This window comes from Pinus tabuliformis, chromosome 4_1 (assembly GCF_031772625.1).
Source record: "Pinus tabuliformis cultivar Carrire ecotype Pingquan chromosome 4_1, CPIR1, whole genome shotgun sequence".
NCBI classification, from domain to species: Eukaryota; Viridiplantae; Streptophyta; class Pinopsida; order Pinales; family Pinaceae; genus Pinus; species Pinus tabuliformis.
In genome coordinates this window covers 527,814,951-527,887,039 of record NC_142303.1, presented here as the reverse complement: position 1 = coordinate 527,887,039, position 72,089 = coordinate 527,814,951, and the positions used below count along the sequence as shown (strand labels likewise).

At 37.3% G+C, this 72,089-nt stretch overlaps 1 protein-coding gene across 1 annotated transcript; it reads left to right on the top strand.

Annotated features, from left to right (window-relative positions):
* The first annotated feature begins 38,495 nt into the window (after positions 1–38,495).
* LOC149176907 (WAT1-related protein At3g56620-like) lies at positions 38,496–48,933 on the top strand. Its single transcript, XM_089420007.1, has 5 exons — positions 38,496–38,689; positions 40,288–40,395; positions 40,516–40,805; positions 40,970–41,133; positions 48,643–48,933. The coding sequence occupies exons 1-4, from the start codon at positions 38,580–38,582 to the stop codon at positions 41,104–41,106; spliced, it is 645 nt and encodes a 214-aa protein (XP_089276133.1). The 5' UTR covers positions 38,496–38,579; the 3' UTR covers positions 41,107–41,133; positions 48,643–48,933.
* Positions 48,934–72,089: the final 23,156 nt, after the last annotated feature.

Sequence of the window (72,089 nt, the reverse complement as noted above, 5' to 3'; positions counted from 1 at the left end):
GATGTCCATGACACAACATTACGTTCCAACATTTCCTGAAAAAGTTGCATCACATCGTCAACGAATCCATTCTGGATGTATCCAATCATTATCATAGTCCATGACACAACACTCCTCTTGGGGATCTTTTCAAAGAGCCCAAACGCCTTATCAACAAGCCCTATCTACACATACCCAACCATCATGGGATTCCAAGATACCACATTTTGTTCAGGCATTTTGTTAAATACTTTGAGCGCATCCTCAATACTCCCACCTTTAACATACATATCCACCAGGGCACTCCCAACAAACACATTTGACTGAATCCCACTTTTAATTACAACTTCATTGATTTCCTTGCCATGTTTCATCCTCGCTATGTTGGCACAGGCAAGAAGAAGGCTTGTGAAAGTGAACTTATTTGGCTGAATACTTGTTCTCTGCATTTCATAGAAATATTTCATGGCTTCCTTACAAAGCCCATGGTGCACATATGTTGTGATCATAACAATCCAGGAGACATAATTCTGCGTCTGCATCGAATCCAAAATTTTGTAACTAGACTTTGGTTTGCACAATAACTTTTTCTCATACTTTTGTGTTAAAGTTGCACAATAAAGAGTTCATCAATAAGTTGAGGAGATCATCTCTTGAACCCAGAACAAGCACAATAACCATCATGATAAACAATGTGTTTCTCACGCGATTGAAATTGACAACCAAATTTGGTTTCCCCTCCAAAAAAAAGAGATATTCTAGAAATTAACAACATTGAGGTACCGCATGTATTCAATGTTTAGAGAGTTAATGCATTGGCAATAGACATTGCCATGTAATTGATTTCCAATGTTTAATAGCTAAAGCATTATGTTCTATCTTTGTATCTTTGGCAAACCATGGTACCTGTGAACAGTTTAAATATTCAATTTATCTCTGTACGTTTATCCCGTGAATGTTTAATTATTCCATTGACTTTTTGACTTTTCGTAAACGACAGGACTGAAGCAGAAACCAAGCATCACTTGTCGGATTTCAAGTAGGATATATTGCTTCTAGTATTACTTTAAATTTAATTTTTTTTTGGATTAATCTATACCGATTTTTTTAAAAATATAATCAAAATTTCAAAAAAAAACTGTCTCTTTAGATTAAGGATTTTGAAAGTTAGAGATATTTGCGCTTGCTGGGAAGGAGTGTGGATGCGTGGTCAGAGTGTGAAGTTGGAAAAAGTACAGTGGAATGAAGTGGATTATTTTAAAATTTCAGGATTTATATTAAATTAAAGTTTGAGTGGATAATTGTTTTTTGGCTTTTTCAATCGTATTTGCAATCCAATGTCAACATTTCGGCTAATATTAAAGTATTTCATTAGTAACGATGTAGTCCACGTTTATCGTTACAACCACAAAATTTTTTAATATCGTGACACTTGTGTACTCTGGTTTTTGCTTCCTCAAATACACATTATCTTATTAATGTTTCAGTCTGTTTGTTTCTCTATTAGGTTCATGGCATTGGATTATTCAAATTTAATTGCTCTGATATGTTAAATTGCGAGTCCCTTACGAAATTTTCGTAGGCTCTAGTTTACAAAGGATTGCATAGTTGAGATGTTTTGAGGTTTTGTGAAATATTAAAAGAGGTAAATAACGAAAATATTATTCTTAATATTTAAGAATAGGTTAAGATTTAAAGGTGTTGATACTAAATTAGTTATAATTTATTTTGTAATGAAAGAAATGATGTTTTAAGGTTTATTAGATTAAAATAGTCTATGAGATCATTAGTTTTATGTTTTTTGCTTTTTGCAATTTAATCTTTTTCCGATTCAGATTGATGATGAACTGGCCCAACTTTCCAAGAATTCCTTGGTTAAAAAGACAATGCCAAAAAACTAATGCTAACATGTTCTCATAACTTTTTCGGATGTCTTTGAATGCATCACATTCTAAAATGAAATGTTTTTCCGATTCCACAGCAGACGTGCAAAATGTACACACCGGTTCTTCCTAAGCTTCTTTAGGCCTTTTCCACCATCCTGTTTCACACCAAAGTTGATGTGAGTTGGTCCTTAATTGAGTAATAAGAACCTTTGCCCTCCACAAAATGCTAGCTCCAATGAACTCTTTTTGTTGTGGATCACACGTAGGGTTGAATTCCTCAATGTAATATTTATTCTTTCTACCCAACTCCTTTCCCCATACATTTTTAGGAAACTTCTCTATAACAAAATCCTTTAGCTCCTTGCTATTTGTGGGACAGGCATTGAGGTAGATATTCCTTTTTTGCATCCATGTGTAGCTTTATTTCATCCATGTTTTCTTTCTTCCACTCATGCCTTCATTGAATATAACATTAGGCCATCTACCTACTCTCATTTGCTCAATTCTTTTTAGATATATTATGAGCTGCACCATAGTAATTTCTTCAGTGGGAGTTGCTCCTGTTCCACTCAACATTATCTCATAAGGTACTGAACTTTTTATTTTGAACTTGCTCATGATCAAGCATTTTTGGATTTTCTCAATTTGTTTCCATTTTGAGACGGGAGTGCTGCTAGCCCACAATTCACACCCTTATAGCATCACTAGACAAACTAGGAGTCCAAAAAGCACTTTAATTGTTTTCCAATCCCATAACTATGACTCTCTACATCTGTATTGAACAACATATAATGCTTTCCACCCTCTTGAAATTCTCTTCTTTCTGCAGTTTTCCCAATTGAGTTTGTTGTTGAAATCAATCCCAAGGTACTTGTACTCATTTACTTCTTCAAGAATGTTGTCTTCAAAGAAGAAAGTATGATGGCTCTACTTCCTTTTATTAGAGAAAATCATTATTTTGGTCTTGTTAGTATGGACTTGCATCCCCACTGCTCTACAAAAATGCTCAAGGACATATAAGTGCATTTGCAATCCATGGGCCGATTTAGAAATCAATACAATATCATTAGCATATAAAAGAAGCTTTATCACAAACTCCCCCAATCGAACACCATCTCCACCTTGTAGATTTAACCACTCTTCCAATTTATCAATATATAGACCAAAAAGAGTAGGGGATAGAGGGCAACCTTGTTTGACTCCAATGTCACTTCTAAAGCTTTCTGAAATACCTGTTGAGGTTCTAATTTTGACTTTCACTTCTTCATAAAGTCTATGGACAACGACTCTATAATGCACAAGAATTTCAAGTTCTTCCATTCTACACCACAAATTATCCCCAGGGACTGTGTCAAATGCTTTTTTGAAGTCAACAAAGCAACAAAATACTTCTTCTTTGTCCTCCCAAACCTTTTCAACAATGTGTCTCAACGTGATACCATGATCCACTGTAGAATGTTTCGGCCTAAAACCCGCTTGTCCTCTTGCCCTCTTTTTTTTTACTTCCGCCCACTTACTAATTATGTCTTATACCATGCTACCGAAAAGCTTTGCAAGTAAAGGATTGATCATAATTGTTCTATAGTTGGATGGATTATTAATGTTTCCACCTTTAAAAAGGGGTATTGCTATGCTAGTTGTCCAGTCTCTTGGGAATCGTTGATGAATGATATTGTTGAATATTTCCATGATTTGCGGTGCAAGAGCGTTCATTCCCCATTTTAGATACTCTGCTTGAAGTTCAACCAAGTCCTTTCCTTTCTTGTTTTCAGCTTCTTAATACCATTCTCCACCTCCTGTAATGTGAAGAGCTTTGAATTTGTGTTGATCCTGGGGGGGGGCTCTGCCTCAAATTATTTCTCATAGAATTGTCTTGCATATTCAAACCATTGATTAACTGTAATATTATTTTCAATTTGCTTCTTCCTTGGTTGTAGTTTTTGGTAAATTTGATTTATTTTCTATTTCTTGTTATTTTTGAGGTGGTGTTATTTTTTTTTAGTAAAGAAAGTCTATTGTTGTTTTTGGACATTAGTGTGAAATGAAAGTTAATGGATGTTTTTTATTATTAGTTTGTAAAAAGAAAGTAAGATGTTGCTTTTTAGTTATTAGAGAAAATGGTAATACTCTTAAAATTTTATAGATTTGTTATATATAGAGAGAAAGAGAGTTTATGTTAATATACTTAATAAATATAAATTAAAACGATCTATAATTTCTCTCTATATATTTGTATTATAGATTAGATGATTACAATTTCTTGTTATAATGTAGAAAAAACCTTTTTCTATATTTGTTTTAACCCTTTTTTATTTTATTTTCCAAGGGAAAAACCTTAAGTTCATTAAGATGTTTAACAAAATTACATTTAGCATATGCACTATACTAGTGCATTACTCAAATTGACCCAAGCTAAACATTTGGAAAAACAAGAAGGCCATCACCTTTGGTAGGCATACCCAACAAAATTTGTCCCATAATATGTTAGTATCAGATTGCAGAAACCATGCATAAACAGATTATAGTTCCAAAATGCATCAAGGGTCGAGTGGCATGAAAAGAGATTGTGTTAATAAAGACCCTATGGTAGAGAGTTAACTGCAAATACGCACTATCAAAGGGACTAGTGCCATTGAACAAGAAAACACAATCATCTAACATGATTATATATATATATATATATATATATATATATATATATATAAGTGGTGAAAGAAACAAAAAAGTAATACCTGCATCATGGGGCTAGGCCGAGCTCCCCAAAAAAATTGTGCCTTATCCTCATAAGGTCTGTGGTAAAACTCGAAGTGGCCCGAACCATGGAACTTAGTCACCTGCTAGAGGCCCCTATCCAAGAGAAGGCCTTCCTTAGAAAGCTTGTTTGCTTCCCTGTTTCTTTCCCTGTATATGTGTTTGCAAGAGAAGTATTCAAAATCAAGACATAGTCTTCTAATATCTATCACAATCTTGTCCAAATAAATGTTCTTACGTTGTTGAACACCATTAACCCAATTAACAACCAACATAGAGTCCCCCATGATTTGTACTTTTCACATCCCTTCTCCCTAGCAAAAGAAATCAAAGACTTGCAAGCCATAGATTCTTCCCAGTTATTGGTGGCACTTCCTAAACCAATTTTAACATAGAAGAGGTGTTGTTAAGAAAGATGGAGAATAAATCCCCATCCTGCTTGGTTCCCATCATTTTGTGTTGTGCCATCAAAGTAGCCTCGGGGCATAGAATTATCAAAAGATTCCTCCCCGATGTGTCTAATTGGTTGTGAGGATTTAACCTATAAATAGTGGCTTCAAATGGCAAGGCTCTCCCCTGTTGTCTCTTCCGGGTATGGAGGAAGGTCTTGGAAAATCATCATATTTCGGGCTATCCACACATCGCAGGTGATGATAAGGGGAAGTGCCTGAATAGGTCTGTTGGCCCGATCTTGCTCCTAGTATTTCCTGGAGATAGGAAATGTCTCCTCATTCCATCTACAAGGCATTCGAAAGATTTACCTACATTTCGACCAGACTTGTTGTGTGAACGGACATGTAACAAAACGGTGATCTAAGGTTTCACTGGAATTTTTGCATAATGCTCACTAACCAGGCCCAACCATATACCTACGTTACATAACTTCCCATGTGGGAACTTTTTTATCCATAATGCACCATGTGAGAATCTTCAATTTTTGGGGGCATTTGGCCTTCCACACTACACTCCACCACCATTCTAGAGCATCTAGCTAGTTTTGAGTCATTAAGTGAATGTGCCCCATTTTAGGAGTGTAGATTCCAAAAGGAGTTGAGGTCTAGATTAATTGATCCTCATGCTCATTTAATCTAATATGTGCCCTTGAAAGAGCCCCCACATATCGCCTCCATTCCTCCCAAAGCTCTGATGACAAATTTAATTCTTCTATTGTATGCCACCCTTGAATCCACAGATTGGTGGCCTGCGGATTAGCAACTTGGAACAAATATGTATATCCCTCATCACTCAAGAAGTGGATTAGTTCTTGAGACATGATATGATCCTCACCACTGTCAAGCCAAGGGTCACAACCCAAACGGAGCATTTTCACATTCCCTATCCTCCAAGTAAGTCTATATGCAATCAGTTCGAAAGAATTTAATACAGCTTGCCAAACACAATATATATTTCCTTTTGATTTATGAGGTAGTCTGACCCATATTTCCATAGATTGGTGGCCCGCGGATTAGCAAGTTGGAACAAATATGTATATCCCTCATCACTCAAGAAGTGGATTAGTTCTTGAGACAGGATATGATCCCCACCACTGTCAAGCCAAGGGTCACAACCCAAACGGAGCATTTTCACATTCCCTATCCTCCAAGTAAGCTATATGCAATCAGTTCGAAAGAATTTAATACATCTTTCCAAACACAATATATATTTCCTTTTGATTTATGAGGTAGTCTGACCCATAAGCCCCATCCTCCCAACAATTTGGGTTGGAAATCCTAGACCATTTTACCTAGGGTATCACATACTTGTCTGCAAACCCTTCCCAAAGATTTGAAACAAATCCTTCGTATTTTTCCAATACTCCTTTGGGAATCCATGCCAAATCCATCCAATAAACAGGAATAGCTTCTAATACTGATTTTTCCATGACTAACTGACCAACTCAAGAAATCCATATATCACTCCAACAAGGAAGTCTCTTCTCCAATTTTGCTATAAACCAATACCAATCTTCGATCCTGTAATAGTTTGGCTCTAGGTGGAGGCCTAGATAATTCAAACTTGACTCAAATGTCAAAATATCATATGGGAAGTAAGTTGTGGATGGTAATGGAGGATTTCATGGCATTAATAAGCATACTCGATGTTATGTTGAACAATCCCAACATATCATGAAGACACTTAAGATCTCTAAGAGTACCATTATAGAAAACAAGGACATATTCTATAAATAGAAGGTGGGATATGGAGAGAATTTTAACCACCCTGATGCCTTGGAAGTCTCCTCTTCACTTTGTTGACTCTAACATTCTACTCAGGCCCTCTGCGATGATCAAGAATAGAAGTAGATACAATGGAAAACCTTTTCTAAGCCCTCTCTAAGAAGGGGGAGGTTGCACGATTTATGAGCACCGCAAAGGACACAGACATCAAGCAACCCATATTCCAGTTTATAAAAGGAACCTCAAGCCCACTTGAGTAAGAATGAAGCGACTAAAGAGCCAGTTGACATAATCATAATCCTTGGGCAGGTCAAGCTTGAAGATAACTCCTTTCATATTCTTTGTTTTGATGTTGTGAAGACCTTCTTAGGTAACCTCTATTGCCTCATGTATTTGTCTTCCATCTAAAAATACAAATTGTTCACAACAAATAGATTTTGAAAGAATATGCTTGATCCTCATAGAAATCACTTTGGAAATATATATATATATATATATATATATATATATATATATATATATATATATATATATATATATATATATATATATATATATATCTATATATATATATATAGTTGCAAAGAGAGATAGGCCAAAATCTTCAAAGGAGGATGGGTCATCAACTTTTGGGATCAATGATATGAAGGTTGAATTAAAAGTATGGAGAATGTGCCCCTCTTGTCTGGGTTCATTGATCACCTGCAAGAGGTCTCCTCTTATAAGATCAAAAAGCTCTAAGAAGAACTCAATATTCCATCAATTTGGACCAGACTCTTATCTTTTTAGAAACTAGAGAGGACTAAATTGAGCTCTTCTTCTAAGAATTCCTCCATTAGATTTTGGCTTTCCTCTGCTTCCATAAAACAAGGGAAGTAGTTTACAACTATGAGAATCTCTGCTGTTGTGGTTCCTTTAGGGGTAGAATACAAATTTTTGAAGTGGTCCCTTCCCATGGCAGCCAAACCTTCAAATTTTGTGACCTCCCTTCCAAAATGGTCTTTCATTCTCCATATAGTATTCGTCGTCTTTCTACTGTTAGCACATGCCTAGAAAAATTTTGTGTTTTCATCTCCTTTCTCAATCAAGATGGATTTATTTTTTAACCTCCATTCTTCTCCCTTAGCTTCCATAATATCTTTTCTCCTTGAAATTAACCTTCTCCAAACCTCCCTAGAGTCTCGGTCTTTGAAGCCTTCGTCGCTTGTTTCGACCATATGGGAAACTATCTCTCTATATTCAACCATTCCTCCACCTTCACATTCCTCTTTTGAACAACCCAATCCTTAGTCAAAAATTTATTTGTTTGAGATTTGCAGCAAACTGTTAAGCTGCTGAAATATTTGCGTTCCCGTCATATTGTCTCCAATTATTTTTTACCAAGGATAAGAAGGATTCATCCTAAATCCATCCAACGTTCATCTTGAAGGGAAATAGCCAACTTTTGGGAGTTTCCTTTTAGCTAAAGAAAAATAGGGGAATGGTCAGATTCACCTCCCACCTCAACCCATTGTCGAAGAAGACTGTTGGTGCACCAAACCTTCCGCAAGCAGAAACTTGTCAATACACTTGGCTACTTTGTCTTAGCCTACCCTTTGATTCCTCCAAGCGGGCTTAATTTTTATGGGATTCAAATCAACTGTATTTGAAGAGGCTAAGTGATGAATAAAGAAATCAGACAGGGTACCTGGCCTAGCTCGCTTGCCCCAAGATTCTGTAACTTCAATTGAGAAGTTCAAGTCCCCTCCGAGAATCAAATTTTCTCTCTTGACTATTGTCTTTTCAAAAAGATCAATCCAGAACATCACCCTCTCCTCATTCGAACCGTAGATGTTTAGTAAAGTGAAGCTCTTTCCCAATTCCTAATGAGACTTATGTTTTTGTCCTAATGATATTTTTTTGCAATTTTTTTGAGTGTCATATAATCTGTCAATTTTCCATTAAATGAAATGCTTGTCCTTGCAAATTTTCGCACATGTTAAGAGGTATGTGTGTGTTCACATATCATAACTTAGTCTAATTAATATGTATATGTATATATATGTGTATATATATATATATATATATATATATATATATATATATATAGATAAGCATGATCTAGAAAGAGAGAACTAATTTTTTCATATTAAAAGATTATTTTTTATGCAAAATTATATTTTTTATTATTTTTCGAAGTTGGAGAAGTAATATTTCAATTGCATTTGGTAAACACGTGTTTGCGTAAGATTTTTTCGGCTGTTTAAATAAATTGAAAAACCAATAGTACCCTTTTGAAGAGGACTTGTAAATAAATATAGTGGTATCTTTTGAAATTTTTTCATTGTGTATATTTTACGTTATTGATTTTTTATTCAACGCCTTTGAAATTGTCCAAAAAAATTTCAACCATTATGTTTAAAAGAAATTAGATGAAAAATATCATATAAATTCAAAAGTGTCAAACTCATATGCCATTGGATATAGCATTCTTTCACGAATCCAACATGATTAACTCTGCCACTTAAGGACAAATTCTGCCCTAAATCTGCAAGGGTGCAAAATGATGTTGCAAAGAAATCTATAGAAGGGGAGCTAAAAATCTGTTTTTTAGGCCCTCAAAAGCTCGATTGAGCGCTTGAGATAAAATTTCAAATAACTTGATTGAGGGTTTAAGAAATCCTCGATCGAGCCCTTAATGTGGTTAAATAGAGGTTCTATCTAGCTTTAAGGCTCAATTTAGATTTAATGTTCGATCGATCGAGCTACTTTTTTTAATTCCACACCTAGGTTGTATTGGTGAGAAATTTCAAAAACATGTCTTGATTGAGCTCCTAGGTAACCTCGAGTTACACAGGAGCTCGATCAATGGTTTGTTTTAACACTTGATTGAGCTATCTTTAATCCCTCAAACAACTCGATTGAGGGCTCAAAAATTGCTCGATCGAGTGCTTAAAATGGCTCAATCAAGCTTTTATTTTTTACCCAAAATGCACCCTCTCTTGCCAAAAAGTGTAACCCAGCTTCATGCATAGACCCCCACACTAAACCATTACCAAGGATAGGGAAGGAATTTCTAATGGATTTCCATATGATATAATCTAAGGCAAATAAATTTGTAGTATATCTTATCTAGTCAGACATGGAGGTGGGATGAATATTTTTTTAGTAGTGTATTGCACCCACAATACTTGGCAATGTATAGAGTGGAGGTTAACCACTTTACAATTTTGACTGCCCAACCACCTAGGGATTTCAATAGAGTAATAAATTCCAAAACTATCTATGCATATAGGTGTTTTTCTTCCATTCCATACCAAAGGAACTGGAGCACAAGTTGATTGATTTTCTTAAGGAATCTAAGCTAGAGTGACTCAAAAAACTAGAATTGCTTCAATAACTGATTTTATGAGAGTGGGCCTTCCTGCTCAGGAGAGCTATTAGAAGCATCGAGCAGGATTCATCTAGCTTGAACCCTCCAACATCTAACTTAACATTATCCTACACCTTAAGATTGCTTCCTTTCTCATTTATATTATTCAGTTCCTCTTACAAAACTATTTTATTTTCTCATATCTTTGAAAAACCCTATTTTTTATGTAGAAACTTGAATTAGCAATCAAACTCCTTCCACCTCTCTCAACCCCTTGAGTTTATTGCACCTATCATTTCCAACACCTCTATAGGGATCTCTTATAGCTACCTTGGCTCTAACCTTGTAAGTTTGATTGATTAATTTTAGGAAATATTCATAGCATTAGTGTCAATGATATCATGGAAGTTTCAAACCTAGAATTGGAAGGTCCATCACAGTATGGCACTAGGGTCTCTCCACTCTAAATTTTTATTAATTTATCTTAATTGTAGTATAAATATTGTGTGTGTGTGTTTTATATGTATGTAAGAAATTTATAGCATCAATTTTCAATTGTGGCAACATCACTTTATGTTATAACAACTAATGGTAAAAGTTTCTAATGGGGTAAGGTTGAATAAAAAGATTTTAAAGAATTGAATTAAAAAATTAGTTAAGCCTTATTGATATTATTATCTAAATTGCAAAAGCCATTCAAGGTAAAAGTTGAGGTTCGTGGGTATGTTATGGGAGCAGTGTTAATGAAGGTGGGGAGATCAATCTTCTATTATTTAAATCTATTCCATGTAGCAATATTAAACTATGCCACATATGATGAGGAACTCCATACCTTGGTTCAATAAATGAAGAAGTGAAAGTGTTACCTATTGGGTAAGGAAACCATCATCCATATTGATCACTAGCCTCTACAGTGCTTGTGAGATTAGGGTAAGCTCCAAAATGTAAGACACAATAAATGGATGAGATTTCTACAGCAATTTCATCTAGTGATAGTAAATATAAAAAGGGCACAACCAACAAGTTGGCCACTTAGTTATTTTCAATACCAGTAGCATCAAAATCACATCTTTAGGAGTCATTACACACATGGATCATTTCATCCATGAAATGCACAAATAAGTGTATGCATGAGATGAAGATTTTGGGGGAGTGTGTTAGTAGTTACATGATCAACAAGAACAAGAAGATGTTTTTTACAATCTCTAATATGGATTACTCTACATGATGGGGATCCTTTGTGTACTAAAGGAAAAGTGAGTACAATTGATAAAGGAGGCTCATGCCTTCACAGTTGCTAGTCACTTTTGTATTGTAAAGATTATGAAAAATTTCTAGAGTTATTTATTGGCCTAGAATGAAAAAAGAAGTTTTTAGGTTTATTAAAGTTTATGTTTTGTGTTGTACCGAGAAACCTATTGAGAGGATGCAAGGACCATATAGTTCACTTCTTGTCCCTACAAGGTCATGGGAAAACATAGCCATGAAATTTGTATGTCATGACAACATGTATGTCATACTACATAGGTTAATTAATGTGCATTTTGATGTCTATTAAGAAAACCATCAAAGGACAAGAAGTTGCAATTTGTTCATTGAAAAGGTCAATGTGCACTTTCAGATTCCAAGGAGCATGATCTAGGATAGAGATACTAGATTTCTTAGTATATTTTGGGCTTCATTGCAAGAGAAGTTGGAAACTAAATTAAAGAAATGCATTGCCTTTGAACCACATATTTTACAGGAAGATAATGGTTACAATGAATAGGACTTTGATCAATATTTTAAGAGGTTATATGAAAATCATCTAAGGAATTATGATGAAAATTTTGTTTATATACATCAATTTTATAATAGAATTCTCCATACTTCAACTAGTAAGTTCCTTTTGAAAATTGTTTAGATATTTTCCACACTCATCATTAAATATTGTACATACACATCTGAAAATAAAAACATTAGCCTCAAATGATACATTAAATGTAAAAAATTTCACAAACATAATTAACAAAATATAATTATAAATAAAAAGAATTTGAAAAAATCTTTAAAAAATCAAACGTAATCAACATGAAAAAACCTTCCAAATAGAAAATGTAATTTTGTTAGGTGCCAAATTTAAATACAAAATTACCATGTGACATAATTCCATTAAAAAATGATCTTTAAAAGTTTTAAAGACCATAACCCTCTCAAAATTACACTGACAATCCTAAATCTACATATAACTTCATTACTTTTAAAATATATATATATTACATTTAAATCAGATTGTATCGGTTTAAATCGACACCATATTTTTAAGAAATTATATATATATGTTCGGAAAAAAAATGTCATAGTGACACTCGATGGAAAAGTAATTTAATATCTTGCCTTTGAATTTTTTATACTCTTAACAAATATATATATTCGGGGAAAAAAATATCATAGTGACACTCGATGGAAAAGTAATTTAATATCTTGCCTTTGAATTTTTCTAGATGGAAAAGTAATTTAATATCTTGCCTTTGAATTTTTTATACTCTTAACAAAAGTGAAATGAATTCCCAAACATATCGGAAAATACATTACAAACGAATTGAATTGCCCACACATTTGAAATACAATAGAAATCAATGAATAGAGTCGAGGAAACGAAGTAAATGAATTATATGTTTGGCCGTTGTTTTTACATTAAAAAAATTGATATTGTTTTATTATTATTATTTTTAATTAATTAATTATGAGATGAGATGTGATAATTAGGTCAAATTTTATTTTAATAATTTATCAAATAATTATAAATATTAATAACTATTAATTCATAAAAACATTTATTTTATAATATATTTTAAATTATTAAAATTTAAAAAAAAAATCATCCAATTAACTAAATTATAATTTTATTTAAATTATTATTATTATTAATTATAAATATATATATATATATATATATATATATATATATATATATATTGAAAAGGTATGAAATAAGATTCTTATTTATGGATAATTATCTTATTTTATCATGAAGATTTTTAATCTCTAAATAGGCTCTGTTATAATTTCGTAGGCCAATACTATGGCTTATGAATACCACATGCCAAAAAGAACCATAACTCATTTCATATGATATTTTTTTTAATTAATCAGTTTAATTAAAAAACAAAAAGGACACAACTACTTTGGAGATGAATCTCAACTTTTGATTTGTGTATCATACTAAAAATATTCTATAATATTCTATGGAGGTTAAATCCTTACTATCCACCTAACAATTATTGACAATTAAATTAAAATTTTACTGAAAGGGTTTAGGTTCCTAACTAGACATTTGTACATCTGGGATTTTTTTCTTGACGTTAAGCATACCCCATTAAAGGAATCAATTATGTCAATTCACTTGCTTAGCATGCCCGACATTAAACCTTTCAAGATAAATGTTTTTAATACAAACACAAGTTGAAACTTTTTTTTTTGAGATTCATTGTCTCGTATGAAATATTCTTGTTGTAGATACAGATTATTTGATTTGGTTTTAGGTTTACCACAAAGATATCAAGATTCCATTTGTACAATAACCCTTAGTCTACCTCTATTTATGTATAACTACACTACATACCAGCTCCATGGAATCTTTGAGGTTTCTCTAATATCCGATATTTCTTTGTTTTCTTTTTATGAAACTCTTTAGTGCTAGATTTTTTTCCTTAAACAATGATCATTCAAAATCGACATGGCTAATATAGTCTGAATGGATCTCCATAAGGCTACAAGTTTTGGAGGAACTAATATTGATCCAACAACTTGGGAGGATAAGAAGTGTCAAGGAGAATCAAGGTTTCCTGCTCAGGTAAGGATTTAGGTAAAATTATTAAGCTGATAGTGGGATATCATTGGGATTTACTTTGGATGCTAAATTCTATGGAAAGTTCCCATGCTCATATTGACTTCTGATATCTCTCATTTCGATACATTGGTTTGAATATAGTCATTCTTTTTTGTTTATTGTTTTGACACGAAGTAATTTTACACTTTTGCCTTTTCAAGCTCACATACGCATGAGGAAATTTTGCAAGGCATTGGAAGAAGATGCATTCAGGCCCATCCTCCATCATAATGATGGTCCAAAGTTTTGGTTGCAGTTGAATGTTCAATAGGTACCTTTTGAACATTAGGCTCTGACATCAAGCTCCATATGACTTGTGATTTGTTCCAGATTAGTATATCTAACTATCTGCCTTTGTTTTTTAGACACTGGCACTTCTAGATATATGTAGAGAGAATGGACCCCCATAAACAACGTAATGCTTTTATGGTGTCACAAAACGCTGTTATAATGAAGTGTACTACAGTATTACATATGAATTTTGAGCTCTGAATCGTCTGATAATGTTTTGTAAAAATGGGGTCTCTCATCCTTCAGAGGATCAATGATGACATTTTGACGGTTTTGTAAATTTATATCTCTAGGCATTAAAGTTGAGTTGTATACATAATTTAGCTCATGAATTAACATCATTTCAACAAATTTAGCTCATGAACTAGCATCATGTCATCTATATAGATATTCTAGGAGGGAGTATTTAACCTGCTATATAGATATTCTAGGAGGGAGTATTTAACCCACTTTTTGTGGACACTCTTCTTCAGTAGTAACAGGGTTGCAAAGTGTGGTTGTTTGTTAAAATTAATATGGAAGAACACTTTAATCCTTAGACATTGGGTAATTACTTCAATAATGCGGTTGAAACATGTATTGGTTTGAACATAATTAATTTGCATAAAAATAAATGTTTTTTACTTTTTATTCAAAGGCATTCCTATAATATATGCATAATGGTGGTTCCAAGATATTGCACAGTGACCTTTTTACATGACTAGTAGGGCCTTGGCTCCATGTTAGCATAGAAATACTATTTGCAGAGTGATGTACTTGGAATTGCAACAGACATAACTTAATAATTTGAAAGTTACTTGTTGAGCCAAACAAGAAAATGATCGTCCTTACATCCTCGTTAGTTACTGTGAATAGATCTTCGGTCTCTTCCAGTAGTGTATCTAGAAGGCATATTGGTCAAGTGCTCAAATTTAGGCTCAAACTCAAAGTGGCAGAATCTCGATAAACTTAGCTTCAGATTGAAGTGCTCGTCATCCTGATTCCAACGGTGCGATCGACACTCGAATCTGAGCTCATATGAAGAAGTTAGAGCAAGTCAAAGTTTAGGTCTGATGTGGATAGATGGCTGGAGAAGATAATGTGGCAGGACTCTTCAGCGAATGGGGAAATGCCAAGTGGCAAGCCGCCATTGGCCCCGCATTTCACACTTCACGTATCGGAGGTGGGTCAACGTTACAGAATCGGCTCCAGAGCAAGCCAGGGTGTGATGCAATAATCACAATCCCACATCGCAACAGGGAAGGCATTAAAGAATCAACCCCAGAGCAACTCAGGGTTGTGATGCAATGATCGTAATCTCACATCGTAGAAGGGAAGTGTTACAGAATCGGCCCCGACAAGATCAGGTTGCGATTGCGATATCGAAATCGCATATCGCACAGTGCAAAGTCTCATTATATGTATTATCCTGGCTCCACCGATTGCGATATATTTTGGATGCGATATAGTTATACTACAATTGATAGTTTCATTGGGTCTGTCGCTTATCGCAATCACATATTGTGCACGCCGTGTTCACAAACCATAAGGCCCGCCGGTTCCCTTCGATTGCGACTTGCGATGGAGCTATCAATGTCGATAGTTTATGGTTGCCGCATGACGAAATTTTCACCTAGTTAGCACTTTTTGGAGCAAAGTTGCAGGATCATGTCGGAAATGGTGCAATTTGTGGAGTGAATATTGGGAAAACTAGGATAGGTCATAACTGCTACAATTCTTGACCAAATTGGAGGCAAAAAAAAGGCTAGGTAGCCATTTTTGGACATTCTGGACTCATTGGAGCATGTTTCAGAAGCATTTGAGCATTGTAAACACATCTTTTTACACTTTTGAGCATAATAGAGAGGCCCAAGCCACTGGAAGCTGGACTAAGGACACGTAGACCAGGAGGGGTGAACTCCTTTATCATGTTCCTGTTGTAATGTGATTTTGATGATGTTTTGTACATGTTTATGCTGTTGTTTAGTCTGTTATTTATGTTAAATTGCTCATAAAATTAACATAAAAACTCATCATTTTCATTTGCAAAAATTCATGAATCCTTAAGCACAATGAAAGAATTTTGTTTCTAATCTGAGGAGGATCTTAGCACATCAATCTAATATTCTAAATCAGATCATTTTGGTATCATAGCACTAGGTTTGCTTTGTGAAAGAAGGATTTAACTATTTGCAAGTTTATGTCATACTTATAAAGTTAAAACTCAAAAGAGGAGAAGGGAAGCTGGTTGGAAGCCCTGAAGTTGGGTCAAGGGGAAGGAGAGAAAGGTTTCCACAATCTCCAACACCAGTTCAGCCTCGAGTTGCAGTTGAGACTCCAAAGATCATGTCTCATGAAGGAGAACCTACAAACATGACAAAAGATGAGAAGACCTTCAAAAAGGATTTCTTTGATATAACAGAGATGGTAAAGGTCGTATATGAAGAGAGGAATACGAGGTTGCAAGGGGAGAGTTCCAAACCTCCCAAAGGAGAAGGCCCTTCAAGAGGAGGTAATGGAAAAGGAGGTAATGGAAATGGAGATAAACCTCCACCCTCTCCACCATCTTCTTCATCTTCTTCTTCACAAGCATCTTCACCCTCTTCCACTAACACAACCCTTACTCATACTCATCATCATACTTCAAAAGGAACTGGTAAATCACCTTTTTCAAAACTTGATGTTAAATTTGAGTTGCCCATGTATAATGGTGAAGTGAATGTAGAGAAGCTTGATAATTAGATTCGCCAATTGGAGGTCTATTGAAGTTTCAAAACCTTCAAGAGGATGACATAAAGATTCAGTTAGCTTCCTTGAGAATGGAGGGTGCAACACTGGTATGGTGGGAATCAAAGACCCAAGAGGAGATTAAAAAACACTGTAAGATCTCAATTTCTTGGAATGATTTCATTGCTGCAATCAAAAGACAATTCTACCGTCTAGCTTATATGCATAAAGCCATCATGAATTGGCATAACTTTAGAGAGCTTAAAGGTCAAAATGTGCAAGATAACACCCAAGAATTCAGAAAAAGGTCTTTGATGTTAGGTGTAGATTTTCAATAATAGGACACATTGTTGAAGTACATAGGCGGTTTACACAATTACCTTAGACATAATATCTTAATGTTTAATCCCAACAATCTAGATGATGTGTGTGTTCAAGCCACTCATCTTGAGTGATCTGTTATTGAATGTTAGTTTTTATGTGCTAATTTCAATTACAGATTTATAAACACATTCTTGTTCATTACTTCCTGTGCATAGATTTCCTTAGGTTGTTTGGTGATTGAAACAGGTAAATTTCATCAAGTTTTATGTGACATTTATGATAAAAATAGCTTAAAAGAACAATGTTGAACAATGACAATAAAAAGTACAAAAAGCCATCAATTGAACACTTTAACACAATGTTTTGATGAAGGAGTTCACCCCTCCTGGGCTACATCTCCTTGGTCCAGCTTCCATGGCTTAGGCCTCTATATTAGATCAATATGGAAAAATGATGTTTACAAAGCTCTATTGCTCATTATACCTACACCAATGTGTTCAGAATGTCGAAATTAGCTAGGAACACCTTTTCTTGAGCTCAATTTGGTCGAAAATTGCTCCAGTTATGGCTCAAACAGTTTTTCCCTACAATTTCTCCTCTAAATATGGAAGAACTCCAATTAGGATGCTAAATTTGGGGGCAGGCCCGAAAATAGCGGAATCTGCCAAAATGCCGCCAACTACTAAACCGGGTTTAATTAAATTTAGGTGGAGTTAATTAGTAGTTAACTGCGGATTAGTGCGCAATTATCGTGCAGTTACCTAATTGTGACCCAATGGTTTTGGAGGAGTGGACACATGGCATAATAAATGTTAATAGTTTCATTGGCATTGGAGCCTTCGACATAACTGTTTGGTGTAACCGTGGTTGCATTCACATGGCTATGGTAACCGTCGCAGTGCTGGAGCCCCGGCGGTTTCGGTAACCTTAACCGCGTTATCCATTGCTTTCACATGGGCACTAACCATTGCGGTGTTGGTTTGTGGAGTCATTTTATTAACCCTTTGCGGTAATCATGGACGTGTTCACATGGGCACTAACCGTTGCGATGTTGGTTTTTGGAGCCATTGTATTAACCCTTTGTGGTAACCATGGGTGTGTTCACATGGGCACTAACCATTGCGGTGTTGGTTTGTGGAGCCGTTGTATTAACCCTTTGCAGTAATCGTGGGTGTGTTCACAGGGGGAGGGCTAGCATGCGGGCTTCCCCTCCTCTAACTACCAACCCAAACTGCAATAAAGTTCAAATATAAACGGTCCACCATATGGTTAAGTGACAACTGGTGGTGGAGGTGGTAGAAGGCTTTGGACTATGGAGAGGAGGTCGCGGGGTCGAACCCTTGCGCCTCCATAAATATTTTGTTGAATTGTGCCCTTTGCCTAGGCCGTTGGGAGGTTCCACGTGGCAGCCTTTGGGCTTGCCACGCAGTATTCTCTCATTGGTCCAAAACTAACCAATATAAATGTGCCATGTCACCAATATGAAACCCAATAAGAACATGAAACTTATCGCACTGTGGTAAGATGTTGACCATTCGTTGACCCTGCCTAGTCACTTGCCACGTCAGTAGTACGGACTGTTGACTGTGCAGTTACTGGGAATTTTTTTTGCAAATTTTTCCTGTTTAGCAAAGCGAACATAAATCAATAAATTCCTCATACGAACTTAGTTTTCAATGAAACGAGTTGCATCAGGATCATTTTGCCGAGACGGACGCGGTCATTCAGGTTTTGAGCCATTATGAGAACTTTGATTTTTGAGCTAAATATTGAGCGCCTGATCATTCCTCTCCACTAGAAGCCTTTTGGACCACAAAAGATACTATCAATTGTTCAGCAGGTTAGGGTACAACTCCCTCACCTTCTCGATCTACAACCATTTCGCTTTAAAAGGATTTTGTCCCTTGGGTCCCACTCTAAGGTATTCAACATCCCCTCTTTTCAAAGTCCTGGTTCTTCTATCAAGTATGAGATCCTGCTGAAGTTCATCAAGATATTCTGGTGAGAAATCATCTATTGATGGTAGTTGAACATGCTCTCCTTGATCATTAATCAAAGGAGGCTAAAATAATCTTAAATTCTCAACATTAACAACAGAGTATATTTGCATATAAGGAGGCAAATCAAGTTTAAATGCATTGTTACCAAATCAGTTATTGAAGCAATTCTAGTTTTTTGAGTCACTCTAGCTTAGATTCCTTAAGAAAATCAATCAACTTGTGCTCCAGTTCCTTTGGTATGGAATGGAAGAAAAACACCTATATGCATAGATAGTTTTGGAATTTATTACTCTACCGAAATCCCTAGGTGGTTGGGCAGTCAAAATTGTAAAGTGGTTAACCTCCACTCTATACATTGCCAAGTATTGTGGGTGCAATACACTACTAAAAAAATATTCATCCCACCTCCATGTCTGACTAGATAAGATATACTACAAATTTATTTGCCTTAGATTATATCATATGGAAATCCATTAGAAATTCCTTCCCTATCCTTGGTAATGGTTTAGTGTGGGGGTCTATGCATGAAGATGGGTTACACTTTTTGGCAAGAGAGGGTGCATTTTGGGTAAAAAATAAAAGCTTGATTGAGCCATTTTAAGCACTCGATCGAGCAATTTTTGAGCCCTCAATCGAGTTGTTTGAGGGATTAAAGATAACTCAATCAAGTGTTAAAACAAACCATTGATCGAGCTCCTGTTTAACTCGAGGTTACCTAGGAGCTCAATCAAGACATGTTTTTGAAATTTCTCACCAATACAACCTAGGTGTGGAATTAAAAAAAGTAGCTCGATCGATCGAACATTAAATCTAAATTGAGCCTTAAAGCTATATAGAACCTCTATTTAACCACGTTAAGGGCTCGATCGAGGATTTCTTAAACCCTCAATCAAGTTATTTGAAATTTTATCTCAAGCGCTCAATCGAGCTTTTGAGGGCCTAAAAAACAGAGTTTTAGCTCCCCTTCTATAGATTTCTTTGCAACAACATTTTGCACCCTTGCAGATTTAGGGCAGAATTTGTCCTTAAGTGGCAGAGTTAATCATGTTGGATTCGTGAAAGAATCCTATATCCAATGGCATATGAGTTTGACACTTTTGAATTTATATGATATTTTTCATCTAATTTCTTTTAAACATAATGCTTGAATTTTTTTTGGACAATTTCAAAGGGGCTGAATAAAAAATCAATAACGTAAAATATACACAATGAAAAAATTTCAAAAAATACCACTATATTTATTTACGAGTCCTCTTCAAAAGGGTACTATTGGTTTTTCAATTTATTTAAACAGCCAAAAAAATCTTACGCAAACACGTGTTTACCAAATGCAATTGAAATATTACTTCTCCAACTTCGAAAAATAATAAAAAATATAATTTTGCATAAAAAATAATTTTTTAATATGAAAAAATTAGTTCTCTCTTTCTAGATCATGCTTATATATATATATATATATATATATATATATATATATATATATATATATATATATAGATAGATAGATAGATAGATAGATAGATATATATATATATATACACATATTAATTAGACTAAGTTATGATATGTGAACACACACATACCTTTTCCAGAATTGTTAGACACAAAACCGTTGTTTATACTCCTCAACAAAATGGTGTTGCTGAACATATGAATTAGACTTTTATGGAAAGAGCCAGAAGCATGATCATTAATGCTAACTTGCAAAAGGAGTTGTGGGCAGAAGCAGTATCCAATGCTTGTTATTTAGTTAATAGGTCACCTTCAGTAGCAATTAATTGTAAAATTCCTGAAAATTTTTGGTCAGGTCAATGTTGTGATTATTCACATTTAAGGATATTTGGTTGTGATGCCTATGCTCTTATTCTTAAAAATCAACGTTCAAAATTAGATCCAAAATCAAAATGTTATGTCTTTGTTGGGTATGACTATGCGGTGAAAGGATACAAGTTGTGGGATCCTACATCGCGGAAGATAGTCATTAGTAGAGATGTAACATTTGATGAATCTTCCCTTTTAAAATCAAATGTTGAAAGAATTGAACAGGAACAAGTATCGCCGAATCAACAAATTCAGTTGGAGGCTAGACATTTTTTTGAAAGTCGAAAAGAAAGAGAGACTTCTGGAGGAAAAGGTGATGAAGATACAAAGGAAGTTGTTGAAGTTTCTGAACCAGTTCAACAACTAGTCACTCTAAGAAGGTCTACAAGGGAAAGAAAAACTCCCAAAAGGTATGAAGATTCTGCTTCATCTTTTGCTTTGATTATTGAAGATGGGGAACCTTCTTGTTATCAAGAAGCAATAGATGATACAGATAGCAAAAAATGGAAAACGACTATGGAAGAAGAAATGGATTCCTTAGCCAAGAACAATACATGGGATCTTTTAGAACTTCTTGAAGGGAGAAGTGTTGTTGGATGCAAATGGGTCTTCAAATTGAAATGAAAAGTTGATGGAAGTATCAAAAGGTATAAGGCGAGACTGGTAGAAAAAGGGTATTCTCAGGTTGAAGGTATTGACTTTCATGAGATTTTTTCACCAATTGCAAAACTTGTTTCTATTCGTATTGTGTTGGCACTAACTACATTACTTAACCTTGAGTTAGAATAGTTAGATGTTAAAACAACTTTTCTACATGGTGATTTGGATGAAGATATATATATATGGAACAACCAGAAGGTTTTGTACAAGGTCGAAAGAAAAGGTTAGTTTGCAAGCTTAGGAAATCATTGTATGGCCTAAGGCAGTCTCCTAGGCAATGGTACAAGAAGTTTGAGTCTTTCATGGTGAGCCAGAACTTTATTAGAAGTGAGTATGATCATTATGTATACTTCAAGAGTTTCAGTGGCATATTCATTATCTTAGTTTTGTATGTTGACGATATGCTTATTGCAAGCAAAAGCATGGAAGAGATCAACAGGTTAAAGGCTTAGTTCTATAGGACATTTGATATGAAGGATATTGGAGCAACAAAACATATCTTGGGCATGGAGATACACAAAGACAAGAAAAATGGTAAGATTTGGTTATCACAACAGAAGTATGTGGAAAGAGTACTTGAAAAGTTCTGTATGAACAATGTGAAACCTATTAATGTTACATTAGCTTCCCATTTTAAGATTTCTTCAGTTTTGAGACCTAGAAATGATGAAGAAAAGCAGTATAAGTCTCATGTACCATATGCAAATGTTGTAGGCAATTTAATGTATGTGATGGTATCTACAAGACCTGACATTTCACATGTAGTTGGAGTTGTCAGTAGGTTCATGGAAAATCCAGGTGAATAACATTGGCGAGCAATGAAATGGGTGCTTCCATATCTAAGAGGCACAAGTGACCATTGCATCATCTTTAATGGTAGTGAAAGATCAGTCTGCGGATATGTAGATGTTGATTATGTAGGTGATTTGGACAAAAGGAGATCTACTATAGGTTATGTCTTTACTCTTGCAGGTGGAGCAATTAGTTGGATGTCAAAGCTTCAAGAAACAATTGCGTTGTCCACTACCGAAGTAGAATATATCACTGCTTCAGATGCCAGTAAAGAAGCAATTTGGTTAAAGGGTCTACTTGATGAGATTGGAAGGACGCAGGAGAGAGTGAATGTACTTTGTGACAGTCAGAGTGCTATTCACTTGGCTACAAATCCAACTTATCATAGCAAGACCAAGCACATTGATGTAAGGTATCATTTTCTGAGACATGTGATCGATGGCAGAAAAGTAGCTCTTAAGAAGGTCCATACACGGGAAAATTGTGCAGACATATTTACGAAGCCAGTTACAGTAGAGAAGTTGCGATGATGTTTAGCTTCTCTTGGCTTGTAGAAGAGATGATGAATGGGCATGGGCAAGGGATTAGGAAAATTTTTGTCAAGGTGGAGTTTGTTGGAATTTGACAACTAATTGTAAATATGTGTAAAATTGTATTTACTGCCAAGTTGGTTTTATAACGAAACAACTGTTATGTAACGGAGGAGCCTCCTATAAAATGATGAATGCCCGAACTGTTGTAATAAGGAGAATCATTGTTGGTTTAATAGAAAATCCAATCCCTTGCCCCGTGGATGTTTCCTTGATACCCTGTCAAGGTTTTACCACGTAAAATTCTCGTGTTTTTACTTGTGTCTTTCATTCAGTTTCTTTTATATATTCTTGGTTAATTAACTGTTTGGGCCAACAAAATTGGGCACTTAAGGAATAAGTGTTTCATTGTCTCTTCCTATTGTGAGAAGAGAAGGAATAAGTGTTTCATTGTATCTTCCTATTGTGAACAGAGAAGACATATCGAAGAGCCCTCAAAACCTTTGATTTTGAAATGTTCCCATGTTAGTAATCTTCCCCAAGCGATCAACCAAAGGAAGGTTGTTAGGTCCCTATACTACTAGTGTAACCCCTTATTGTTATTAGTATAACCCACTTATTATATTGATGTACCCATGTAGTGCCCATATTGTTACTATTGTGCCCCATAGAAACCCACTATTGTTATTATTGTGCCCTTACATTATTATTGTTATGTCGGCTCTGATTATGTTATGACCCCTTAGACTCCTATATATAGAAAGGAGGTCTTTTCATTTGTATCATCCAAGAATTGTTCATTTATGTAATGTAAAGGAGGTTGCCCCCTCGAAGAGGTTGAATTCTAAGGCGTTGATCTATCTTTTCTATCTTTTCTTGAGCTGGTTTCATAACATTTGGTATCAGAGCTTTGGATTCTAGGGTTTCGCTGCTCCAAACAGGTCATCGTGGCATTGTCGCTATAACTTTTTTTATGTGACGTTTCAGAAGTCGAAAAAAAAACCCATTTGAGAATAATTGGCGCTGAACCTTGGGTCCGAATTTCAGAGCCTTTCGCGCGACATTTTCGGAGTTATGATCTGAGGAAGTTGGTCTTTTTGCAGACTCCTGAATTACATTCAAAACAGGTGACCTGGGGAAAATCGTCATAACTTTCTCTCTGAGGATCAGATTGAAATTTCGTAAAACGGTACAGAAAGAGGACGGACTGTAGTTTCTTGTGGGTGTTTTTTAGATCCAAAGGTTGAAACAGTGACTCGCGGCACGTCGTACAAGTTAGCTCTACTGAACTAGTCTATAATCAAGTCACTGTGGGAGATTTCGCATAACTCTTCCTTGGAGAATCCAATTGATCCAGGTGGATATTGGTGGCCACCTGCCAAGTCCACCTGGACCCCCACCATTGTCTTTCTCAGCATTTTCAGTTTCCTTAATTGTAGCACAACTTACTATTTTTAGCAGTTTTTCGGGTCCTGAACTTCCAGAGCCGTTTTGAGGCCCTAAACGACGTTTTTTGGGGAATCCAGGGGCAACATGGGTCCATGGAATGGACCGATGTTGCCCGTTCCAACAATGATAGTGCTCGGATAGATCTTTCTAATGAGCTATTGTACGTGTCAAACGGAGATCATATGCCAAAGTTACGACCCCGGGAAGTTGATGTACCAATTTACCCCCAAACGGGGCCCACAGTTTGGCGTTTCATCTCCTAGGGTTAGGTTTTGGAATGTTAAGGGTTTTCCATTGTTTCTCAACAATAAATAGGCCTTCGAGCCTCATTGTAACACAGTTCAGAGGCATGTAGCCATCACATCTCTTCTCAGAGATAAGCTACCATCGCCCTAGCTGGTTTATTTCCATTTCTGGTTGTAAGCATATTTCAGCATTTTTTATTAATGAAATGAAGTATTATTTCCGTTGCATCTTTGTGTATATGGTTATCTCTGTAATTTGTTGCGTTCCTGTTTAAATCCGGATCAGTGGTATCAGAGCGGTCTGCTTTTTCTCTGTTTTTCTTTGCATGTCCCCAACGAGGTCGGGATATAAGGAGTTAGGGCTTGAACTGGTTGAACCTTTGCAAGACCAGCCTCGCAAATCCCGACAGCCTCCCATGGCGGACGAGAAGAAAGACGAGGGGGCAGGAGATCCCATCAAAATCTTGCTCGAAGAAGCCCTCGAGTGACAACGGAACGCGATGATGGACAGCTTTGCCCAGATCCTTCAGCGGCTACCCAGAAGCAACGCATCGGCTTCCAGCAGCTACTCTGGAAACGCCACACCCTTTAAGGTACAAGTTAATTTTAATCCCCATATTCGAGGGTCAGATAGATGCGGATGCCGTAGATAAATGGTTAAATCTGCTAGAGGGTTATTTTTCTGTTCATGAATTTTCGAGTCGGGAAAAGATTGTTTTTGCTCTTCTCAAAGCAGCCCCCCACGTCAAGGACTGGTGGGAAACCTACTGCGAGCAGAAGGATGAAAGTACTGGCTCACTATTTTCAGTCGCACCCACCTGGGATTCGTTCCGGGATGCCATCAAGGAGCAGTACTACCCTGTCGGAAGCTATGAGGATGAATACATAAAGTGGACCACGCTGCGGCAGGGAAGGGACCAAGACGTGTCGGAGTTCACCAATCTTTTCCATACCCTTCGCACAAAGTTGGGTATCAAGGATTTGGAGCAACATTTGATACTCAAATACCGTGGTTGCCTGCACAAGTACATCCAGGAAGAAATACAATTCCTAAACATTCCCTCGCTCGGCGCAACATACCGATATGCCGTCAAGGTCGAGCAGAAGTTTAAACAAAAGAAGTGAGACTTTGGATCTGCGAATCCAAAGCAGGGGAAAGGTGCCCCTAAACCACAGAACAAAAAACAAAGCCAAGGCGGGACAGCCCAAGACAACCAGCCAAAGCCGCAAGCAAAGAACAGCGCCGCGAAGCCGAGAAAGGACACTGGAAAATGGTGCGAGTTCCACAAGAGCTCCACTCACAACACAAATGAGTGTCGGGCCAAGCAGTCACTGGTGGCTGAGCTAAAGGTTTCAGAATCAGATGCATGTTCCGACTCTGAGTCAGAACCCGATAAGGGGTATGAAAAAGGGAAGCAGATCATTGATGCGGATCCCCGCGCCACTGTTGCTACCGCAAAGATCCAGAAAAATGAACCCGAAGATCCAGAGGAGGAGGAGCGTCTCTTCCACTCCCAGATGTGGGTAAAGGGCTCCCCGATACAGTTCATTGTTGATAGCGGGAGTCAAAAGAACCTCATTTCGGCAGAGGTCGTGAAGCGGTTGGGCTTACCGACCACAGCACATCCACAACCATACACCATTGGGTGGCTTCACCAAGGACGAGATCTTCGCGTGAGCCAGCAGTGTCGCCTTCCATACAACATCAAGCCCTTCACGGATGAGGTATTGTGTGACATTGCTCCCCTTGAAGTTTGTGATGTATTACTAGGACAACCATACTTGTGGAAGCGACATGCTGTGTATGAATCAAGGCCCCGTGCTGTTATTATTACATTGGGAAATAAGTTGTTCAGGATACCAGAGGTAGCACCACCTGCCGCCATCTCTTTGATTACTGCAAAACAATGCAGTAAGATCATTTCCAAAACCAGGAAATTTGTTTTCCTGATGATACGCCCTCAAGGAAAGAAGAAGACAGTGGCCGTAGCCTCCAAACGGGGTCCCTCTGCACGACAACTACAGATGGACAAGGTTGTGGAGGAGTACGAGGACATCTTCACCTCCCCGGCAGGGGTTCCTCTGCACTGTCAAGTCAAGCACTCCATCGATCTGACCCCAGGTGCGCCGCTACCCAATGGACCAATTTATCGGCGCTCCGTTCTGGAGAACGATGAAATCAAGAGGCAGATTCAGGAGCTCCTGCAGAAAGGTCACATCCGTCCGAGTTCATCGCCCTGTGGGAGCCCGATCGTGTTGGTACAGAAGAAGGATGGGACGTGGAGACTCTGTATTGACTATCGGGCGCTGAACAAGATCACTGTCCGTAATAGGTACCCGATCCCGCGGATTGATGACCTCCTAGACCAACTAAAGGGGCGAAATATTTCAGCAAGATCGATCTGAAGTCAGGATATCACCAGGTACCAATCGAACCCTCCGATGTGTGGAAGACTGCCTTCAAATCCAAGGAGGGCCTCTTCGAATGGTTGGTCATGCCTTTCGGATTGACGAATGCTCCTGCAACCTTTATGAGGCTAATGGATGACATCTTGCGGCCATTCACCAACTCCTTTGTAGTAGTATACTTGGATGACATTCTGATCTTCAGCCAGAGTTGGGAAGAGCACCTCCACCACATCCGACAGGTTCTCCAAACACTGCGGCAACACAAGCTATGTGCCAATTTGGAGAAATGCACTTTTGGCATGACCCAGGTTCAGTATCTGGGATACATCATTGATGAACAGGGGGTGCATGTCGATCCAGCCAAGATCCAAGTCATTCGGGATTGGCCCTCTCCAACCACTCTAACAGAGCTCCGCAGCTTTCTAGGTCTTGCCAACTTCTACCGCAGGTTTGTGTTGGGGTTTTCTCATATTTCTTGGCCCTTGAGTCAAGTCACCAAGGGCGGGGCGAAAGAAAAATTCTTTTGGTCTGAATCTCAACAGAAGGCATTCAGGGAAGTTGAAGGATCGCCTCTGCACGACACCAGTGCTCGCGTTACCAGATTTACAACAACCATTTGAGGTCGAGACAGATGCCTCTGACTATGCTATTGGGGCAGTCCTTACTCAACATGGACATCCAGTGGCATATCACAGTGAAACACTTTCAGACACAGTCCGGAAGTACCCCACTTATGATAAAGAGATGTATTCCATTGTACAGGCCTGCCGACAATGGAAGCATTACATTTTGGGAAGGAAACGGTCATCCACACAGACCACCGACCTCTGCAGTTCATACAGACCCAAGGGAAATTGCAGAATGATCGCCATCAGAAGTGGTCTACATACCTGCAACAGTTTCACTTGAATATCAAGTATAAAAAGGGCAGCACCAATAATGTTGCAGATTGCCTCAGTCGACCACCGATCATGGCGCTAACCACCGTGCTCAACTCTTGTGGGCACGAGACTTCTGATTGGCCACTTCTCTACAAAAGCGACCCAGAATTCGGCCACACATACCAGACACTCTTGGAGGGTCGGCATGTTGCAGATTTTCACCTCCAGGATGCCCTATTATGCCACCTCGGTCACCTTTGTGTTCCTTCAAGCGAGCGTGCCAAGATGATTTGGGAAGCACACTACAGTCGGGCTGCTGGGCATTTCGGGGTCGAGAAAACAGTGGCAGTACTGCAAAATTATTTCTATTGGCCGAATCTTCGACAAGATGTTGGGAAGTACATCCGATCATGTACTGCCTGTGCCATTGCCAAACCAACCATTAAGAAGCATGGCCTCTATACCCCGTTGCCTACCCCTAGTCGACCTTGGGAATCCATCTCCATGGATTACATGTCAGGCCTTCCTTCCACTAAGCATGGAAATGACTGTGTTTTTGTGGTCGTCGACAGGTTCTCAAAGATGGCCATTATGATGGCCTGCAAGAAGAATATCACAGCAGAAGCCACTGCTAAACTCTTCTTTGAACGAGTGTGGGTGCACTTTGGGATCCCACAGTCTATCATCTCAGATCGGGACAGTCGGTTTCTCAGCACATTTTGGTCCAGTCTCTGGTCAATGCTGGACACCAAACTCACGAAGTCCACAGCCTTCCATCCTCAAACTGATGGCCAGACAGAGGTTGTCAACAGGATGATTGTGCACATTCTGCGCATGTATAACTCAAAGCATCCACGCACATGGGACGAGAGCCTCCCCTATGTTCAGCACAGCTACAACCGAGCTCTTCACAGCTCCACTGGCCATAGCCCTTTTCAGGTGGGTTTGGGATTCCAGCCACTATGCCCCATTGATGTGGCCATGCCCCTTGCAGCTACTCACATGAATTCAGCTCATGTCCAGTCCGAAACAGATAAGGCCACCAGCTTCATTGAGCGCATCCAACATATTCGCCAGCAGGTCCATGACATTCTTGAGAAATCAAATGCCAAGTACAAGCAGCGACATGATCAACACCGGGTGCCACACAAGTTTCAGGTGGGCGACAAAGTCTGGTTGCATTTGCAAAAGGAACGCCTTACTGGAGCCTATCGGAAATTGAGACCACTCCGATATGGTCCTTACACCATTACTAAGGCTATGGGAGACAATGCATTTGAGCTCAGCATTCCCCCATTCCTTGGCCTGCACCCAGTGTTCAATGTGGACCGCCTTCGGCCATACTTTCCACCATTGCTAGACACATCCGACATTGCAGAACAACTCAAACCCACAGAATTAAATCCAGATTGCATGGAACAAGCTGCAACTGATCGGATCATGGACACACAGATCAAGAACACTCGCCAACAAAATATCCAACTGTATCGAGTTGTCAAAGCAGGCCAACTCCTTCAGCAGGGCAAGTGGCTCACCAGGGAACAAGTTCAGCAGAAGTTTCCTCATCTCATGGAGGAGCTCAACGCAATGGGGACCATTGCTTCCTAAGGGGGGAGGAATGATCCAGGTGGATATTGGTGGCCACCTGCCAAGTCCACCTGGACCCCCACCATTGTCTTTCTCAGCATTTTCAGTTTCCTTAATTGTAGCACAACTTACTATTTTTAGCAGTTTTTCGGGTCCTGAACTTCCAGAGCCGTTTTGAGGCCCTAAACGACGTTTTTTGGGGAATCCAGGGGCAACATGGGTCCATGGAATGGACCGATGTTGCCCGTTCCAACAATGATAGTGCTCGGATAGATCTTTCTAATGAGCTATTGTACGCGTCAAACGGAGATCATATGCCAAAGTTACGACCCCGGGAAGTTGATGTACCAATTTACCCCCAAACGGGGCCCACAGTTTGGCGTTTCATCTCCTAGGGTTAGGTTTTGGAATGTTAAGGGTTTTCCATTGTTTCTCAACAATAAATAGGCCTTCGAGCCTCATTGTAACACAGTTCAGAGGCATGTAGCCATCACATCTCTTCTCAGAGATAAGCTACCATCGCCCTAGCTGGTTTATTTCCATTTCTGGTTGTAAGCATATTTCAGCATTTTCTATTAATGAAATGAAGTATTATTTCCGCTGCATCTTTGTGTATATGGTTATCTCTGTAATTTGTTGCGTTCCTGTTTAAATCCGGATCACCAATTTGGGTCAGACTTGTGGCATTGGAAAGAGGACATAGAGAGCTACTACAGGTCACAAGTTCAGAACTAGATGGCTGGAAAGTATAGAGATACATCAGAGGCAATATCGAGCTCCTACAAAGTGAAAAAAGGTGTGTAGATTTTTTAAAATTTTTGCTTAAGCTTGGTTTGAAAATTTATTTTGAAGGAATTCAAAGGGCATAGTAGAGAATTATTATCGGTAACTGATGCCCCGAGGAAAGAAAATGCAAACACCTAGTAAGGAACCTGAAAGCTCTAGCATGACTCATGAATAAGAGGAAGAAATGCTACATGATATATCAAAATTACAAGAACAACTGCAACAAATGTCACGCTCACAAAAGTTAACAGATGCTAAGATAAATGGCGTGGAAGCTAAGATGAATGGCATGGAAGCTAAGATGGACAATTTGAAGATAGATTTGAACACAAATTTGAAGACAGGCATGGCAGATTTGAAGACAGATTTGACTAATTTTCTACAAGAAATACTTACTAATGGTGAAAAGGTAGTAAAGGAAACTCATGATGAGAACAAAAGAAATGTTAATCATGATTCCATAGACGCTAATGTTGGATCGAAGAATCACCACATTCCAAAAATCGATATGTGGAAGTTTGATGGCAAGGATCCCGCCACATGGATACTACAGATGGAGCAATTCTTCGATCTCAATAATGTGCAAAACACACAAAAGGTACGTATGGCAACTTTATATTTGGAACCAAATCAGTTTGTATGGTATCAATGGCTTTGTTCTCGTAAACAATTTATCACTTGGGCAATTTTTACGGAAGAATTGATAGCACATTATGAGGATACAAAAAGCAACACTTTTTTTAGCCAATTGATAAGTCTCAAACAAAAGGGTTCAATAATGGAGCACATTGAGGAGTTCCAAAAATTGAACATAAGGGTAAAAGATATTCAAGAGGAGCATAGGATTGATGTGTTCATAGGGTCTTTAAAGGATAATATCCAACATGATGTGCGCCTTTGGGAACCTGATTCATTAGAGAAGGCATTCAGGTTAGCAAGAAAAATGGAAAGCAAAATTATGGCAACTAGGAAGCATACCATTCACAACTATAAAGATGGAAGTGTTGTTGCCCATAGTCTTCCACAACCTACAAGGTTGACACCACAACAATTGGAAGAAAAAAGAGCAAAAGGGCTTTGTTACAATTGTGATAGCAAATACACAAAAGGTCATAAGTGTGCTGAGAAGAAATTATTCTACATAGATTGTGAAGAGGAAGAAGAAAAGGAGCAAGAAAGGTCAAAAGAAGAGAATATATTCCAGGAACAAAGCCTAGAGAAAGAAGAAATGAATCAGACCATATCTTGTAAAGCATTGGCAAGAATTACCACTCCTCAAACTCTCAAGATAGAAGGACATATCAAGAAGAAAAAGGTGCAAGAAGTGAAAGAGCACATCGAGAAAGAAGAAATGAATCCAACCATATCTTATAATTCATTGTTCGAAATTACCACTCCTCAAACTATCAAGATAGAAGGACGTATCAAGAAGAAAAATGTTCAAGAAGTGAAAGATCACATCGAGCATCAAGAAATGAATCCGAACATATCTTGTAAAGGATTGAAAGAAATTACCACTCCTCAAACTCTAGAGATAGAAGGACATATCAAGAAGAAAAAGGTTCAAGCAGTGAAAGATCACATCGAGCATCAACAACAAGTTCTCCAACTTTTAAAGGATAACACCACTTTTGTGCAAAATAAAATGAAACAACAGGTAGATCAACATCGTAGTGAAAAATATTTTGATGTAGGTGATTGGGTATTTTTACTGCTACATCTCAAGCAAGCTATTTATGAGAAGGAAATGTTGGCAATACTACATGCACTTAAAAAATGGCGACCTTACCGAATGGGAAGACTCTTCAAGGATGAGGATGTGGAAGCATTGTTTTGTGCTATTTATATTATCCAACCAGATTGGATAAACGAAGCAAGAGATGAATGGAAGAAGGATGAAGAAGTATGGCTACTTATTCAAAAGTTGCAAAAGGTCCCAGTTCAAACAATATTGCCAGAAATTGAAGAGGAAGGAAAAATCATATTGGAACCTAGAGTAGTCACAGAAACAAGAACCCGACAGCTACGAAATCGATCAATTTCAGAGTATCTCATCAAGTGGAAGAACTTACTCGCTGAATATTCCACATGGGAGGACAAGAATTTTATACATAAGCATCAAGAACTAGTCAAGCGTTGAGGACAACGCTTTTTGAAGGAGAGGGGCATGTTAGGCCCCTATACTACTAGTGTAACCCCTTATTGTTATTAGTATAACCCACTTATTATATTGATGTACCCATGTAGTGCCCATATTGTTACTATTGTGCCCCATAGAAACCCACTATTGTTATTATTGTGCCCTTACATTATTATTGTTATGTCGGCTCTGATTATGTTATGACCCCTTAGACTCCTATATATAGAAAGGAGGTCTTTTCATTTGTATCATCCAAGAATTGTTCATTTATGTAATGTAAAGGAGGTTTCCCCCTCGAAGAGGCTGAATTCTAAGGCGTTGATCTATCTTTTCTATCTTTTCTTGAGCTGGTTTCATAACAAAGGTTGTGATTTTGGGCCAGCCAAGATCTTTTCTTATGTGGTTCCATAGTTTTTATTGTTCTTGTGATTGAGAATCCACTAACATGGAGTAGCTTTATTTTAATGTGAATGCACCTGATGGTAGTCTCCCCCATTATAGAATGTCAGGTTTCTCTAATATATGAATTAGTGGATTTTGTAACATCAGATTGTAGTCGTTCCAATGATACGTGCCCTCTAGTTGTTCCTGAGAGAGATCTCGATCAGTTTGTGTTTTCCATTGACACCAGAGCTGGTCATTTCCTCTCTCTTTCTATAAATCCATGTCTTGATGAGATCCTTGGGCTTGAGAAAGATCCTTAATTGTTTGGAGCTTCTCTATGTCTTACATAATGGTTTACTAATGCCAGGATTTCTCCCAAAATGCAGTCGTCATGTCGTTGCATATCTCCCAGAATGCACTTTGTTTGACAAACTGTCTTGTCTAAAAGGCGCAATTCAAAACTCCTAAACCTTTGATTTCCCCATCAAAGAAAAGTTGTTCAGCTTGTGTGTTCAAAAGTAGAAATTTGCGAGACCATATTTCCTTCCAGGTTTGATAACCACCATGGACCCAAATCCACCAGAGCTTCATGGCATACGTTGTGCTAGTTAGAGTGGCATCACGTAGACCAAATCCACCTTTCTACTTAGGGAGTGACGATTTAGGCCACCCCACTAGCGCCCACGTGCATTTGTTGTTTGAGCCTTTCCATAGGAAATTTTTCCATAATGATTTCAGTTGATTTGATACCATGATTGGGATTGGCATTGTTGAAAGCTGATAGGGTTAAGCTTGTAATACTGCTTCTGTTAAAACCAATCGGCTTGGGAAGTTAAGTGCTCTAAAGGTCTAGTTATTGACTTTGTTGCTAGTCTTATCTATAAGTTCTTCCCATGTGGATAGTCTGTTGTAGTGTATTACAAGTGGTACTCCAAGGTATTTGGAGGGGAGGTGGGCTCTACCAAAACCTATCATTTTACTTAGATGGTTTTGAATTGTTTATGGGAAAATGAAGAAGAAAATGAGCATCTTCTCAATATTCACTTCCATTCTTTAGTAATTAGGAATTGATCCAATTGACATGCAACCTAGCTTTTACCTCCTCTGCGATTATTTTCTGTATAAGTGCCATTATTGGCGAGAATATCAACAAGGTGTAGACTATCAATGTAGTCATTGAAAACTTCTGATATTTGTTCCAGTCACCTTATTTCTCCCAGAGCGTACAGATGATATTAAAATCAGCTCCTATCACCCATAAGGAGTTCCCTAGTAGATGTTTAATGTCAAGTAGTTATTGCAGGAAAACATGATTATTTTTTGTGATTGAAGGACTGTAAACTTTCGTTAAATAAATAGTGTCTGATGTATCTATGTGACTGAAGCTCCCTGTAAGGGTGCAGCCAATTTCCCACCAGTTTGTGAACAATATTTCTTTGGGATTCCACCAGATGGCTAGACCCACTGAGTTTCATTTTGCGTCAAATGATATTGTCTCACAACCTTTCCAACAGGAGCCTGTAATTTTAGACATTCCCCCCCCACTTTAATTTGGTTTCTTGCAGTAAAATGATAGCTAGAGTTTCTTTTCTAATGTGTTCACTAAGATATCATTGTTTAGCCCTCTAATATTCCATGAGATAATTTTCATGTTGAAAGGTTAAGTAAAGAAGGTGGATTATACACCATTACAGTTGAAAATTCAAAATTCTTGAGCTATGTGTTCATTCAATAGATCTCGTCACTTCATTTTCCAACGAAGATATGCATTGGCGTATGATTCTCTATGCTCCAAGCTCAAGCCTGTCAGTTCATTGTAAGCTCCTTTGCCATTGATCTCCCAGGATTGGCAGCGGGCAAGATACTGAGATACTCCCCCTAGTTTTCCTCTAGTTTGGAAAATCCTACCATTCAGTGCACTTCGGAAGGAAGGGGAAGCCCCTCCCACTCTTGAGTTCATCACAAAAAACCAGAAAAGAAATGTTTTAAACAATAACCATAAATAAATTATGATAAAAAAAATAGGTAGAAAGGAGAGGTTCTACCCTAATTAATTACATAAACCTGGTATATTTGTCGCCTTCACCATAAACGTGTTCACTAAGTTTTTCAGGTCCTTATTTATGCATGTGAAGTTTTGCCAATGTTTTCCTGATTTTTCCAATTGCTTGAGCTAATAACCCCCGTTGATTTTTTGCCAATGCTGAGTTTTGCAAACCATGAATAGCTTAGATATTATTACATGCACAACAGCCCCAGAGACATGGTTAAGATCGTACGGAAGCACTACTCTAGAGAAAAAAATAATGCTGCAAGTGCTATCATCCTCCTTTGAAGCTGATGGCCTTGTTCCTGGGTTGATTTACTCTTAAAAAAAAATACTACATTTTCTCTTTTTTTCTTTCTGGATACATTTGACATAGTGCTATAACCCTATTTAGAGATTTGTTTGCTCTTCTTTTCTTTTTGGATCCATTTGGCATGGTAATTTGTTTGCTCTTCTTTTCTTTTTGGATCGATTTGTCTGCTCTTCTTTTCTTTTTGGATCCATTTGGCATGGTGCTAGAACCCTATTCTGAAATTTGTTTGTTCTTCTTTTCTTTTTTTGGATCCATTAGGGTTCTAAAATTTGTTTGTTCTTCTTTTCTTTTTTTGGATCCATTTGGCATGGTGCTAGAACCCCATTCAGAGATTTGTTTTCTGGTATTGAACCCTGATTTGGATCTCCACGTTCCAAAAACTGGGAGATAACACAATCGCACCCTTTTGAAGTAAACATACATTTCTGAAAATGAGGATTTGCAAAGTTGACGAGGTTATGAAAATTACTAATTCAACAACTTGCTTTTAAGGTGAATTGTATATTATCTAGTAGTATATCAAGAAGAACCTTTCAAAATGGTATCTTTTAAATCATATTTAAAAAGACTACATATATATCCGTTAATATTCCAGAATCGCGGTATTTTTTTAGCAAAAACAGAGGCATGACTAGTTCTTGGTAGTTTAGTTTGACGGGCTTTTAAGGTGAATTGTATATTATTTAGTAGTATATCAATAAGAACCTTTCAAAATGGTATCTTTTAAAGCATATTTAAAAAGACAACATATATATCCGTTAATATTCCAGAATCGCGGTATTTTTTTTTTGCAAAAACAGAGGCATGACTACTTTTTGGTAGTTTAGTTCGACGGGTAACCTCAGAGTTATTATTATTTATATACGGAGTTGTTTTTAGTGGGATTTTTTGAACTTTTTGGTGCTGGAATTTATTTATATATGAAGTTTTTTTTAGTGTGATTTTTTGGATTTTCCGATGCTGAAATCTGGGGAAAAAATTGAGGTCAAATCTTGATTTGTTTTATTTAAACTGGTTTTTTGACTGTATATTTGGATTCATCACTCTGAAAAATGCCTAGGCACTCGATTGTGCAAAATTACCCATCAAATTTGTGATTTCAATAAATTTCTGTGAAACTTTAAAAAATTAAACTAAAAAAACCCATCAAAAAAATTTCCAAAAAATCTCACTAAAAACAACTCCTTTATATATATATATACATGGTTAATCAAGTGGGAGCAAGTTTTGACAGCGTATTTTATATTTCAACCATAAAGATATATCAAACTTTTTGACTCTTCATAAACGAGAGGATGAGTGAAGAGCAAGGCAAGTATCAATTTATACACACTTTGCAACTTCGATCACCGTTTGTCATGGTTTGTGATAGTGCAATCCGAGTCAAAGGTCGGCTGCAGTGCACGTTGTATAAGTGGAACATCAAAAGTGTTTGTAAGTGAGTGGTCCTCCCTCCTAGATTCCTCCGGAATCGAGTGGAAATATATTTTTCCTGAAGAGAACATCCCTGTGTGAAAGTGATTTAACAAACCGGCGTCGCCGCGACGATGTATAATACCAACCCTAAGTTTTATGGACACTCTTATACTTTAATGTTTGTCCATATACGATGAGTGTCTTGTTGAGGATTTTTCTGGTAAAATCCCAAAAACAAACAAATTGAACACACAGAGGCAATGCTCTGTTTCTTTCTCTCCACAGGATCTTTTGCACAGGGAAGCTCAAGAAAAATTTCTTGAGAACAGAGTATTACACACCCACACAAAGAGATTTGTATTCATTAAAATGAAAATGCCTGATACATATTTCTTCCTCTTTCACTAAGAGGGATTTACCAAAAACATTTCAGCAAAATTACTCTGTCTCCTTTATAAAAAAATTTACACAGCTGTGTGTAAATTTTTGTTTACATTTACTACTCTAAAAAACTTTTACATATACTTCTGTAAAAATAAAAACTTACAAATCCGTTCTTCACATTACATAAAACTGTTATGCATTCCAATGCATGAACTCCACAAAAATTACCACGCTGTGCATTCCCATTCACACTGTTGTGTGAAAAACCTATGCTCCATTTGCAAGCTGCTCCAGTTTCATTTTCTTCGCACGGCTGTGCGTTTCTTTCTTTGCATTACAATGCAGATGATTTACATCAAAATCGTTTTCGCACTGCTGTGCGATCCTTACTTACAAAACGAAGTCAACACATGCCAAAAACTTCCACGCTGCTCCCCTGTTCTTCTACACTGGCACTGCTGTGCGCTTTTTACAATATATTCACACTACGTGGTCAACGCATCACCAAAAACATATCTAAAGCATATGCGTTCCACTTCTTCTTGCATTACAATGCATATCTTCACTTGACAGCCATTCTTGCATTACAATGCATATCTTCACTTGACAGCCATTACTGACTCATACCTTCACGGCTTCTGCCTTTTAAGCTCAATGCAGCTTCGCCTAACTTTTTTTTATGCAGCTGCATTGGTCACAATACATTATAAAAAAACATATGACATTTTTTTTATTTTTAGCCATACTCTCGTGACCAAATGCAAAACATTAAAATTAAATCTTCACCAACCATTTACGAACCGCTGTAAAATCATTAAATTGCCTCGCTGACAATACTGCGGTCAAACACAAAGCTTTTACGGCACGTCAAGTTCATTTGCTGGCAGCTTGGTTGCAATCGACGGTGGATAATGATGAACTCAATCGGGCGGTTGTGAAGGATATCGGAAGCCCTTACTTGACCAAGCTTTACGTTCCGATGGAGCAGTGGTTTTGCAAACGTACAGAGGACGCGTGTCCAAAACTGATTGCGTCGGGTGAGAGTGTACGGAAACCACCTGCAGACCAAAGGCGGTCCGATAACGTTCAGTGGTTTTCCTGAGTTGTTTTTTCCTGCTACCGTTCAGTGGTTTTCCTGAGTTGTTTTTTCCTGCTGCGTGCTGGCTGAGTCGGCAACTGACTGTGCCGCCGTCGCTGTCTGACTGTCCGCGTCCGCCAACACAGCCTGCAGTTGGAATTAATATTCCAACATGTCTCTTATAAAAGTTAAATCCATTCAATAATTTGATTCCATCTGTGCTCATAAATCATTGCTGCAGGGGTTTATTGCCCTTTTACGAAAAACCGAAGCCAGCTTTGGCTGTGAAATCTCTGCAATTTGTGTTGGCAGGGACGGATATGATATCAGAAGTTGCAATTAATAAAGGAATGTCTCTCTTTGTATCCATACTCTATGGGCACGCCTTAGCCAAACTGATGTTACTCCCATTTACATATATTTCGGACAGGTATGTGCAGATTTCTTTTCACCATTTTGGAACAGAGGATTTAATATTGCTACTAGTATTTTATTTGACGAAGAATTTAGAGGGAGTCTCTGCTGGATCGGGGAACTTCTCCCTATCGAGTTTGAAGGGATTTGATTTACTTTGGTTTTTTTTTATAGGATTTCCAAATTCTACACAATTTGTATATTAAGCTATGGATACTTTTGAGTATTTTATGTTACCTTTATGTAATACGGTCCCATAACTGGACCAAGAACTGGTAGCTCTGGGGCTATATCTGTATATGTAACCATGCGAAGGGAGTAAGCTGGGACATGAAGATATGCTACGGGCTATGCTATAGATCTGTATCGACTAATAATATTCTTTCTCTGCAATAATCTCTCGATCTTGATCCGTGCCTGGGGACTATGCTACTTGCTATCAAACCGCTTCGATTGCTGCTGGTCCCTGGAATGCACCTGGAATGGGCTATGGCTCTCCAACGGACACTGTTTATCAATCTGCTGTATCTGCTTCTGGGTCTCGATCTCGATTTGCTACTTCTAGCTCAACTGGATCAAATGGCACTGGATTTTGATCTCGGTCAATTGAATAGGAAGGGTTTTGATTTACTTTGGTGTTTTGAGGATTTCCAAATTTTACACAATTTGTATATTGAGCTATGGATACTTTTGAGTAGGTTAGATTATGTAATTATATACAGATTTCTGTTTGAGTAGCTTAGATTATGTAATTATATACCAATTTTTCTTTTAGTATGTTTATGTATTGAAGCATTAGATTAATTTTATATATACAGATATATATATTTTTGGGCACATTCCAAAATATAAGTTTTTGGGAATACGATTTAGATCATATAAATTCTATGGCTGAGACTAGGGTTTTATGGGGCTGTTTTGGTTTGCTCTCCATTAGAACAACAGTTCTGAATATTTATGGGGACTCTAAGACGTTAATTGATGGCATCAAGTGAATTACTGGGTTTTTTCTCTTTTTTCCTTGGGAGGATCAAGCACATCCTGGCTAAGAACAATAGTTCTGAATATTTATGGGGACTCTAAGATGTTAATTGATGGCATCAAGTGAATTACTGGGTTTTTTCTCTTTATTTCCTTGAGAGGATCAAGCACATCCTGGGTAACCCAAGATTTTCGGGTTTATTGCACTATTGTTTCGTGGTTGACAACAAAGTACTGAAAGAGGGCCCGCTCAGCCTGCCATGAACATTTTGACACCCTACAACAAGATTTTATGTGGGATTTGTACATTTAATTGCATTTTTGTTTTATATTATATAGATATGTTGCCATTTGGGTTGATATAGACTATTATTATACTTTTTACAAATAATTTTTTGGTATACTTCTTGAACCTTACTTATCTGGCACCTTGATTTACTGGATTAATGAAGCTATATACTATGTATATGTACTGTTTTTATTTATAATAGAAGCAGCGTTTTTTCAGAGCAGGATCAAGTCTGTTACAGTCACATTTATCGTTTTGGTAATAATACATAAACTCAATCCTCCTTTTCTTCAGGGAAGAAAAAACCAATGCTTTTGGAATTGACGTGCTCTATTCATGTACAGGTCCTCTTTGAGCCAAACGTTCTACTCGGCGGGTCTGGGCTGTGCATCAGCCACATTTGCATGTGCACTGAGCAACATAGTACCCGCTCTCATGGCGATTCTTTTTCGGTAATCATATAAAAATCAGTCACATTACTCCAAACAAATTTAAATGCCATAAATCAATCTGAGTTCCCATTTTTATTTTTATTTTTATTTTCTGAAGCAAAAGTTCTGAATTTCTTACAGACAAGAAAGAGCTAGGATAATAAGTTTGGCTGTTAAGGCAAAGATAGTGGGAGCCGTAATCTGCATGATCGTGAATGGTTATAAATCCGTTTCTGTTATCGCCGTTCATTTCGTGCTTATTTTGCGGAGTGCGAGGCCTCCACAAGACCTCAAATTGCAGCAAAAAAGGCCAATCCCTTTTGGCGTTAGGGTGCGGAATTCTAGGCGCCAAATTTCTTTCGTTATGATCGTGTTGATGATGAGCATTGCAGATGCACCCATGGCTGCTGCTTCAACTGTCAATAATACGGGTAAAGATAGTAATTGCTAACAATAATAATTGATTAGCTTAGCTACTTGTATTCATTTCTGTATGTTTGCTTTTAATTTGGGACATTTCCTTTAGATTTTTAAGGGTTTATGGGTTATGAATTTATGTTTATTTATACTTAATGATTGATGATTGGAATGGCAGAGGTGGCTTCTTCTGCGGATGGGGGCCCGGGTGTGGGGGATAAACTTCCACCGAATTGCCATTATGTTGATCACTGTACAGATGATTGTCTCCCATGTTATGAAAGTCGACGACATTTCTTTTGCTGCGAATCGTGACAGTGCTTCATCCGAATTCAATCCTTTGTAAGTGATCAATCCAAGTTGGATCCTTCTTAAAACACTTAGCTGATTCCCCTTTTATTTTTTAAATTATTTCAAAATAATAAAAGTCAACTATTAAATGTTAAGATTGATGTATAATGATTTTAATTTTATGGTTTTTGTTACGTGTTTTATTAAATATAGGAAAAAGGTTTAAATATTCAAGATGTAAAAGTATTTCATAAAAGTAAGAATGAAAGTTTACCTTTTATAAATCACTATCAAATTTATTTAATATAAATATATCATAGTCAAATTTGTTTAATAAAATAATGTATTTAAATATCATAAAATTTATTTGTTAAATAAGGTTTTAAAATTTAAATTTTATCGATAAACATTGGTTAACATTATATAGAAGTATTACATAATATTAAATGTTATGTAAAATTATATATATATTATAATTTATGGGGTGCAAAGAAGATCGTGATGGCTTGTATTTTTAATGTATTTCTCATATTAAAAAGTTTTTTTGGTTAGAAATTAAGTGGATACAAATTTAATCATGTTAAAGAGTTAGTGTGACTTACGTAAAATGTAATTTTTTGAGACCACTCAAATATTGATAAATTTACAATCTTTTAATTAAAATTAAATACTCAAATTTATATAAAAATAGCTTTGATTAAAAATTACTATCTTATAAATAAAGAATAAATTATTTGGAAAAAAAAAAAAATCAGATATACTATCTTAAATATGAAGTAATTTAACTTTATCATTATATACCAGATCTCACAAAATAACACAATTGATGATGATGATGGTCGTTAACGTCCACTGAGATCAAATTTGTCTATGGGGCTTATAGTCTTTCTTGGCGAGATTGGTGCTATAGCTTTCTTTCTTTCTCTACAGTCTTCCAACTTCCTTTATCTTGCATCTCTTCCATCTCTTCTGGTTCTTGGGACATTGGTGTCTTAGTTTCGCGATTTGTTGTGTTCGTCCTTTTGAAGATAGTCGGAGAAGAAGTTTGGTCTAGGAGATCTGCTTTGTCGTTAAATGAAGATTTGTTAAATGAAGATTTATTTTGTGCGGTATTCCAATTCTCATAACTATTGATGCTTGAGGGGTTGTGCGGGGCTTTCCCGTGCTTGTTTTGAGAGTTGTTTCTTTCCTGCCCGATTTCTTGTGATTCAAAGTTTTCTTGAGAGTATTCTTCTTTGATGAAAGTGTAGTGTTCTTTTTGTGCTCCTTCCCACCATGTAGATCTGTGGTGATTTTTTCTAGCATTTTTCTAGGAGGCTTTTGGGCAATTTTTGGCTAGATGGCCTGTCTCTAAGCAGGATCAACATCTGAAGGGGACACTTTCATAATTGAGTTTCTGGTTCCACACATAGTCTTTACTTGTTAAGTTTATTTCAGCTGGGAATCCGACGCTGAAGTCCATTTCCACACAGATGCCTGCATAGGTGGTTTTGGCATATTCCTCTATTTTTCGGCATCTGCAGCAAAATTTCCCAATTGCTTTCCCAATTGCATTTCCAATGGCTTTTAGCAAGGAGAAATTCTAGAGATGCAAGGGTAGGTTTGGCAATCTCACCCAAACTGATGGTGAGGTTATGACTGTTGTTGAGGGATCGAATGATGGGTTCCATGGCTTCATGAATAAGCCTGAGTTTTCCCAAAACCAAGAACCAAAATCTAGAATGAATTGTCTCCTTTCAGGATTTTCAAAATCTACTATAAAAAAATCCATAACACAAAATAGATATTAATTACATACAAGTGGACATGATGTTATAGAAATTAATATGCCATACAATATTTAACACTTCAGACTAAGATGGTTAGTTAGACCTTTTTCATCATGTTATAAAAGTCAAAACGTGAGATTCACTTTAATAAAGAGTAGCGCACTTAAACACCGCACCGACTCATTTCTTAATCAATTATTTGCTGGACACACCAGAAGTACAATCTAGTACGAGATTTTTGTGCTTGCTTGGAAAGGGTGTAGATGCGTGGTTAGAGTGTGAATTTGGAAAATGTGTTATTGGATGACGTGGATTATTTTAAAATTTCAGGATTTATATTAAATTAAAGTTTAAGTGGATATTTTTTTTTTCTCCGCCTTTTCAATCGTATTTGCAATCCAATATGAACATTTCGGGTGATATCAAGTATTTCATTAGTAACGATGTAGTCCACGTTTATTGTTACAAGTACAAACATTTTTAATATCATGACATGTGTGTTTCCTGGTTTTTGCTTCTCAAATAAACATTGTCTTATTAATGTTTCAGTCTGCCCTTACGAAAGTTTAATAGGCTTTAGTTTATAAAGGACTGCATAGTTGAGATGTTTTTGAGGTTTTGTGAAATATTAAAAGAGGTAAATAACGATTATTTTAGGAAAATATTATTCTTAATATTTAAGAATAAGTTAAGATTTAAAGGTGTCGATATTGAATTAGCCATGTAATTTTAGTTTTAATTTTCTTTTATATTAATTTTTTATTTTTTTATTTTTTTATTTTTGAGGTGGTGTTGTTTTTCGTTATCAACCAAAGTATATTGTTGACTTTGCACGAGTGTGAAAGGAAAGTAAATGGACTTTTCTAATCATTAGCATGTAAAAAGAAAGTAAGATATTACTTTTTAGTTATTAAAAAAAATAATATAAAGAGAAATATTTTTAAAATTTTATATATATAATTTTATATTTTATATTTGTATGGGTAATCAGACAATTATAATTTTTTTAAAAATTATAACGTAGGAAAAATATCTTTCTATATTTAATGTAACTTTCTTTTTTACTTTAATAGGGGAAACCTTTGTATTCGTCATAAATTAAAAAATTTGATTTAATAACGCAAAGGAATTGTGTTTAGTAAGACAAAGGCATTGAGAACCCTAATATGTGTTTCGTAAGGCAAAGGTATTGAAAGTCTTAATGGACATTTGTGGGGGTGTTTTTCTAAATTATATCATTTAGATTTTAAATTTGGTTTTAATTAAAGTATATATATATATTTGTAAAATTTAAATTAATTTTTGGATTTTTTGGTGTGAAAAATTAGAGGTGAAATTTTGATTTGTGTTATTTATACTGATTTTTTGATATGGATTCAACACATGAAAAACCTCTAGGGCACTTCAATTGTGTAGGGGTTACCCATCAAGCTTGTGATTTCAATAAATTCGTGCCGGATTTTAGAAAAACAAGCCCAAAAAAACCCATCGAAAAAGCTTCCAAAAACGCTCAATAAAGACAAATGTATATATATAATAAATTATAATTTCATATAAAATATAGAATCATATTTATATATAAAAACATATCTTTTTATTCATAGATAAATATACATATTGTTTTTTCAAAATTATCTAAATCATAAATTTTATTTATAAACATCGATGAATGTGATTAATCTGAAAAACATCTATCTATAATCCTAATGATGTGATTAACCTAAAAAAACATCTATCTATAATTTTTATTATTTTATAACTCTAAAAAATATCTTATATAAATTAATTTATAACTTAATGAAATATAACCTCTACGTATAATATAAAATAAATTTTATATTTCTTTTATAAATTCGAATATACTAAAATATATTTCTTTCATAAATTCACATATAGTAATTTAAACAAATATATAAGCTAGAAATATTATCTACTTTACATTAATTTATAACCCCGTATAAATACAATTTAAACAAATATATAAGCTAGAAATATTATCTACTTTACATTAATTTATAACCCAGTATAAATACAAGTTAAATGATATATTACGTAAATTTATATTCCAATTATATATAATTTAATTTATGATCCCGTTATTTCACAGGCACGGGTGTGGGAAGTAAATGGGAGAGTCGTGGGAAGTCTGGGCTAGGTTGATCGGGGCATCATCATATCCCGTTGCAAACTTTACAGTAGGGAATTCCGTGGATGATCCAAACGCGAAGGGAGTAGTTTGGGTCCCATGAATCAACGATATCATGGAGATCGATGCCAAGTTTTTAATTTAGTTTGAGGAGAATTAAGGGGAAATTTGTTTCAATTTATATTTACTAGGTTTAAAAGACATTATTTTCCAATATGAAAAAAAAATGTTATAATGTATTGTGAGATAATATTTTTATTTAATAAAATTATATAAATAAAAATAAAAGTCATAATGTATTGTGAGATAAATATTTTTATTTAATAAAATTATATAAATAAAAATAAAATTATAATTATAGTTATTATTTAAAATATTTTTACACAATTAAAATATATATAAATAAAATTAATAATTATAATTATAATTTTTTATTATTTTATTATTTTATTTATTCTGTTTAAAAATATTTTTAAGTGAAATATGGAAGAGATGTTATAATATATTATTATGTAAATATTTTTATTTAGTTAAATAATTAGAAATTTGAGAAACAATCATGGTGCACAAATTCATTCAAAACAATTCGGATTATTGAATTACAATGCCAAATACATGTCAGATAAATAGTGCTCATGATATCTAATAAGTTCTAAACAAGTAGAATATTGTTGAAAAAATCTTTAAACAAAACTCCAACAATCCAATCCAATCCTACCTATATACTATTGTAAGCATAATTCCAAACCAAAATACATAAAACTAAAAATAAATAAAATTATAATCACAATAATAACTTAAAACATTTTTACTCAATTAAATTATATAAAATAAAAATAAAATTAACTATTATAATTTATAATTAAACCAAATTTATATGATATATTAAAATTACATAAAAATAAATAAAATAAAAATTGTAATTATTACTTAAAATATTTTCACTCACTAAAATTATATAAAAATAATAATTATAATTATAATTTTTTATTATTTTATTTTCCTTATTTATATATTTAAAAATATTTTTAAGTGAAATATAAAAGTGATGATATAATATATTATTATGTAAATATTTTTATTAATCAAATTACATAAAACAACAAAAATTAATAATAATAATAATTAATAATTAAATCACTTTAAATTATATAAATTAAAATTAATAATAATAATAATTATTATAAATAATAATTAAACCCCTATAAATTTATTATTAAGCATGATTGATTAAATCTATTAAATTAGAAACCTCTTTTAAAATAAATGTAGGTGATTAAACTTTAATAAATGAACCTGAGAGAATTCATTCGCCATTCTTTAAAATTCGGGCCATTTACAAGCGGACGAAAACGGACCTAACCAGAACCTACGTATTTTGTTGAGTTCGGAGGACCCTGTGACATATTGCACTATATAACGATAAACTATGGTTATCCCCGTCAGTTTTTAAAGGTTCATAACCTGGCTTATCAGAGTTTCCCTATTGCCCGTCGCCATTTTTGGGGATAATTTTGCAATTTCCCTATTGCCCGTCGCCATTTTGGGGGTTAATTTTGCAATTTCCCAGGGCTCTACGACGCCTGCAAAATGGGCTGTCTTTTTCTGCCATAGATTACAGAATTCTAGGCGAGGAATTGTCATCATTATGTTGATGACCATTGCAGTTGCATCTAGCGTTACCCCTAACGCTGTTGATAATACTGATAAGAATAAGGATTGGTATTACTCATTGCCATTTTTGGGGGTTTATTTTGCAACCTACCAGGGCTCTACGGCGCCTGCAAAATGGGCTAGATTCTGATTACTCTTTAGTTCTGTCTCTATGGATTTTTTGGGTGTGACTAGCGGATTTGTTTTCGTTATCGTCATATAGCATTTTTGCATGAAGTAGAATGTGTCATATTCTATTTAAGCAAAGTGCATGTGGATTAATTGTGTTGTCTTCTGCATGTTAACTAATATTATATCTATGGTGTGGTTCTCTGCTGGAATATTTCTTGACACTAAGATTTGATTGATGATAATAGCACAGATCAGGGTTTTGGGTCAACTGCAAGAACCTAGCATACCTGTTAGCTCTTTCACATCTAAGAATATAATCCACAAACCAATTTTCTATGAACTATTTGTCTTGCATTAATATTTCGAAATATAAAATTACGAATAGGGGGCAAAGATGTATATTCGTAAGCTTGTCTGACAGTGTTATGGAAATGCTCAAAGAAATCTGCGCCAGTGGCTGCACGGCAAAGACCAGACTTCCTTCAACTTAGGTGCCATGTATGAGGGGACCTGTGTGAAGGGTTCGTTCAACTTGATCAAATCTTTTAGTTAGGACCTCGTTGCCTCTGAGGACCAATCCAACCCTAGACTTGCACCTGGCCCCGTCCCTTTGAAACTCCTGTCTCACCAATGGGGATGACAGTAAGGATGGTGGATAACTTGGCAACTTGTCAAACTCATCATTGAACCAATGCCTCTGTTCTAACATGATAGGGTTAGCGATAGCAGTACTTTTGATTAGGGTACACTGTTCTTGAGTTTTTGAAGTTCGTTTTGTTACCTGACTTTGTTTGATGCTCAAAGCTTTTCCTTTTGTTCAGTGTTTATCTGTGTTCAGTATAAGTATGCGTAGGATATGCTAAAGTAAACAATACACCGCAATTTGTTTGTGGTTACAGGTGTCTTAATCTATTTTTTTCTCCAAGAGAACAATCGAAAACATGGCCGTGCTTCAATCTTTATTTTTGCACTCTGAGGTTCTAATTCTCAGGTGATGAACAATTAGATTTTGTTTTAATTTGAGCCTTCGTATCTAATGCAAAGCCCACTTACAATTTTTTTAGTTCCTTTGAAGATACAAAAGCCCCCAACACTCTTTCTATGATTAATCTCTTCATCTAGGACCAACAATGCGTGCGCTGTCACTAGCGGCTAATTTCCCTTTGTATTCAGTCAACTATTGTCCTCAAAATATTGCATTCATATGCACTTGTTGTCTAGACAGCCCATCACATAGATGTTTCCTTTCATATCTCTCATGGCCTAATACAACTCATGGGCCCTTTTCTCTGGTGCCGCAAGAATACCGTCGGAATGCAAATTTAGGACTAGTCAAGACTACCATGGCTTATTTTCTGTCTATTAAGACAATATGATTGCTTTTTCTTATTCGCTGAGTTTGACATATAGCAATAACACAGTAGTTTAACAAACCAAAACCAGTAGATAATATCACTACAGAACCAGTAAAGCAAGATGTAAATGCATCCCACAACCAAGTAAATGCACTCTGCAGATACAATAGAAGTCATAGAATACAAGTGGTTTTTCCTGTACGCTTTCCACGTTACTTTTATGCACATGGTTTTCGATGGCTGATATTACAAAGCATAGTAATTACTGTTTATGCTATAGTTCACTGCCTAAAATGTTATGCTATAGATTTAAGATGTACACTCTGTTCTTTGATCACTTTACTCATATTCTATTTGTTCAGTATACATGTCTTCAATCATGCAGCTAAGTTGTCCAACGCCTTCTGTACTCTTCAGAATTTAATCACTGTTCCCTAACTACTCTTCTGATTCCTTTTTTTCTCAATAAACTATTAAACATCTATATGTTTTTCCTTTTTATCAGGCTTCATTGACAAGAAGGATGCCAAAGAAAAATGTTTCTGGTTTCAAATGGACAAGTATGCTAGCTGCATACAAACGCTCTACCTCGAATTTTGATGCAGTAAAAGGAAAAAAGAAAATGTAGATATTTTGAAAATCATAGCAAGGCTACAAACTCTAGTGTTTTGTTATTTTCTGCAACTTTTGACAGTTTTATCTTCAACGGTGTTTTTATACATATGCTCGTTTTCTTTGGAACAATGCAACTGTAAAAAAACTTTTTCAATAGATTTCTTGTCCATCTTTTTACTCAGATGTCCTGTCAATCCTGTACTATAGAATGATTGTATTTTGATTCTTGATGCTTTCTGACATATATAATACGTATAGAAACAACTCCACTAACACTGAAACACACTTTCACAAATCTGTGTGACATTTTGGTTCCAATGTTTTCTGCATGCAAACTCAGTTGTTTCCTCCCATTGTATTACCCTACTCTCTGCTTCTCTGTCATCATTCTATGTCGAAGGGCGCAGGGACATTCCTGCTATGTGGCTCTTGTTAATATTTGTGAACTGTTACTCCTCATATGTACATGAGTGGTAAGTGTGATTTTTCATTACATGATATACTCAGGGTAATTTGCAAGGGTGCTAAGGGATTTCGGATGATACATACCTTATTTTGCTTTGCTTGAGGATGGTTGAAGCATAGTAGTCCTTGATGGACCATGTGGTTGATGCTGGTTAGATGTTTAATGGTGATATGCTGTTGGTCCTCTTGGTGGGAGGTCCATTTTGTGTTGCCTTTGCGTTGGTTGATGGTTGTGCTTTGTTTACATCCATATCATCCATTTGGACATTTTGATACTGGTTACTTTAGTACTGGATCATTTCAAGCACATTGTTGGGGGATTGTGGTGTTTAAAGTTTTGTTATGAACCTGGTGCACCTACAGTTAGTGTGTGTTTAAGAGTAGTTGGCATATTTAGCAGCGAAAAGGTGATTTCAATTTTGTTATTAGAGTTTAATGCTAGGTTGGTGTTCTCTCTTAATCTCTTCCTCCAAGGAAAAGTCCTAACCTTTTTCAAGAAGGGCTTAAGAGTACTATCAAGCAAGCCATTCGCTGCCACTTTGCCATTCATATCATTCACTGCAACTTTCGTGGTTTTGCTCCATGTTCTAGGTCAAAGAAATCTTAACCTACGCTGAAATCCCTATGTCAACCTAAATTTAATCATTTGGATATAGGGTGCAAAGCATAGCTTAGGTTGACCTCGCTCACTCTTAAAGGTGAAGATCCAAAGGTCTTTTAAGGTAAATGAAATTTCTAAAAACCAAAGCTCACAACGAGCTCAACCTTGCTAGAAAATCTCTTTGTGAGCTCATCAAGAGCACATTTGTGAGGAGGTTCAAGCCCAGCACTTTCATTGGTTCTTTACCTTTGTAAGATGTGAATTTTGAATGTGAATGCCCAAGGATTTAATGTAAATTGAGATGATGCTTCAAATTTTAAACGTTGGTGCTTGAGTGTGTGAAGTGTTGCAATTATGTCAACATATGTAAATTGAGACAATGCTTTAAAATTTAAATGTTGGTGCTTGAGTGTGTGAATTGTTGCAATTATGTCAACATGTGAAGTATATATCATTTACCATTTACCATGCAAAATAGATCTAGAGAATCTCTCATATCATTAGAGCAAGTAAACTCGTAAAGGGAAAAATGAGAGAATCTGCAAGTGTGTGAGAAGAGAAGATTATACACATAAATAGAGTATTGAAGCGGGGTGTGTCTTTCAACCAATTTCCACAAATCATGCAAGAAAAGACTACCGAATCTCCTCATAGATGGACTGATAAAGGGCAAATGAGAGAATCTGCAAGTGTGTGAGAAGAGAAGATTAGACACCATAAATAGAGTCTTCAAGCAGGGTGTGTCTTTCAACCAATTTCCACAAATCATGCAAGGAAAGACTACCGAATCTACTCAAAGATGGACTGATAAAAGGCAAATGAGAGAATATACAAGTGTGTGAGAAGAGAAGATTATTCACCATAAACAGAGTATTGAAGCAGGGTGTGTCTTTCAACTAATTTCCACAAATCATGCAAGGAAAGACTACCAAATCTCCTCCAAAGTGGACATGTAGGTATCCAATTAGATAGTCTCCATAAAACATGAATAAAGACCCTATAAAAGCCGATGGCCCCTCCAAATCATCTCCATAGACCATATGTGAGGTCAACAAGGTTAAAATCTTCCTCAAAGCATGCAAGTCAACCCTCCTAGGGTTCCTTCAATGTGGGCCCAAGATTCTCCTAGTTGGGATGCTCAACCAACAGTTATGGCCTCTTCTAAATAAGCTTTAAGGTGTAAAATGTGAAGTCAACAAGGTACAATCTAGTTCTTCAATTTAGTGAACCACTTCTTCAAGTCATGGAGGAGCTAAGTACAGCCACATGTGCCAAGTAAGATTACCCCATGTAATCTCCAGTGAGGACTTTCCCCTCAAATACGGTGAAACATGCCACAAAATGTGTAAACAAATGAGAAATCTAAAATCTAGAAATTCATATCTTTAATTTGTTTTTTTACTACTTACGGAATTTTAAATTGCCTTGAGATGAAGATGCGTTGGGAACTTTTATTGGTTTTTTTTTACTGCCTTTGGAACCCTAAATTGCCTTTACATCCATGAAGATGCCAAAAATCCGGGAATTCTAAATTGCCTTGGAAATTGTAAAAATGCACAAAAACACGGATGAAGCCAATTTCATGTTCAAACTTCTAGAAATCAAACCCTCCAACTTATCAAAATCTACGAAACCTCGTAAGTACCCCAACTATCCATGGCATGAAGCCAATTTCATGTTCAAACGTCTAGAATCACGTCATCAAACCCCACAACCTATCAAAATCTACGAAACCTCGTAAGTACCCCAACTATCCATGGCATTATCTTCAATTGGAACAGTGCGAGGATGGTACCCTTAAATGGCCATGGTTCCCTGTGGCTGGTGCCTGTTTACTTGCTATATTGTTATAATATCCATCGGCCCTATCATGTTGTTGAAATCTCTTGTATTAAAGGTGGATATTTGTGGTAAATGACAGGAACTTTTCTTCTTGGATTTGGGCTCTGTTTTGTCACATTTATCATCAACAACATAGAGAGGAAAATTAGGAATGTAGGTTTTACCGCAGCCTTGTTCAGATTCAATGGAGAATTCTGGGTTGAGCCGCATCACATAATTGAATAGAGAGCCACTTAGAAAAATCAGAAACACAGTTTTGCTGAATACCTTTACATTAGTGTTGTGGCATAATATGAATCCCATGCACAGTCCTTTTACTCCTCATTGTCCCAATGATCATAGGTGTCAAAGATGCGAATGCCTCAAAATGCACAAAATATGATTTATTATTTCTCTGCGTTAATTGCAAGACAATGCTCAGATTGTCTACATCATCTATGGAAGATAAGTATGCCTCATTTTCTTCAATCCCAAGGAAATAATAATCACTGTTTTCACCATTTTTATGAAGATGATCAACCTGTGTCTTCAGGATAAGTGTTTGTACCCAGGGGAAGAAACCTCTCAGCTTTTGTGCTGGCATGTCTATCAATTTTGCAACATTTTCTTTCTGCATTCAACATTTCATCATCGTTTCCACAGACTCTTGATCTTCGAGTTGCAAAATATGTTGTACCCCCTCAAGGTTCACTAAATCTTTCAATCAACCCTATCCTTCTTCAACAAGATTGTACGAAGGACTGTCCTCAAAATGGCTTTTGGCAGAGAAAGGAAAAGGTCTTTCAGTTTTTGATATTGTAAGGTGAATTGGGCACAGGAAAACAGACCTATCATCATCCCCATCATGGTTGTTTCCTGCATTAAAAGATAGTACACAATACAAATCCTTGACATCCTGTGGACAAGGTGCAGAATAGGTGAAAGGCTGTTAATGATGCTATGTAGTTGTCTTAGTGATTATGTTGTTTGCAATGTCAGGTTTGAACTGTGAATCGAACTCAGCCTTACACGCATTTAATATGGTTACATGGTTTACCATGTGTACCTGAACTGTGAATCGAACTCAGCCTTAGACGCATTTAATATGGTTACCATGCGTTACTCAAAGCTAGAGACAATCACTGGAAATGAGAATTGCAGTGCGAATCTTAAATGTGCAAGTCAATCCTTTAAAATGTATTTGTAAACGTAGAAATAGCAAAAACCGCTCCACAATGACGCCAATGCATAGCCATAAACTCAAGAAGGCTTTTTTCATGTCATTGATATTTCGATGTAGTGATTCATTTGGCTGGATTAGAGTTGAAAATGCTTGGCTTTTCCAAGGAAATTATAGAGATTTTTTAATTTTTTTTTTATCACAATTTATAGGTGCATTTTATTATATTGAATAAATTGATTTAAATATAATTTTGAAACTGACATATGCTTTGTATTTAGAAGTTTAATATCATAGAAATTTTAAATTAGAAGATGGTATGCCTATAGAGAAATGAAAGAGGAGAGATTTTTTCTTTATACACCAAAAATGTGTTTTTGTTTATTATAGGAAAAAATCCTATGTATTAATACATGTTACTATTTTATTAACCTAATAACTTGTTAAAAGAATATTTTAATTACATAACCAAATAAGATATAAGTAATTCGAGAGAATCTGTCATATTCAATTAGATTTAACGACCTCCTAAAAATTAATGAACTTCCCTAATAGAGACAAACTTTCCCATACAATGACCATATAATAACAAGCACAACCTTTAATATGAGCACACATAATACAAGTAAGAGCTAACCATTCCTTCACTCCCCCTTAATGAACACTTGCCTCAGTCTTTGTCAAGTCAAGTTTTCATCATCATCTAGTCCACTACAACAAATGCTCCATAGAAATTGAAGATGTTCCTTATCAACAAAGTCTATCATTTGGTAGAACCAAAGGATTTCTTTTTCTAGAAATCACCAATGTGTAGATGTCCATATAAAGGAACAACCATCCATTGGAATTCATGGTTCAAGTACACTGTTCGTTCAATTTCTTGATGAACTCACCTTGAATGTGCAACTAATTCTTGCAACATTACGAGAGCTAACCAATGCAAAAATTGCACCCACTTTGGAGAAACACCTATCCCTTGAGTCTTGCCTCATTCAAACACACAAAACAGTTTGTATATAAGTTTTTGGTCACATAACACACCTTGAGTTGACAACTAACATATCATCCACTCATAGAGCATTCAATTGACACATGGCCCACTCCTCCGGGAGTTAGCAAGTCCTTATACAAGGGAATAAAACTCCCCCCTATACAAACAAATAATAGCCAGGACGTGGATCGAATATGCCGAGTTATCATTCGTTGCCTCCACAAATCGAGAGAAAAGGGTACACGATCCATTTCAATTTCTCAATGGTCGACCTTATTTCACTACTTTATGGCCATAGGAAAACCCTGTATGGTAAGCGTACTTCATTAAAAGTCGCATGACAGGGAAATACAATAGGTATTTTCAAGACTCAAGTTAACTATGCCATACATATGTGCATTAACTACCCTCATGCTCAAGCAAGATTGAATGACCAGTTCAACCTATGTGCCCAAGCATGATGATGCACATCTAAATGTCCTTGTTAAGTTCCATTCACCTATTCTTCATACATACTAAAAATCCCATTTTGGATGTAACATAATTAGGGCCATCTATTTCTCATCATGGATATGACAAGAAATCCTCCATTCAACTCAAACACACTAAGAAAACTATTAGCTCAAACATACGAGAAAGCTATCCATTTTAGCTTGGACAAAAAAAGCAAAGTATCATCTCGAACACACCATGCAATATACCCATTTTAGCTCAGAGACACCAAGCAAGCTATCAGTTTGGACACACCAAGCAAACTATCCATTGCAGTTTATATACACCAAGTAAGATATCAACTCGAACATACCAAACAAGGTATCCATTTTAGTATGCACAAAATTGCCAGGCTAGGAGTAACTCACGAATGTGATTGTGCATTTGCATTAAGAGATCATTGATAAATACATTGAAGGGAGACCCTTGGAATTCAAATTCTAGTGTCTCTTCACCTTCCGTGTTTTTGTATTTATAATATTTACATAATTTCCCTAATCCCAAATATTAGGTGCCAACATTCCCCTCCTTAATCTGAAGGGACGTTGGTGAGTCCAAGCATCATTCTGAATCTTTCAAGCTTTTCTCTTCCAACCGCTTTGGTGAATATGTTTGCAATATGCTCATTTGTGGAACAATGGCATAGGTGGATTGTCTTGGCCTCAACATGATGTCGAATCAGATGGTATTTTTTATTTATGTGTTTCATTTGATCATGGAAGTTTGGGTTCTTGGCCAACTTTATTGCAAAAGTGTTGTCAATCAAAAGAGGGGTTAAATGAACTTGTTTCTCCTGCAAAACTTCCAGAATTTTCCTGAGCCACACAATTTTCTTCATTGCTTCAGTTGTTGCCACATATTCTGCCTCAGTTGTGGAATTTGTTGGAACTGATTGTTTGCGTGACCTCCAGGCGACAACTCCTGATCCAAGACTCATAACATAACCTAAAGTAGATACTCCAGTTTCTTTATCTCCATCGAAATCTAAATCAGAGTATACACTCAAGCTGAAATCATCCACCTATGTATATTTGAGTCCAAAGTTTTGAGTTCCCTTCAAGTACTTTAAAATTCTTTTTGCAGCAGACTAGTGACCCTCACAAGGCTTTTGCATAAACCTAGAGAGGATTCCAACAACAAATGAAATGTCTAGTCTGGTAGTCGTCAGGCAGTTGAAACCTCCTATGAGTTGTCTATACTTTGTTGCATCCTTAAATTCTTTTTCTTCAGTGGATGTGAGATTTAAGTTCTGTTCCATTGTAGTAGTTAAATGATTGCATTCATCCACGCCAAAACTATTCAACAGATCTCCAATGTACTTCTTCTGAGAGAGGAATATAAACTTCAGATGTTGGGTTACTTCAATACCAAGATAGTAGTGAACATAGCCCAAATATGTCATTTCAAAACCTTTCATTTGGTCCTTCTTTATGGATGCAATGTAGCTCTCATTGTTCCCTATCACCAGTAGATCATCTACATACACCACAAGATATACAACTATTTTGCCAACTTTATGTGAAAATTCTATCAATGTAGCAACCGATTTACTTTTCCTACTTATTTCATCATAAGTTATTCATGAAATTACTTCAACAAACATTAAAATAAATATTGTTGCAGATATCACATCGTAATACAGAAACAAACATATGCACACATTGACACAGTTATTTTGGACTAATGTCCCCGAAAAACCCAATGTGGGAAAACCGGTGCAGCAAGGGAGGATTTTATTATTCAGCAATTTTCTAGTACAACAGGGTGCCAAACTGGCTTACCCACAGATAGATAAATTTCCAGCACTTCTTCTGAACCTAGCGTAGGCCCTACTGACCTCTGTGTCAGCCTACTGAGGCTCTGCGCAACCTCTTTGGCCTTCTGCATCACTCATGCAGCCTCTGCATGGATGACACAGACCCTTCTGGCTCTGCGCAGTCTCTGCTGCCTCTGCGCTGATCTCCCATCTCTCCGTTCCGTACTTGCTGCCTCTTGACTGCTCTCCAGACCACTGGTTCAATTTCTCAGCAAACCCCGCTCCAGAAATTGAACTGACTGGTCTCCCTTAGTGCGTTCTCCAAGTGGCCCTCAAGCCTCATCCTATACTTTCCTCATTGATAAATCAACGACTAATATTAAGTCCCTAATCAACGGCTAAGATTAGATCTGGCTTGATCCATGTCTTTTGGACCATTCTAACATAGATTCATATTAATACACATTAATATTTTATTTTCCTTAAGTTTAGACTTAGGGACTCCATTAAAAATATTAATTATTTTAATATCTCTTGATCTGTTTAGAATCTGCCCAAACCCTTTCTATGTATTGGAGATCTCATGTGCCCCAACCTCTCCACCAAATTTTGAGGCTAAAGCACATCCAATGCTACCCCAAATCAACACTCCCTCTTAGCGAGGATTATGCTCTAGCAATACTCTTCACTGAGTATTACTTTGATCATCCGGCATTGGTCCCTGTCTGATATTAAGCCTCATTTCCCAACATCCTCTGCATTGTTGCATCCTGTACTGCTGCCCATGACTCTGCTACTGCCATTGCTGCATCTGTACGACAGATCCCTCTGCATCCGTGCTGTTGCTGGTCCTTTCTCCCAACACTACATCCGCACTGCAACTCCCTCTTCATTTGTGCTGCTAACACACTACTTCTGAAAGGGGTTCTTTACCATCCCCATCTTTTCCCTGAAGTAGTCAAATTTTGACTTTCCAAGGACCTTGGTGAGGATATCTGCCACTTGTTCCCCTGTAGGAGTGTAGCTCAACTGTACAGCTCCTCGTTGGACACAATCTTTGACAAAGTGACATCGGATATCAATATGCTTCGACCTATCATGGAATACTGGATTCTCAGAGAGTTTGATGCAACTCTGATTATCACACATGATCTTGGTCACCTCCATATTTCTTCTGAATAGTTTACCAACAGTTTTCTAAGCCATATGGCCTCACATGAAGTTGTGCTAGCTGCCATATGTTATGCCTCAGACAAGCTCAGAGCCACGAACTTTTGTTTCCTACTGCACCAGGAGGTCATTCCTGATTCAATGTTGAAACAGTACCCAGAGGTACTTTTCCGATCCACTGAACTTCCTGCCCAATCTGCATCAGTAAATCCACTCAACCTGATATCCTTCCCCTTGGTGTATAAGAGCCCATAATCAACTGTCCCTTGTAAATACCTGAGAACGTGTTTGGTTGCTGCCCAGTGAGCCCTCTTTGGTTCCACCATGAACTGACTGAGGGTGTTGACAATGTAGCAAATATCTGGCCTGGTATTGACTAGATACATCAAGGGCCCTATGAGCTGTCGATATAGGATGGGATCGACATCCTTGTCTTCTAATGCATCAATATTCTTCCAGTTGGTGATCATTGGCGTAGCCAAAGGTCTAAAATCTCCCATCCCAAATCTTTTCAGGATTTCTGGAGCATACCTCCCTTGCCCAAGGAAGATTTCTCCCTTCTACTGCCAAACTTCCAACCGTAGGAAATAGTGCATTCGTCCTAGATCCTTCATATCGAACTCTGTGGCTAGATTCTTCTTGCAGTCCTCAATGAGTCTGGATGATCCTGTCAGGAAGAGATCATCCACATATAATACTAAGATAAGTGGCTCGTTCTCTACGACCAGATAATAGAGATTCGAATTCGTGTCACTCTTGACAAACCCCATTTTCTGCAAGTAGCCATTTATTCAACCATACCACGCTCTCGATGTCTGCTTCAACCCATACAAGGCTTTCTTCAGTGTGCATACATGAGACTTCTTCTCATGAGTCTCAAAGCCCTCTGGTTGTTCAATGTATACCTCTTCTTCTATTACCCCATTTAGAAGTTCTGTCTTGACATCCATCTGATGGATCTCCCATCCCATCTGGGTTGTAAGAGATATCATGGTCCTAATAGATGTATACCTGGCTACTAGGGTGAAGGTTTCCTCATAGTGAATCCCTTCCTTTTAAGCATACCCCTTAGCCACAACCCTGACCTTGTATTTTCAACACTGTCGTCTGCAACATATTTGATCTTGTAGATCCATCTTGAACCTACCACAGATCTATCTTGAGGCTTTCACACCACCTCCCAGACATCGTTTACCATTATGGAGTTGTACTCCTCCACCATTGCATCTAGCCAGACCTGATGCTGAGCTGCCCCCTTGAAGCTGGAAGGCTCCCCATCCTGAGCTACTAACACCTGATACATGTCTGGTTGTTTTCGCTCTCTTTTACTGTTCCTTGGCTCTTCGATGAAGTTCTATGCATCACACAAAATTTGATGAAGTTCCCTGCTGGTTTTTCCTCTGCCAGCAGGTGCTTCTTTTTGCTCCTCCTCCTCATCCTGAGAATCTTCCTGATCTAAAGAATTCTTCACTTCTATTGGCTGAAGAGGCATGACCAACGGATCCTCTTTTGACTGCTCCTTGGACAGTATTTCGCGAGATCTTTTGAAAGCTCTATCCTCCATGAACTTTACATCTCGTCGTACTACTACTTTCCTGCTTCCAGGAAGATAGATTCTGTACGCCTTAGCATTCTCACTATATCCTACCAGATATCCCTTTTCTGCAGTCTGATCCAACTTCTTCCTCTTTTCTTCGGGTATGCGACAATATGCTAAACTCCCAAATATTCTGAAATGACTAACTTCAGGCGTTTTCCCTGTGAAGACTTTCTCTGGAGTAATCTTGCCCAATGCCTGATGAGGAGTCATGTTCTGAATGTATACAGCTGTGTTGCATGCTTCCGCCCACAGGAATTTTGGCATATACTGATCATACAACATGGCCCTAGCTGCTTCTATAATAGTCATGTTTTTCCTTTCTGCCACCCCATTCTGCTCCGGATTGTAGGGAGTTATCCACTCTCTTATGATGCCCTCCTTAGGGCAATAATTAGTGAAGTCTTTATCGACATGCTCTCCACCATTATCTGAGCGCAAGACTTTTATTTTCTTCCCTGTCAGATTCTCCACTAGAGCCTTGAACTCCTTGAATCGACAGAAAACCTTTATCCTTGATTTTTATAAAATAGATCCAAGTTTTCCTTGAGTGGTCATCAATGAAGGTAAGGAAATACTCGGCACCGTTGAGAGCTTTGACAGACACAGATCTGCAGATATCTGAGTGTATCAATCCTAGTACACTGTTGGCCCTGTGGTTGCTCCTAGGAAATGTCGCTTTGGCATACTTTCCTAGAGCGCATCCCCTGCATACATCATCTCGTTCCGTACTCAGATTTGGAATTCTTGCTACAGTGCTCTTGAGAATTCTTAGAGCTCCATGGTGCAAGTGACCCATCTTTCGGTGCCATAGTTCATTTAAGTCTTTGTCCCCATGATTGCCTATTAGTTCCATTGGAGATTCTAGTTGTAATCTATACAACCGATTACTTTTGATCCCGATCTACACTTTCTTTTTCCAGCTCGGGTGTTTGACATATACCTTTTCCTTGATGAAGTAAACATCATAGTCCTTGCCTTGTAGTTGTGACATGTAAAGTAAGTTCATCCCCAATCCTGGTACATGCAACACATTTGTGGCACGGAACCATTCTCCTGATTCTGTCTGAAAAACTATGGTACCCTTTCCTACTGGAGTACACTTTGCCTTGTTCCCTGTGGTGATCTGAAAATTGATCTTCTCTTCTCAATACTCCGAGAAACACTCCCCTATTCCTATCATATGCCATGAGGCTCCACTATCTATATACCATACTTCTGATGATGTAGCACTAGTCATGCACACCACTTCTTCTTCCAACCTAGAAGCTAACATAGAGAAATCAAAATCTCTCTCTCTTGTGCAATCTTCTGAAAATATGCTCGAGTCCCCTGAGGTGGATGCCTCTGCATCATGGTCTTGACCCATAACTGATTTTCCCTTTCTGTCTCTGCTTACTTGATCTGGTACCATGTGAAAATTCTATCGCTGCAGCAACTGATTTACTTTTTCTACATATTTCATCATAAGTTATTCATGAAATTACTTCAACAAAAATTAAAATAAATACTGCTGCAGATATCACACCGGAATACAGAAACAAACATATGCACACATTGACACCGTTATTTTGGACTAATGTCCTCGGAAAAACCCAATGTGGGAAAACCGGTGTAGCAAGGGAAGATTTTATTATTCAGCAATTTTCTAGTACAATAGGATGCCAAACTGGCTTATCCATAGATAGATAAATTTCCAGCACTTCTTCTGAACCCAGCGTAGGCCCTACTGACCTCTGCATCAACCTGAAACCCTCCGTGTCAGCCTGAAACCCTTTGTGTCAGCCTACTAAGGCTCTGCGTCAGCCAACTGAGGCTTTGCGCAACCTCTCTAGCCTTCTGCATCACTCCTGCAGCCTCTGCGTGGATGATGTAGGCCCTTCTGGCTCTGTGCAGTCTCTGTTGCCTCTGCGTGGCTTCCTATGGCTTTGCATCTGCCTCTATGTTGATTTCCCGTCTCTCTGTTCCATACTTGCTACCTCCTGAATGCTCTCCAGACCACTGGTTCAATTTCTCAGCAAACCCCGCTCTAGAAATTGAACTGATTGGTCTCCCTCAGCGTGTTCACCAAGTGACCCTCAAGCCTCCTCTTATACTTTCCTCGTTGATAAATCAATGGCTGAGATTAAGTCCCTAATCAACAACTAAGATTAGATCTGGCTTGATCCATGTCTTTTGGACCATTCTAACACAATTCATATAAATACAAATTAATATTTTATTTTCCCTAAGTTTAGACTTAGGGACTCCATTAAAAATATTAATTGCTTTAATATCTCCTGATCTGTTTAGAATCTGCCCAAACCCTTTCTGGGTATTGAAGATCTCATGTGTCCCAACCTCTCCACCAAATTTTGAGGCTAGAAAACATCTGATGCTACCCCAAATCTACACTTTCTTGACAAATAAAGTTGTATCATCAGGATCATAATGTTTGAAATTGAGTTTCAAAAGATGCTCAGTTAACTTTTCGTACCAGGCTCGCAGTGCTTGCTTGAAGCCATACAAGGATTTTACAAGCTTCAATACTTTATGTTCCTAACCCTTCACAACAAATCCTTCTGGTTGAGATATAAAAGTTTAAGATCTCCATTAAGGAAAGCAATTTTTACATCCATTTGATGGACTTTCCAACCATTCAGTTATGCCAAGGCAAAGAGTGTCCGGATGGTAGCCCATTTTGTTGTGGGGGGGAAATCTCCTCATAGTAAACCCCTTCCTTATGTGCAAAACCTTTTGCCACAAGCCTGGCTTTGTGTTTATCAAGTGAGCCATTTGCTTTATACTTTTCTTTGAAGACCCACTTGCAGCCAATTGGTTTGGTTCCCAATGGGGGATCAACTAGATTTCGGGTGTCATTCTTTATCAAAGCATCATATTACTTTTGCATCGCTTCTTTCCATTCATCATGAGAAGCGACTTCTTTGAAGTAAATTGTTTCAAAGTATGTAGACAAATTCAATTCACAATCATAAGAAAAATCCATATCAACAGGTGAATCAGAATCACCTACATCACCTTGATCTGAAAATGGGGCACTAAAGGCTTCTTGTCAAGCTTACAACAACCTCTCCCACTTCCAAATCTTAAATGTTCCCAAGATCTAGTGATTAACCAAATGCAAAATTAATAATGCTTGAAAACAGGGTGTATGCTGGTGTTTATTTTTTACTGTTTATGTGCTTTAAAATTCTGTTGTTTATACTGATATAACATACATATAATAGTAAAATATTACAGCAAATAACCAAACACACATAACAACAATATTAATATGGAGTTCACCCAAAACTCTTGGGCTATATCTCTTTGAGCTCTAGTCAACTCAACTAGGCTCTCTGGGATTATGGCATAAGTTCTTTTACAAGCTCCACGCTCAACTCCACTGGTTTACACAGAACACAATAGGCTTAGAACACCATCTTATCCTTGGCTCTAAAGCTCTCAGGCTTTTTGGCTCTAGCTCTGGCTTTGGCTCTCAGCTTTGGCTCTGGCTCGTGGCGCTGGCTCTTCGGCTCTGGATTCTCTGAGCTCTCTGTCGGCCTTTGCGTGCATCAACGGTTCGCTCGACCTCCAAGCGACCTTTAGCAACCTTCCAACGACCTTTAGCAACCTTCCAGTGACCTTTAGAAACCTTCAGCTCTTTCTGGTTTTTCACTCGACCTCCAAGCGACTCCAAAAACTCCCTCAGCTGCTCTCCCTTCAACTTTCGTTGGCTTCCCTCGTCAATTGGGCTCTCTGGCTCCTCTGAGGCATTCTTCCGGCTCTGCAGCTTCCCTAGTTGTTTCTCTGCGTGTAATCATCCTTCTGTGGATCTGCAGCTTCTCTGCTCCTTGTCTCGTCCACTAGCCATCTGGCTCTGTGGCTCTCAAAAGCATCATTGTCAGCAAAACGATTGCTTGCAGCGTGAGACAATGATCAGGAGCAATTACAAAGGATTCAGGGCCTTCCCTCAGGGGAAAACCCGAAAATGGACAAAATTCCATTACACAGAGATTTATCGGAAAATACACTATCGGGCGTGAATTCCGGACTTCAAATTCCATGAAACCGCCCCTATAAACCCTATCGGGTCCGCCTTTCATCGGCATATCACAATCCCATAGGCGGGAGGCCAAAACCAAAATACAAAGGAATACATAGAAAATCTGAAATCCCCAGATTTCAAATATTATGCAATCGCGCGGATAATCCTTATTGGGTTCGGGTCCTGATCGCTAATCGCAATCGCAATGGCCCAGGGGTTGTTTCCATATACCATGGAAAATGTCAACCCGATATTTATCACCGATGCCAATTTTCCGATTCGATCATCGCATATCGCAATCGGCTTATCGCGTTGCTACGGGTCCTTCCCTTTTGGGTGTGTCGATCGACCGATCACAATCACTCCATCGCATAACTCGGGGTCTCGATATCGCATGCGGGCCTATCTCCGATGCGATAAGTCAGAGATCGCAATCGGGGATCCCTTCTGCCTCTGCTTTAAGTCTTCTGCTCAACCCTTCCGATGCGATTTCCCTTTATAAAACCTTTTATGCCATTTTTAGGAGAAATGCCTCCTTTTTCAAAGGACAAAGACAATCTTCTTTCTGCAATAACTTCTGCATCCGAAGTCCATTTTAGCCCATTCAAATTGTAGTAGATTCAGAATGAAAAGATCTACGCAATGGTACTATTTCTAGGAGCTTCATTGGACTTTCATTTTCCTCTGTGAGGAACATCTTTAAACGTAGAAGTCTATCCAAGATCCATTTTGGATCACACCTTCTCACTAAAGAACGTTTGGTCTCCAAAAGACTGGTATACTGATCTGAACAGTAAATGAGAGTAACAACACCCTCTTCTTTCAGCCTCCATACACTTGCCTTTGCATAGTGCCTCTGAACCAAAGCCTTTGACCACTTTCCTTCTTGGATGTGCTGGTCCTCCTGGGAAGAACTGCCTTCCTCCTTGCCTTCCTGCAGAACTCCTGCTGAGATGGTCATAGAAGGTAGTTTGAACTTTTCTGCCTTGATCATTGATCCAAGGTGGCTCAAACAAATGTGAAGTACATCTGCTCCACAAAATTTTCATTTGTACCTGTTTGACAAGCTGCCAACAACAATTGTTAACAACAACAGAAATACAGACAACAACTAAGTGGCCTAAAGTCCTACTTCAACAAAAGAAATAGATTTTCACATCTTGTGAATACCTCCTTGTTTTACATCTACATACAAATGATGGACTAGATAACAAGCCCACAAAACATGCCTTTAAAAAAAATGACCCTTCAAGTCAAGCATGTAGAAAAAGACCATTAGAACTCTTTTTCAAAAGATGAAACACTTCATCATTATCTCCATCTTGGAGACCAAGTTAACTTTTTTCAAGTCAACATTGCATTACATGCATGTTTACAACAAAGCAATCAACCCTTCAAGTTAATTACACCTACATATTCAAATACAAGGAAAACATCAGCATCCCTGTGTTCATGCACATTAAGCTTATGCATGCATTTCATCCTTCAACTTTCACTTAAGCACACTGTACTTTCGAAGCTGAAATGAAATATAATGTTGCAGCAACAAAGTGAGTCTCCTACTCAACCTCTCCATTCACCGTCTTGGTAAAAACCTACAACTTACATTCCATTAACAAAGAAATGCAAATAGATGCATTAATAGACATGTAATCTTAATTGGATAAGAATGCTAACCGTTTCTTACTAGTCCATTTCAAAGGTCTTTCCTTTGTCTGCACATCAGCATCAACATGTGAATCATCCTGAGACACATCATTCATGGAAACTTCCTTTCCATTTTTGCCATCTTCTCTTTCCACTTTCTTAAGATTTTGTGGAAGCATTGTTGGATTCAGAGTCCAACACTTTTCAGCAAGATGCCCTTGCTTATGGCAGTAAGTGCAACACATGTGCATCCTCTTGACAGCATGATTTTCCTTGTCCAATGGACCTTTGGCTTCTTGCTTCCTTTCCTTCAAAAGTTTCTTGTATGTGGCCATTCTCTTCCAACATCTAGAAACATTATGGTTATCCAAACCACAAAAGGAACATGCAATTCTTTTCCCATATCTATGTGGAAATTTATCATGCTTTGCAAAATCAAAAGGAAGATGATTAGAACCAGATTTATACCTTTCTCTTTCACCTTTATTGCCTTCATGAGGAGGTGAAGCAAATGAAGAAGTGGCTCCCTTTGGAACACCATCAATCTCTTCAAGGCTTTCAGAGTTTCCACAACTCTCTGGTTCAAGTGTGTGCTTTTGAACACCTGCATCCTGCAAATGATGTTTCAAGCTATTGCATTCCTCCTTAATACAATCTTCACACTTCTGAGGTAGAGGACCTGCAATGAAACTCCTTCTTGGAACTATTTCAATGGCCTTCATGGCAACTTTGGAACTCTTTCCATAAGACTGTCCATAGCCAATATGCTTTTCAAAAGAACCAATACAAGCATTGTTAGAACAATTTGAAGACAAACTGGAACGGTTTACCTCTTCTTCAAGCTGATACTTGACTAAGGTTTTTTGGGCAACAAAGAGCTATGTCTCCAACTCATGCATCCTTTTTAGGTTCATATTTGCAATATGAAGTTGCCTCTCCATCTTCTGCAATTTGTCAGAAAGCAACTGCTTCTCTTCCTCCATGGAATTCAACTGCTCTCTAAATATGCTGCTCTTCCTTCCATCCTCATACATTTCCCTCACCTCGTCCATCATGATGAGCAAGTCTTGCTTCATGTCTCCATCAAAGAATCTTGTGATGAAGGATGAATTTGAGGATTCACTTGTAGAAGTTGTCATTATGCCAATGAATAAAAGAACTTCAAACAAGATTAACAAAGAGCTTATCCAAGCAACCTTTTGCAACAAACCTCTTGTGCTTCAAGGATTGCCTTGAGGTCCTTTGGGATAGAAGAATGCTTTCAACCCTTCTTCCTTCTTGTCCTTCCTAGACTGAGCTATCAATAGCTTTCCCTTCACCTCTGCAAACTCAAACAATAGTCAGTCTGCAAATAAGCATACAATCAATCAGACAATCAATCCTTGACTGCCCAAACACCTTTCAGACAAGCAATCTTTGCTCTGTCAATCAAGCATTTTGATCTTGCTCTGGTATAACCAGCTTTGATATCACCTTCTTGAAGGTGGGGTTAATCAATCTCAAGCTTTGATACCACCTAATCTGAAAATGGGGCACTAAAGGCTTCTTGTCAAGCTTACAAGAACCTCTCCCACTTCCAAAGCTTAAATGTTCCCAACATCTAGTGATTAACCAAATGCAGAATTAATAATGCTTGAAAATAGGGTGTATGTTGGTGTTTATTTTTGACTATTTATGTGCTTAAAAATTCTGTTGTTTATGCTGATATAACATACATATAATAGTAAAATATTACAACAAATAACCAAACACACATAACAGCAGTATTAATATGGAGTTCACCTAAAACTCTTGGGCTACATCTCCTTGAGCGCTAGTCAACTCAACTAGGCTCTCTAGGATTATGGAATAAGTTCTTTTACAAGCTCCACGCTCAACTCCACTGGTTTACAGAGAACATAATGGGCTTATAACACCATCTTATCCCTGGCTCTGAAGCTCTCATGCTTTCTGGCTCTGGCTCTGGCTCTAGCTCTCGGCTTTGGCTCTGGCTTTGGCTCTGGCTCTTGGCTCTGGCTCGTGGCTCTAGCTTTGGCTCTGGATCTGGCTCTTTGGCTCTGGCTTCTCTGAGCTCTCTCTCGGCCTCTACATGCATCAATGGTTCGATCGACCTCCAAGCGACCTTTAGCAACCTTCCAACGACCTTCAGCAACCTTCAGCTCTTTCTGGTTTTTCGCTCGACCTCCAAGCGACTCCAAAAACTCCCTCAGCTGCTCTGCCTTCAGCTTTCGCTCAATACCCTCATCAATTGGGCTCTCTAGCTTCTTTGAGGCATTCTTCTGGCTCTGCGGCTTCCCCTGCCGTTTCTCTGCATGTAATCATCCTTCTGCGGCTCTGCGGCTTCTCTGCTCCTTGTCTCTTCGACTGGCCATCTGGCTCTGTGGCTCTGTGGATCTCAAACGCATCATTATCAACAAAACGCTCGCTTGCAGCGTGGCACAACGATTAGGTGCATTTAAAAAGGATTCGGGCCTTCCCTGAAGTGAAAACCCGAAAATGGACAAAATTCCAATACACATAGATTTACCGTAAAATAAACTATTGGGCGTGAATTCCGGACTTCAAATTCCATGAAATCGCCCCTATAAACCCTATCGGGTCCGCCTTTCATCGGCATATCACAATCGCATAGGCGGGAGGCCAAAACCCAAATACAAAGGAATACATAGAAAATCTGAAATTCCTGGATTTCAAATATTATGCAATCACGCGGATAATCCTTATCGGGTCCAGGTCTTGATCGCTAATCATAATCGCAACGGCCCCGGGGGTTCTTTCCATATACCATGGAATATGCTAAACTGATATTTACCGTCGATGCCGATTTTCTGATCCAATCATCGCATATCTCAATCGGCTTATCGCTTTGCTACGGGTCCTTCCCTTTTGGGTGTGCCGATCGTCGATCCACCGATCGCAATCGCTCCATCATATAGCCTGGGGTCTCGATATCGCATGCGGGCCTATCTCCGATGAGATAAGTCGGAGATTGCGGTCGGGCTCCCTTCCGCCTCCACTTTAAGTCCTTCGCTCAACGATGCGATTTCCCTTTATAAAGCCTTTTATGCCATTTTTAGGAGAAATGCCTATTTTTTCAAAGGACAAAGACAATCTTCTTTCTGCAATAACTTCTGCATCCAAAGTCCATTTTAGACCATTCAAATTGCAGTAGATTCAGAATGAAAAGATCTACGCAGTGGGACTATTTCCAAGAGCATCCTTGGACTTTCATTTTCCTCTGTGAGGAACACTTTTAGACTTAGAAGTCTATCCAAGATCCATTTTGGATCACACCTCCATTCTGTATGGTTGAGCTTCTTATTCCTATCTTTCCAACCTCATCAGGACAAACACTTTCAAGTGTCATTGTCAGCTATTTGGAGGACATTTCGGAGATGGCCCAAGATACTCAGTTGACTAAAATGGGGTTGAATCAAGATTTAGTCTCCCAATTTTTCCAATCACATCACTTAATGTGTCATCAGTGGCTGGAGCTTCATGTGGGGGAGAGTGTGTTTCAATAGAAGATTCCACAAATTGATCTAGTATAGGAATCCCCCCTTCAAGATGTGGAATCTAATTATGAAACTCTTGAAAATTCTTTACATGTACGAATCTATCCAAGCGATCAAGTTGTCACTCAACTACATTGTCAGTCTTGGATGATTCAAGAAAGATCACATCTCTAGATACTACAAACTTCTTATTAAATTCATCATAAAGATGGTATGCTTTGGAGGTATTTGAATACCCCAAGAAGATACACTTATGACTCCTTGCACTAAGTTTGTTTCTTTGTTCCTTAGGTATCAAGGCATAACAGGTGGAACCAAAAACCCTGAGATGCCTCATGGAAGGAATGTGACCATACCACATTTCATAAGGAGTCTTGTTTTTTATAACATTAGATGGACACCTATTATTTATATACATAGCACATAGACTTGAATCAACCCAAAACATCAGTTTAACATTCTTGAAAAACATCATGGAACGTATCATATTTAAGATTGTATTGCTCATTCTTCCAGCGACTCCATTTGGTTGGGAATTATAAGGCATAGTTGTTTGATGTTTGATCCCATGTTGGCGAAGATAGTTTTCAAATTCATTTGATGTATATTCTTTTTCATTATCAACGTGAATATATCCAATATGAGATTGTACATAATTTTCAATCCATGCATGAAAGTTATTGGATGTTTCAAAAGCTTCATATTTGTTCTTCAATAAATAAACCCAACAAATTCTGGTGTAGTCATCAATAAATGTCATCATATATTTATTACCATTTGCAGAAGGAACATGAATTGGGCCACAAAAATTAGAATGAATGAGTTCAAGTTTTCTATGTGCTCTGGAATGAGAATCATGAAAAGACTATTTGTTGTGCTTTCGTAAGATACAAGCATCACATTCTTAAGTTTCCTAGGAATTGTAGGCAAACCAGTAACACCATTTTTCTTCAACAAATGGAGACTATCATAGTTCAAGTGTAAAAATCTAGCATGCCATAAAAGACTTGATGGAAATGTACCTTCATCATAATGAGAAATGTATGAAAAGTTATGTGCATGAGTAGAGGCTCCTTGCAGCTTCATAAGTCATTTTTCTTTTATCCCAGTCATGAAAAGTGATTAATCTGATGCTTTTCTGACCTCGACCTTGGCATCAAATATTTGAATGGAGTGTCCTTGCTGACGGATGTGGACCAAAGACAACAAGTTTCTCCTCAGCTCCAGGAGGTATATAACATCATGTAGAAAAAAATTTGGAAGACCATACAATTTGAACTTGATGGTGCCAAGCCCTGATGGCTTGAGTTTTGACTTGTCTACAAAGTATATTGCTCCATTAACATTATTAGTGAATTCTTCAAATAAATCTCTCCTGGAAGTCATGTGGAAAGTTGCTTCTAAATTAAGAAACCAAGCATTTTTCCATGAATCAAGTGAAGCATTGAATAAGTCTTCAGTTACTCTAATGTTGCAATGTGCCACAACATAATGAACAGACTCGAGTGCTTTTACATTCCCTTTATTAGTCGTTTTACCTTTTCCTTCATTTATTTCCTGCTTAAATCTGTCCCAAGGAAGCTTACATGTGGAAGCATCATGTCCATCTCTATTGCATCGTATGCAATGAATATCAAACCTTTCTCCTTGGAAATGTTTTCCCCCCCTCCCCCCCCCCCCCCCACCTGCCCCCTACCCACCCCCCGCCTCTAAAATTATTCCTTCCTCTTCCTCTTCAACCACCTCTTCCTCTAGAAGAATATTGTGCATGATTATTCTCTTTTTGTGCAAGGCACACAACTTCTTCAGTAGATTGAGGAGTTGTCTTCTTCCCAAAAGCCTTCTCTCTCTCAACAAACTTCTTCTCAAGGGAGTCAAAGGTAATCTCCTTAAGATTTCCACTTGCTTGCAATGACTCAAGGTAATGTGAATAGGTGGGATATAGTGCCTTGACATAAGATATGAGAGGAATATCTATTTCAACACCAGTGGCTTTTATGTCATGCATAATCGATCTTATTTCTGATGCTAAGGCAAGAGGGTCATCATTTTTCAACTCAAGATTGAACAAATTTATCATCAATTGAATAACTTCAAGTTCAGAGTGTGAGTCATACAATTCTTTCAACTTCTTTAAGGCTTCAAAGACATTTTAAAATTGAGAAATATATCGACTCACCTCTTCATTTACTGATGCTGCAATCAAGGCATAGGCTCTGTTATTCTTTTTTTCCCAAATGGCAAGCTCCTAATCTAAAGTGGGATTTTCAGGTGCATTGTCTCCTTCTTCTTCACGAATTCATTTCCAAATCTCATTGAAAATGAGGGTGTGTTTTATCTTCCGTGACCACTCATGATAGTTCCCTTTGCCAGAAAAAAACTACTCCCACAATGGAAAATAGTGAATGCATCATCAAAAAATTGTCTACTTTTGGTTTCCAAAATAATTACAGCTTTATTTTTAAAATCTCAACAAAAAACATATGAAACATCCTTCAAAACATCGTAGCCCTTCAAAACAACTCAACGCCCAATGCAAACATTCATATGAAGCATTCAATTATTACAACTCTTCAGTCAAAAAAGTTCAACACACAAATTTCAAACCATTTAAAATTAGTCACAACATTCATGGTTATTCAACGCAAGGCTTCATTCGCAGGTTTTTTTTGTGTGAACAGTCTCACTGTGGCCATTAACGCGAAGCAATTACACGTTCTTTTCAGTGAACAGAGTGGTGTAAATATCGACCTTCGGAAAAATTGTTCAATGCACAACAACATGTGATAATGCACATACCAATTAAACACACAGAGTCACTCCTCCAAATGCATCGATTTCCAAGTTTTGATGGATTTTAACTCAGTTTTCAATTCCTCAAAGCTCACAGTCCTTCAGAAAAATTCCAACGCTTGTAAAACAACAACACATAAATAATTCAACACATTCAGTTAAGAAGGAGACACCAGCGAACATAGGATAATGGCGGAAAAATAGGAGTTACAGGAAAGAGGGAAAGTAAAAATGGGGCTGGCTCTGATACCATGTCAGTCTAGGAGTAACTCCACGAATGTGATTGTGCATATGCATTAAGAGATCATTGATAAATACATTGAAGGGAGATTCTTGGAATTCAGATTCCAATGTCTCTTCATCTTCCTTATTTTTGTATTTACAATATTTACATAATTTACCTAATCCCAAAGATTATGTGCCAACAACAATAAATAAGTTATTAGCTTGGACACTCAAAGAAATCTATCCATTCTAGCTCAAATACACCAAACAAACCATCCTTTTTTATCTTAGACATAGCAAGCAAGCCATAAATTCAGACACACCAAGCAAGTTATCCATTTTAGTAGAGACAAAACAATCAAGCTATTCATTTGAATATAGACACACAAAGCAAGCTATAAAGATAAAAACTCTACGCAATCTATCCATTTTAACTCAAACACACCAAATAAGTTGTCCATTTTAGCTTAGACCCACTAAACATGCCATCAACCAAAACACACCAAGCAAGCTATCCATTTCAACTCAGACACACCAAGCCAACTATTAGGATGAACACACCAAGATATATATTAGCTTGAACATTGGTGAGCCCTGGTAGTGCACCAAGGGTGTTGTAACTCCAAGGCCTCCTCAACTCAAATTATCAATGCGGGGTTCCTACAAAATTAGAGGTGACATTGCTATATGAACAATAGGTTAAGGTTAGGTTCTACTCATGTCACCTTCAATCATGAAATCGGATCAAGATGTTCAGAGACCATTCCTCCAACTAATTATAGTGAAAAATTCTTATGAAAGAAAAATTAAACATGATTCTAACTATGAAAGTGAAAATGACATTCATTCAAATGTAAATGCTAATTGAAATTGCATGAAAGAGAAAGGGGCTAGTCTACTCGCAGAAGTTAAACTACTCTACTTTGCACATTTAATCAAATCAGTAATCTACTTGCATGTATCATTGATCTACTCTACATTTTCTTGAAAATAAAGAATCTAACTTTTAACATGCTTATGAAAACAACTAATTCTAACTATGTTTTGCAATGAGGAA

Excerpts from the sequence above, each read along its gene's own strand:
- LOC149176907 (XM_089420007.1), top strand. The coding sequence starts at position 38,580 with ATGATATCAGAAGTTGCAATTAATAAAGGAATGTCTCTCTTTGTATCC. Across the intron at positions 40,396-40,515 it reads CTCATGGCGATTCTTTTTCG|ACAAGAAAGAGCTAGGATAA; the intron begins GTAATCATATAA and ends AATTTCTTACAG. Across the intron at positions 40,806-40,969 it reads TTCAACTGTCAATAATACGG|AGGTGGCTTCTTCTGCGGAT; the intron begins GTAAAGATAGTA and ends TTGGAATGGCAG.